Source organism: Vulpes vulpes, chromosome 6 (assembly GCF_048418805.1).
Source record: "Vulpes vulpes isolate BD-2025 chromosome 6, VulVul3, whole genome shotgun sequence".
In the NCBI taxonomy this organism is placed as follows: domain Eukaryota; kingdom Metazoa; phylum Chordata; class Mammalia; order Carnivora; family Canidae; genus Vulpes; species Vulpes vulpes.
In genome coordinates this window covers 127678920-127747121 of record NC_132785.1, presented here as the reverse complement: position 1 = coordinate 127747121, position 68202 = coordinate 127678920, and the positions used below count along the sequence as shown (strand labels likewise).

The 68202-nt window shown below is 61.7% G+C and overlaps 2 protein-coding genes and 2 long non-coding RNA genes across 4 annotated transcripts; 2 read left to right on the top strand and 2 right to left on the bottom strand.

Annotated features, from left to right (window-relative positions):
* Nucleotides 1-1015: 1015 nt before the first annotated feature.
* On the bottom strand, nucleotides 1016-3116 carry DIO3 (iodothyronine deiodinase 3). The gene has a single exon (XM_026012720.2). It carries the CDS (start codon nucleotides 2966-2968, stop codon nucleotides 2054-2056), a length of 915 nt encoding a protein of 304 aa, XP_025868505.1. The 5' UTR covers nucleotides 2969-3116; the 3' UTR covers nucleotides 1016-2053.
* LOC112930335 (uncharacterized) lies at nucleotides 3095-7004 on the top strand. Its single transcript, XM_072760486.1, has 5 exons — nucleotides 3095-3119; nucleotides 3285-4898; nucleotides 4985-5079; nucleotides 5489-5588; nucleotides 6887-7004. The coding sequence occupies exons 1-5, from the start codon at nucleotides 3095-3097 to the stop codon at nucleotides 6997-6999; spliced, it is 1947 nt and encodes a 648-aa protein (XP_072616587.1). The 3' UTR covers nucleotides 7000-7004.
* Nucleotides 7005-37928: 30924 nt separating this feature from the next.
* On the bottom strand, nucleotides 37929-43686 carry LOC140599422 (uncharacterized). The gene is made up of 3 exons (XR_012002314.1): nucleotides 43445-43686; nucleotides 40979-41078; nucleotides 37929-38783 (listed from the first exon to the last, which is right to left on the bottom strand). It is a non-coding gene; the product is annotated as an uncharacterized lncRNA (long non-coding RNA).
* A 5923-nt stretch (nucleotides 43687-49609) lies between these two features.
* On the top strand, nucleotides 49610-51131 carry LOC140599421 (uncharacterized). The gene is made up of 3 exons (XR_012002313.1): nucleotides 49610-49706; nucleotides 49808-49968; nucleotides 50727-51131. It is a non-coding gene; the product is annotated as an uncharacterized lncRNA (long non-coding RNA).
* The last annotated feature ends 17071 nt before the right edge of the window (nucleotides 51132-68202 follow it).

Below are 68202 nucleotides of genomic sequence, written 5' to 3'. Positions count from 1 at the left end.
CGCCGAGCGGTGCCAAACGCCGAGGCCCCCCTTGCCACCAGCCCCCGTCCCCGCAACAGCCATCCCCCCCCTTTCCGGTCTCTCTCCGCGACTCCATCTCGCTCCCCTTCTCCACTTCCCAAGCCCCGAGCGCGTCGCGGATGGTGGTGGCGAGGTCTGGCTCCAACTTGGGGAAGCGGAGGAGGGGCGCGCGGGGGGGGGGCGGTGTCCCGGGCAGGGGTCGCTCCGCACCCCACCCCCGCCCCGCAGTAGGTGTTTCTCCTGGAGCGGTGGCGCTGCAAGCCCGCCCTCCCCTCCCCGTGTCCCCTCCCTCCGCCTTCGTACGCTGTGCTAGTCGCACCTCCCGCGGACCCCGGCAGCCAGGCGGGGATTGGAGAGTAGGGGGAGACGACTCTGCAGGTGCGGGAAGGGGGGGTGGGGAGGAGCGGGCTGCGGGAGGAGGGCTGGGGAGGAGCCGGGTGCGGAAGGGGGCCAGGGAGGAGCCAGGTGCGGGAAGGGGGCCAGGGAGGAGCCAGGTGCGGGAAGGGGGCTAGGGAGGGGCCAGGTGCGCTGAGGCGCCCGCGGTGGTCGGGAGCGCAGTCCTACCTGGTCCACAGCCCCCCTTCACCTCCACCCCGCCCCCTCCCCCGCACCATCGGACGCTCGGGGAAGTTAGACGGGCGGCTGCAGGGGCAGCTGTAATTGTGCGTGAGCGCAAGCGCGCGCGGCGACTAGTAAGGACCCCCTTGCCTCTCCCGCCTCCTTCCAGGACCCCGCCCGGCTCCGCTTCTCGGTTTTTCCTCCCAATCCCACATTCCCCACCGTGGGTGTGTGCGTGCATGTGTACCCCCTTGGGCACCGTCACGCACCCCTTTACGTGTGCTTTGCCCTCCTGCGCCCCTGCCAGCGTCGGCTCCTCGCAGCCACCCTTCCCCCCAGGGTCACTATGGGGACGCGAGGCAGAGATTTGTGTTTAATTCCTGCCGCTATTCAGAGGAAAGAAAAAAAAATAAAGGGACCAAAGGCAACCCGAAAGCAGTTTACTTCAAGCTTTTATTATTGTAGCGTAGAAGAAGTTTATATACAGGGAGTATTTCCAGCAAAACGCTCAAAAATGGCCTTGGAATCAGGGGCCTCCCACCTCCTGGCCCCACAGTCGGCAGCTCGCTCGGGGTCTCCAGGCTCTCCCCTGATCTCTCCTTCTCCCGGACTCCTCCACCCACACCCCGTTTCCGTTTCCCAGGAGCCCCAGCCTCTTCCTTCTCCCTGGGGCGCTGCGAACCTCGCCAGCGCCTCTCAAGCCGGCTTCCTCTGGTCCCGAAACAGTACCCCAACCCCCCGCTTCCACCCCTTGATGGTGGTTTCCTCACGGAAACCCAGAGTACTTTCCCCCTCTCGTTTTAGGCGCTGCTGCAAGCCCCCCTGCAACTCAGAACCAGCTCGTGGTCAAGACCAGTTAGAGGCGGCTCGTCATCAGCAGTGGGGCTCGCCAGCACCCAAAATAAGGGGGGGGGGGAACAACCCTGCCCACCCTTCCCCATCCCAAGCCCCCACCCCCAACTCAGGGACAAGAAATAGACACAAAAGCAGCAGGGCATCCCCTCCCTGCAAACGACAGGTGTGGGTGCCAGGCAACTAGGGCCAGCCGCTGGCGCTGCTGGAACCCCGCTGCGCTCAGGGTGCGCATGGCCTGTCTCTAGGCGAGGGGCCCCTCTGCGCCCCGGCTGAAGGCACGCTGGCTCTTCTCTCTGGGTGGGGGGGGGGGTCGTGAGAGAGGCAAGGGGCCTCTGCGGGGACAAGTGTGGGGGCGGGGGAGGACCCAGGCGAGGGTGGCCTCGCGTTCAGAAGGGGATTTCCAGCCCGCCAGGCAGGTACAGGTGAGGGGCAGTCACAGCCACAGAGTCCGGGGAATTTTCAGGTAGCTTGGCTGGGGGCGCAGACCCAGCCATCCCTGGCTCAGCACAGCTGTGTCACGGGGCCCTCGGCAAATCTGACTCGTTTGGGGCATTTGCACGTGGGCTTCGAAGGCTCGAAGGCATCGCCCGCCAAGTTCGGTCAACTGTCCAATGATTGTTTACACCCGCCGCGGCTGCGCGCCGTGCAGCTGCTCCTCATAGCGCTCCAGCCAGGTGCGCAGCTCAGACACCTGGTAGCCGTCGGGGCCGCGGCCGCCCTGGTACATGACGGTGCCGTTCTGGATTACATAGAGGCGCTCGAAGTAGGCCCCGTAGGCCGAGCTGCTGGAGTTGGCCATGGTGTCGAGCACGAGAGAGCAGCTGGGCGCACCTTGCTGCAGTACCTGAGCCGCGCTGACCCGGTCCTCCAGGCTTCGGTGCTGCGGGATGCTGTAGGGGGAATCTGTGGTGACCCAGCCGTCCGAGGGGTGCGCCTCCTCGATGTAGATGATGAGGAAGTCGACGTCGCGCTGGTACTTGGTGACCAGGCGGTGGAAGGCGCTCATGCGCGCCATGAACGGTGGTCAGGTGCAGCTGCCGAAGTTGAGGACCAGCGGGCGGGTTCCTCTCGCGTAGTCAAGGATGTGCTGGTTCTGGAAGCCGTTGGGCAGGACCACCTCGGAGTTGGGTGCTGGCCCGCCCTCGTGCGCCTGCTTGAAGAAATCCAGCTTCTGGCCGTGCCACACGGCCTTCAGCGACGCCAGGGTGCACAGGCGGTTGTCGTCGGACACGCAGACGGGCGGGTCGTCGGGGGGCAGCTCCTCGCCGTCGCTGTCGAGCTCCACGGCCGGTTCGGGCTGGCGGCGGCGGCGGCGGCCCAGGAAATGCTTGCGGATGCACAGGAAGTCGAGAAGCCAGAGCATGAAGGCCGTGCCGAGGAAGCGCGGGAAGAGCACGAGGCACGAGGCCGTCTGGGCGCAGAGCCGCAGGGAGTGAAGCAGCAGGGAGCGGAGCATGGTGGCTGCAGCCCCCGGAGCCCCCGGGGGCCCGCGACCGTCCCCCACCGCCAGCCGCGGGGCGGCCTGGCGAGGCATCTGCGCTTCGGCCGTGCGGGGAGCTCGCTTTATACCCGAGGCCTCAATTGGCGGGAGACTCCACCTCCGGCCCGGGCCCGCCCCCTTGCAACTTGAGCCCGGAGGGATCGCCCGGCGGCGCGGCCAATGCCTCGGAAATCGGGGGCCGGGGGCGGGGCGGCCGGGCCGGGGGCGGGGCGGGGCGGGGCGGGGCGCGGCGGGGCCGGGCCGGGCCGCGGAGCCCGCGCTCGGGGGCCGGGGGCGCGGGGCGCGGGGCGCGGGGCGCGGGGCCGCCCAGGACGGCGAGCCGCACCGGGCACCGGCGTCCGCCCGGGAGATCCCGCGGCTCCCGCCCGCGCCAGCGCAGCGCGCGGCCTCGCTCCTGGCCGCCCGCCGCCGGGGAGATCCCGCGCCCCCCTCGCCGCGCACCTGAGCCGAGCTCCCCGGCGGCCGCCGCGCCGCGCCGGAGCTCCGGTTCGCTTCCCGCGCGCCGCCGCCAACGCCGCCCCCGCGCCGCTGCTCGTGCGGGGCCGCTGCCCAGGTGCCGCCGCGTCGCCGGCCCCGACCCCCGCCCCGCCGGGCCCGCCGGCCCGCCAGGAGGCAACTTTGGGCCCCCGCCGCCTCCCCGCTCGCCCGCGGGCGCCGCTCGCCTCCCGGAGCCCGCCCGCCTCCCGCGCGCGCTCACACTCGCGCCTCGCACACGGCCGCCCCCCGCAGCGCCCCGCCACGCGCACCGCGCCCCGCGCCCCCCGCCGCCGCCCGCGCCCGCCGCGCGCCGTCCCGGCCGCGCCCGCCCCGTCCCATCGCGTCCCGCTCGCGCGGCTGCCCGCGGGTCAGGGCCTCCGGGGCGCGCGGGCGGGGAGGCGGGGGGGCGCGGAGGGCAGGGCCCGCGGGCCGGGGAGCGCCGGGGCCGGGGCCGGAGCGCCGGGGCACGCCGCGCCCTGCCTGCGCCCCGGGCGGCCCGCGAGCGCGGCGGGCGCGGGGCGGCGGGCGCGGGGCGCGGGGCGGCGGGCGCGGGGCGCGGGGCGGCGGGCGCGGGGCGGCGGCGGCCCCGGCCCCGGCGGCTCTCCCACTAGGGGTAGCTGTTGCCTGAACGCCGAAGCGCTCCCCTCCCGCCGCTCGCCTCGCCCGGCGCAGCCCCGGCCGCCGGGCGCACCCGTCCCGAGCGTCCCCGGACGTTGCTCTCTGCCCCGGGAACGTCGAGACTGGAGCGCCCGAGCTGAGCCACCTTCGCCGACCCCGCGCGCGGCGGCGCGACTCACCGCGGAGGCGCCCGGACGCGTCAAGTGCGTACTTTCCCCCGGAGCGTGTGTGCAGGCTGTAGGGGTGCGGGGCGACTCCCCAACTCCGTGGGGCCCCGCTCGGCCCCGCCGCCGACGCAGGGACCCCCCGATGCCTCGCTGCGCCCGGGCGCGGGGCCGGAGACGCGGGGACGTGCCCTGCCCTGGGGTCCCCGGCGCCGGGCGCGGGCTCCGCTGCGCCTTGGCCCCGCTGGCGCGGCGGGGCGAGGCCTGGGCGCGGGGGCAGGCGAGGTGCGCACGGTCAGGGGCCTCGAGCCTCCCGACACGCCCTCGCAGTAACGGGGACCTCTCCCGGGCGCCGGCGGCGGGGTCCCGGGGCTGCCGCCGCCCGCGCCCCGTGCGCCCCGGGCCTCGGCCGCCGAACTTCTTCCCGGGACGGAGACCGCGCTCGCGCCCTGGGCCGAGGTGGGAGCCCGCGGGGCTGCGTAGGGCGAGGGCGAACCGCTCCCCCGGCGGCGGCGGCTTAGGGGAGGGAGGTCCCGAGAGGTCAGCTGCACGGCAGGCAGCGCCCGACCCCCAGGACCCAGCGGGACCCGGTGGGCGCGGGGGTGGGCGCCCCCTCCCGCCTTGGGCCGAGGTCCTCCGCTCCAGTTTTCAAGGCCCTGGCGGGACCCTGTGCCCCAGAAGCTGCCGCTGGACCTGTAGCTCGGGTAGGTCAAGACCCAGAGTGGAAGGGGGGGGCACTTGAATGCAGCCCCCCCCCTCAGCCTGGCGATGTCTCTGCTGTCTGGAGCAGGGATGTTGGGGCTGCGCAGCCCAGGAACCCCCCGTCTGGAGGAGAGCCAGCCTGGCCCCAGCTCCTTTCCCCCTGCCGGGGTAGGGGTCCTTCAGGTGGGTTAGAGAATTCCTGCCAAGCCAAACCTGGCTGGGTGTGTGTGTGTGGGGGGGGGTGTGGGGGGGCGAGTCCCATTTGCTGCCCCCTCTTCCCCAGGGCACCTCTGAGTTAGCACATTGTTTCTTTCCTTTGCCTACTCCACACTTTGGAGAGGGGTGGGGGTGTAGGAAGAGAAGCCTCCTGCTTGGCAAGTCTCTAAGAGGAGATTTGGGGTGTGGGTTGCCCCTCCAGGGCAGGGACAAGGGGAATGCCAACTTTTGTTGGAGAAACTTTCAAGCCTTGATTCCTTGGTTTCTGGGGGCTGCTGGCCTAGGCCCTGTGCCCTGCCCCCGTCTGCACAGAGGCTGGGATAGGGCCATCCTATCCATATTATGGGAAGGCAGCCCTCCCCCTTCCCATATTCAGTTTCAGAAAGTGAAAAAGCCACTTTGGGGCTGGGAGAGCCTTTTCTGCTGTTTGGGACCCGGTGGTGGTGCTGGTGGATGTGCGGAAGACGTGGTCGGGGGTATGTATAAGACTGGTCTTTCTGGCCGCCTCTGCCAGCTGGGGCTCCCAGCCCCCCGGACCCTGCACTCCCTCCAACCCCAGGGAGGCTCAGGAGAACGGGCACTTATTCCTAGGACTGTCACTGCTCTGGGGACTCTGCTTGATTCCTGGGCAGACGGGCTACACTCCATACCTGAGGGTTCCAGAACACTGGACAGGGTGCTCAGGCCCATCTGGCTCCCACAGCCCCCTGTGCAGGTGAGGACAGACCCAAGGTCCAGGGCTTTGGAAGCCAGGCCCAGGCTTGGCAACTTTTACTCCATCCCCCTCTTCTCCTTCTGCTGAATCCTCTTCGCCTCCCCAAGAGCTCCTGCTCCACCTTCCTTCCTTCTCCCCAGGGCACAGCATCAGCTCACCCTGGCCCTGGCCCTGCCTACCAGCTGCTCATCTTGTCCCGACCTGTCCCGGGGGTCAGCAGTGAGAGTCTCCCTCCAAGGCCCCGAGGTCTGGCCCCAGTGGGCCTGGCAGGCTGTGCGCTGGGGTCACCAGAGTTGGAACTGGGGCCGTTCCCCCAAGCCTCAGGGTCTGGCTCGGCCTGCCCCCCTTCCTGCCTGCCCTCTCAGGGCTCCAGCAGGGGGCGGGCGGGGGAAAGAAAAGGAAGGACAAGTTGAACTGGGTCCATCTGGTGTCCAGGAGCCACTTGAAAGGGGGTTGGGGGGAGGGGACAGGCGATGAGAGCTTGGCTCTGCCAAGGAGGGTTGGGTGGCTTTCTTGCTTCCCAGGCCATTCTCACGGGGTTGTCTCCCAGGGGGCAAGGGAGGGCTGGGGAGGGGGGTTGCCCAGGCTCTGACCACCCCCCATCCCAGTGCCTTGTGTGAGGCTCAGTGGGCGGGTGGGCACAGCCTCTGCTTTCCTCCTGGTGAGCAACTGCCAGTGACCAGGGAGATGGGTGCTGAGACTTCCACGGTGCAGGCTGGGCCACCTGCAGGAGCGCCTCCTGAGCCCCCGGAGGAGGTGGGCCAGCCTGCACACCTGGCCAGAGGTGTCGGAGAGCCAGGCCCGTGTTCTGACTGAGCAGGGTCTCAGCCTCCTTGGTCACTGACCCTCTGTTTCCCCTTCCACGGGCCTCCGGGCAAGCCCACGCGCTGCCAGCCCACGCGCTGCCAGCCTCTGAGCCTCCACTCACGCTCCCTTCCTCCTCCTTCTCCACCCCTTCACCTCTGCCGGGGCTCAGCCTGCCTCACCCCCGAGGGAGCTAGGACTTTCCCGTCCTCCCTGCCCCCTGTGTCCTCCACCCTGGGCCTTCCTCCCTTGCAGGGCTCAGGGGGGCTGTGCTTCACCCCCATCCTGCTGCCCCCACGTTGGCTCGGCTGGGATCCTTTGCAGCCACCTGTTCCCGGCACCCAGGAGAAGCCAATAAACCTTTGTGAAACGAGTGAGTGGTGTGGTGTGGACTTACTGGAAACTTGTTTCTGGAGAATTTCAAGGTATTTCGTTCTGCCCTTTTGCCTACTGGCAGCAGTGAGCAAGGTAGGGCATGTGGGCAGTCAGCGCCCAGTACGGCCTTACGGGACCTGCGGCAGAGAGCACGGTCCCTGGGAAGTCCCCGTGGGTGTGGGGTCTAAGGCGTCCTCCATCCCCCGGCCACTGGGCCAATCCGTTTCCCTTGCTGGGATGAGCAGGCCTCCCACGGGTACCTGGGCCTCCCATCACTGGGCTCACACATGTCATGTGCTTCAAGAATGACTTCTCAAACTTCTCCCACCCCTCCGGACTCCAGCGTGGCCGGGCCTGCCGGGTGGACTCCCTGCGGGGGAGAAGTGGCCGAGGAGGGCTCACTGGTCTGGTCTTGGGGGAGTCCTTACGACAGCAGGTCTCCGCGCCTCCTCACACGGCAGGCCCCGGCTGGCACCCTCCGGGGAGCTCGAGGTAGGAATGGGGAGTTGGTGGGCTTCCCCGGGGGGTGGGCAGGTTGGGAGCCAGGCCAGAAGAGCTTGTCAGAGCCCCAGGGCCTGGATGGAGCAGGGGTTCGGGTGGCATTCCAGGGCTAGAGGCCCGGAGCTCCCGGCCAAGGGGAAAGCCCAGGAGGTGATGGCCAGGCCACCTACGGTATGACGGGGGCATGTTCCGTCCCTCCCTCGGGCCTCATCGGCACCGCAAGGGGATTGGGTGGCTACTTTCCAATGCTTTCCCTGTGCTGTCCTTCCAGAAGGCCAGAAGGTTCTAGGAGGTTTTATAGGACCTGCCCTGCCCCTGCATGCTGCTTTAGGGCTGGTGAGACCCCCACTGGAGGATGGAAGGCATCTCTGGCCTTGTGGCCCTGTTACTTGGTCCTAGCTTTTCTTTCGTCCGCCCTGCTCCTGCCACGGCCCTGGGCCCTCACATTTTGGTGCTCCCGACCCTCAAATCCCGGGCACCAGTGTGCCCGCCACGAGCGCAGACGCAACCGAGCATCCACAGTGCTCCCTGGTGTGCGGCCAGGCCCCTCCAGAAGGGGAGCCGGCACCAGCCAGAGGTCCTGTATGGGTGCCTGGGGACCTCCTGGGGCCAGCGGGGTGCTGGACCAGTTGCGTGACGGGCCACCCCTCCTCTGAACCCTCACTGTACAGGGCCACCTTTGAGTCTGTCTGCTGGGTCCGTTTCTTACCCTCCCTGGAAACAGGTGGGGTACAACCAGCCAGCAGAGAGACACCCCAAGTCCCTTAGCTTCTCTGAGCCCCAGTTTTCTCAGCTGAGAGGTGAGCCTGATGTCATGAATGTGTCATGTGTGCAGGGCAATGCCAGGTGTGTGAGCACGCGTGAGTGTGTGTGTCCGCTTATTCTCAGCCTCGATCCACGGTGCATTTCAAGCCTCTTGTGGGAAGCCACGGAGTACCAGGTTCCCACCCGTGAGAGGAGAAGGTGAAAGTAAGAGGTGGGTTCTGCTTCCCGCCTCAACGTCCGCCACCCGGGCCTTGGACCTGTTGCAGATCTCACGCAGGCCTCGAACCTGAGTGGTTGTGATTCCTAATGTCCAGGGGTTAAAAATGGGCATCCGGCTGTGCCGGGCCCGAGGTGGGCTAGCCTTAGTCTCCGAGTCCTGGGGATCATCCCGGAGGACCCCCTCCCGCAGGGGTGTGTGTCAGTCACAGGGGAGGAGGCCGTGGCTCGAGAGCTGGAAGACGAAGGGGGCCCTGGGGGGCGTTGCCAGAGCTCCAGTGATGCCATGGACGGTGTGCCCGCCGGTGACGCCTCGCCGCAGCCCCGGGCTGTTTTAGGCTGAGAGCGGCCTCCTGAACCCTCTGTTCCTTTGGGACCCCCACCCTGAAGCCCTGGCCCGTGCCAGGCTCCCACGGTGGCCCTGGGCACACAGGGTGAGTCGTCCAGGAGCCCCCCAGCCTGGCCGAGGCCCTGGGAGGGGAGGGCTCGCTCAGAGAGGGGCGCTCTGGGCCTCCCTCCACACGCGGGCACCCACGGCTCCTCATCACCCATAGGACCTTCTGGAGCCGGTGAAGGACACACAAGGCAGGAAAGGCTATGTCCCCCCGCTCTGTGTGCACAGCCCCTCTGCCACAGCCGAGCTGTGCGATCTCGGGCAAGTCGCCCCAACTCTCTGCGCCTCCGTCTCGGTGATCTGTGACATGGGCAGACCTTTCAGCCCTGGCTCGCCGAGGAGTGATCATGAGAAAGGTTTGGGGGTGCGTACACAGCCCAGTGCATGGGGACGCTGTGCAGCCAGCCCCGAGCCGCACCACGTGCCAGGCCCTGGGCGCGGGTGTTACAGTCGCTCCCCGGGGCACTTCAGGAGCTTGTGTCGAGGTGCCCACCAGCTTGGTCTCCTCCTTCCACACGAAGGGTCCTGCTGGAACGAACGAGGCCTGGACACAGCCAGGTCATTAAGTTGGGGGTTTCCTCCTCACAGAAGCCCCTCTCTGTGAAGCCATTTGGGCCCGGGACACACCTCCCTGTCCCCAGTAATTGTGTTTCCATAGGGCCCTTTAGGTTTGCATGGGGCCGAATCAGTTCCTACTCACTTGAGCTAAGAAGGAATTCACTGGCTCTAGACACTGACAAGAGTCCAGGAGAAGCCACGCCTTCAGGCACAGCTGTGTCCAGGTGCTCAACAGCTGCTGCCAGGGCGCCGCTCCCCCACCCCGGCTGTCGGCTTCGGTCTCTGGTGCTTCTGGGTCAGGGGGGTTTTGCTGGCTCTCAGGCGGCCTGCAGGGCTCGAGAAGCAGCAGCCGTCTGTGCCCGCCTGCTTTTCCTTCGCTGCGTCTGGTAGATCTGGTGGTTGGTGGCAGCAGCAGTCTGGTTCTAGCAAGGGGGAAGCTCCCCAGCACTGCCGGGGTCAGGCTGCCACTGGGTGGGGGTGGGGGTGGTGACCCTGTGGCCACCTCCAGGAAGGCCCTCTTGTTTCCTCCTCCTCCAGCTGCAGAGACTGGCCTCATCTTGCAGGGCCTGCACGCCTGTCCCCTCCTCCTTACCTTCTAAAAGACCCGGATCGGAGTCCTCTGGTTACCTGTGTCTCCCTCACGGACCACGGGCCCCCTGAGGGAGAGCAGGCTGGGACCCACAGACTCGCCCGTGGGGGCGGGTCCCAGGAGAGCTTCTGGATCTGCACCCACTCCAGCGTGGCCTCTCTGAAGCTCGTTGCTCCAGGGGGCATAGCGATGTGTGTCAGAGCAGGTGGCCTCGCCTGGTGACGTAGGGCTCTGTCGGCCATCCGTTGCCAGAGTAACGCAGGGTAGCGGGTAGCCACGTGACAACGTGATGTGCTTGTTTCTCACCTGCCGTGGGACGTGGCGGACTGGGGTGGGCAGCCCACTGGCCTTGCCCGGCTCCCTGGCCACCCGGTTGTCGGCTGGTGTTGGCTGATCCAGGATGGCCCGGCTGGGCCGGCAGCGGCCCGGCTCCGCCCCGCGAGTTTCATCCTCGGGCAGGCTTGCCCAGGCCTGTGGGGGTGGCAGGGGCACAGAAGGGAAGCAGCGCCCTGCACACGAGCTTGTGTGCAGTCCCTGCTCACATCTCCTTGGCTCCGGGAAGTCCTGGGTGAGCGACTGCAAAGCCCGGGGATGGAGCAGGACTGGGACCTGGGGCTGCAGGCGGTTGCACCCCAGCCAACCCCTGGGGTCCACGGCCCCCCATGCAGGACCAGAGTCAGGCCCCTCTGACTCGGAAGCCCGGTCTTGAGGGACCACGTGTTCCTGGAGGGTCTCAGGTTCTCCTTTGTCCCTCCCTGCTCGCAGCCCAGAGCTAGAGGCCCGTGGGCTCCAGGGACAGGGAGGGGGGTACATCACCTGAGGTCCAAAAGTCACTGTGGGCTGACCGGTGCGGTGCGCTTGGCAAGTCCCTCGGGGAACACCCTGCCCTCCCGGGCTTCTGTCCTCACCTATGTGATTGATGGGGATGGGCTTGGTGAGTTGTGGAGGAACTTCCAGTCCAGGGCTTGGGGTCAGGGGGTCTTGGGGACAAAGAAAGAGAGACAGGAGAGTCGGGGAGACAGGCAAAGTCTCTGCTTCTAACATTTGCCTCTTTCCAGAAGCTTCTACAGGCTTCCTTTAGTGGGGGTGGTGGGTGTGTGATCTCCTTCTGTGACTCTGGTGACCTGACCATTCACCTGGCCTGCTGGGCGAGTCCTTGGGAAGAACTTGGCCAGGTAGGGATGGGAGTCCCTCTGAGCCAGGGCCCATCGCCTTGCCTCCCTTCCCTGCCGGGGGGCTGGGGGGGGCGTACTTCCTGGACAAGGTGCTTTTTCTGGAACAGGAGCCTGTTTCGGATCCTGGGGAACTGCTCCTGGGGTGCAGTGGGGGCCTGGGGGTGGGCCATGGGTAGTTTGGCCTTGCTGGGCCCTTCCAGGCTTCAGCCCAGGAGTCGACGAGTCCACGATTCTGGGGCATAGGCTCTAGGAACTCTAGGAACTGCTCCCCAGGACCCCAGGCCTGCCATGGGTCCCCACTGGGTGTGGGTGGTCAGCAGGCGGGCCTCTCTGCAGACCCCAGGGGAGGGACTGGAAGCCCGGGTGAGCCCCATCCCGCCAGAGGAAGCCATGGTCCATGACGCCCGTGGAGTGGGCAGTGCCAGGATGGAGCGGGAGATGCCAGACCCGGGACTAGGACAGGTTTTGAAAGGGGCGGGCTGGGCAGGGTTTGGGCAGGCGCAGCGGGACTGTGTCCGGCAAAGCATGTGCACCTGTGGGGAAGCCAAGTCTCCCCAGCTTCCTTCTTCCCTGCCCCCTCCTCCTCTCCCCTCCCCTCTGTCCTCCCTCTCCCTACCTCCTTCCCCCTCCTCCTCATCCCCTTCACACCTGTCCTGTCCCTCCTCCCTCTGTCCCCCTTCCTTCCCTCCTCCCTCCCTCCCTTCCTCCCCTCCTTCCTCCTCCTCTCTGCCTCCCCTCCGTAGCTCCTTCACACCCGCCCCCTCCCTCCCTCCCTCCACAAGTGACCCCCTGTGCCCTCATCCTTGCTCCCCCAGGGCTGGCTGTGTGGGTTAGCAGATGCTCCCAGCAATGCCTGTGCCCTTTACAGCATGAGAATTCTGTGACCGTGGTGGGTCCAGCTGTCACCGAGAGAAGGAGAGTCTGGTGGAGACAGCCTGGAATGGCCCCGGACACCTCCGCTGAGCAGGGGTCTCGGTACCCACCTTGCTCCGGGGACACAGGAGTGCCCCTGCCCAGCAGCCGGGCGGGAGGGCAGGTGGGGGTCTTCTGGGGTCGAGGGCTGGAGGTCACAGGCACGTCCCGAGCTCTTGGAGCGGCCCGGCCGCCTGTTGTGCCAGGATGGAGAGGGTCACCTCCTCGAGACCCTGTTGGGGACCCCGCCGCTGGGGCTTTGCCCTCCGGGATGGGCAGCCCCAGGCCCTAGCCTGGCTGGCGGTGGCCTCAGAGGGATTCTCGGGGCACCTCTGTCCTCACCAAGGGCTCTTTAGAGAGGAAAAAAGAACACATTTCAACACCTCCAGATTCTGAAAATGGATTTCTCCCAGGGAAACAGAGACTCAGAGCATGTTCTCTTCCCTGAGAGAGAGCCAGGAAAGCAGCGGGGGAGGGGGAGGGGGAGGGGAGAGAGGTCTCGGGAGGAGGAGGAGCGTGGGAGCGGGGGCGTCAGGGACCTGGGTGCAAATCCTGCTGGTCGCCCACTGGCTGCGTGACCCCGGCACAGGACTTCACCTCTCTGGCCTCAGTTTGTCTTTCTGTTCAATGGGGTGACTTGCTGCTCCGTAAGGGAGGTCTTGAGGACGTGATGTGGATAAAGCGATTCTCGGTCTTCATCCCTTTCTCGGGATGAGAGCCTCCCTGAGTCCGGGGTGATGATGGACTTCCGCAGGACGTCTCAGAGCCCCAGAAGGACCCATGGCGCTGGGTACTCTGTGTCTGACTCTGGGGCCTAAGTCCTGGCTGCGTGGAGCCTTCTCTGGGCTCCAGTTTCCTCTCTGTAACCCGGGAGCAAGGATCTGCACCTTGGAGGCTGCTGCGGGGCGGGGGGTCAGCAGGGATGTGGGTGGGGCGCCAGGCACAGTGCCCCTCCGGTTGGGGGGTGCTCTGAGGGGTGGGGGCATCTCCAGGTGGAGGCAGGGCCTGTCTGCCCCGTGCATCACCCCTCCTTCCCCTGCTGGTCCTCTGGGGGCAAGCCCTCCTTGCTGCCCCGTGCGGCGGGCTCGACTTCGGGGCTGCCTCCTCCGGGGGGCCTTCCCAGGTGCCCGGTCGGATCCCACGGCTTCCCGCTCTGCTGCTGCTCACCGTGTTGTCTCTCCGGGGACCCTGTAGCTCCCCCCCACCCCGGCCTCCGCGTCTCCGACCTCACCCCCTCCTCTCCATCTTCCAGGGTCACGTTGGCCAAGCCGCTCTCCGCTCAGCCTGCTGTCCGGCCGTGCAGCTGGCCTCTGGGCGGGCCCCCCACTTCCCTTCGCAGCTCGTCTCCCGCCCCTGCCCACTGGCGACCCCACGCCCCACCACGAGACATCACAGCAGTGACCCCCCAAGGCCCGGGCACGTCCCCGCACGTGCCTCCGCCTGGGCCCGTGAGGAGGTGTGATGGAGGCATCAGCCTTTCCATGCGGAGGCAGCCGAAGCTCAGGTAGCCCTGGCGCCTCGCTAGGCGGACTCAGTGTCTGAGCTTGAACCCAGGACTCCTGCCTCCAAGTGCACGCTTGTCACACCCAACCACAATTTCTCCGAACGTGCTCCATCCACTAGTTCCACCACCTTCTCCTTCTGGAACTCCCTTCCATCCCAACCCTTCCTTGTTTTTCAAGGCGTGGCCCAAATGTTGCCTCCCCCAGGCAGCCACCTCGGATTCCTCCTCAGATCTCCGGCCCCTCCCCCTGAAGCCTGCTGTTGCCTCTTACCCATGACCTTGCTTCACCATGGTCCTGGGAGGGAGGAGAGATAATGTTCCAGTGGCAGAGATCGCTAGTCCCCCCCCCCACACCCCATTATCCATTCTCCTCTTTTCCTAAAGTAAAAGCACTCTGAATTCCAGCGGGGCACACGGCCGCCCGTTCAAGTTCTCAGCCCCTTGCAGCTGCGTGTAACTATCCGGCCAGATCCTTGCCAGTGGCATGTAAGAAGTGACCCATGTAACTGCTGGGTCCTGTCCCCAGAGAAAAGAGCGGTGGCTTCCCTTTTTCCTTCTCCGTGTCCCTGCTGCTGGATGTCAGTGGTGATGGCAGGAGCTGGAGCAGCCACATTGACTATGGGGTGCAGGGTGGGTGTTGAGGATCACAGAGCAGCAAGGTGGAAAGAACCTGGGTCACCAGCACAGCAGCAAGACTGCCGACGCACAGACCACGTCCCAAAGCAGGGGGGAAACCCTGTTGTCTTGTGTTATCCAGTGTTTCGGGGGCATTTGTTAAAGCCTCCAAAATGTACCCTAATCAGCACAGATCCAGAGAGCGGAGTTGGCCAACTGTTTGCAGGACGACTGATGACTAGCCAGAGGTCAGTAGCCACAGCCGAGGGGGTGGGGACGGTGTGTCGGGGCCCGCGGGGCTCTGGGGTGATGAAAGGGCCATGTCCACGGATTTGAGCGCTGGCCCTGCCGCGTTGTAGTCGTGGCTCCCCAGGCAGGTGACCTAATGGGGTGGTGGCTCCGCTGTCTCTCCCAGGACATGTGGGTGACAGTCCACCTCCAGGAGGCTCAGGTGAGAGGACTCACTTAAAGGGCTTGGTTTTGAAAGTGCTCACGGGAGCTGGTTCCCTCTGGGGCTCAGTCGGCCTCAGTGAGGGCTGAAGGTCACCCCTCTTCCTGCCTGCCCCCCGCCCCACCCCTGCCCTCATGCCCCTCCGCCGCCCTGCCTTTCCCTGGGGCAGGGTGGCTGGTGGGTTCCATGAGCCCCCCTGCCCCCCACCGCCCCAACACTCAGCTTCTAGCAACGCCCGCTTTCCCCCTGGACTTTTCCAGCTCTTGAATTAATGGTCTGGGAACCTTTGGAAATACCTGCAGAGGAGGAAGGAGAATTTCCTTCCAGGAAGCTGTTCTTAATCTCGCACAACTGCAGGTGCCCAAAGGTTGCCCACGCGTCCTTCTAGCCCCCTGTGCTCCCCCGGGGGCGGTCCTGACTTGACCCTTTGCAGGAGGCCGGCCCCCCAAAGCCCTCTGCCCACCCGGCTGGGGCAGCCCAGTGCCCCCGCAGACCAGCCTTTGTCCCCCAGGAACCTCCAGGTGAGAATAAAGGGTCCCTGCAACTTGGCCCAGCCCGGTCCCCACCCTGGAGCCTGGGACTCCAGGCCCCACCAGCCTGGGGCAGGGGGCGGTGCTGAGCTGGGGCTTCAAGCTCTGGGGTCACCCCCAGGGTGGTACTGAGTGAGGGGGTGCTGACAAAGTGGCTCTGGGGGCCCCCTCCCCACCCCAAACTGGGCAGCACTGCTCTCCAAGCTTTAACCAGGTGTCCCTTCTGGCTTCAGCGTGATACAGTTTGGGAGCACATGGTGCCCTTCGCAGTCACCCCCTTTCCAGCGTTTTTAATTGTGGTGAGACACTTCCAAGAGTCCCCATCTTCGCCGTTTCTACGTGTGCGGTTCATTGGCGTGAGGCACCCTCAGTCATGCAGCCGCCGCCACCGTCCATCCTCAGGACTTTCGCATCTCCCCAGCCTGAAACCCTGTCCCCCTTAAACGCTGACCCCCAGCCCCCTCCCCAGGCCCTGGCGCCCCCTCACCCTTCCGCTTACTGTGCTCTTAAATTTGAAGACCCTGGGTACCTCAGGGAAGTGGACTCTACGGTATTTGTCCTTCTGTGGCTGGCGGAGGTCACTCAGCATAACGTCCCCGAGGTTCATGCGCGTTGCAGCAGGTGTCAGAGTCTCCTTCCCCTTATGGCTCAACGGTCCTCCGTTGCGTAGACGGACCTCGGTTTATCTACTACCCCGTCGGCGGGCACTTGGGGTGCTCCCACCTTTTGACTACCATGCATAGGGCTGCCATGAACACAAGTGTGCAAACGTCTCACCGAGTCCCTGCCTCCAGGGCTTCTAGGTGTCACACCCAGAAGTGGAAGAATCTCCACGCTGCTCTCTACCTCGGAGGTCACGCCAGCAGGGCCTGGGGGTTCCTCTTTCTCCACATCCTCACCAACACTTGCTTTTTTTTTTTTTTTTTTGTTTTTTGAATTTTATTTTATTTTACAATAGCCGTCTCAGTGGGTGTGAGGTGCTCCAAGCCACCCTTTTTAGAGGTGAACTGAGACCCGGGGAGGGGAGGGACTGCTCTGAAGGCTGCTTGCAGGTGTGGGGTGCAGACACTCAGGGAGCACAGGTCTCCAGGCTCCTCCGTCCTTCCTGCAGGGCTGTGTCCTCCCGTGGGGAGGCGGATGCCCTGCCCGAGAGCCCTCAGCCTCTGAGCTCCCCGTGTCCCCACGCGGTGAGTCCCGGTGTCCCTCCTTCTGTGCCCACATCTGGTTTCTTCCCCAGCGGGCCTGCTCGGGAAGGTGCAGGGCAACCGCCCAATACGGGGTCTGACTCAACCGCCTGTCCTTACAGGGCTCATGGTGGGGGACCATGGGGCTGCCAGGGTGAGATGTACCCAGATAGGGGTGACTCAGCCTTGGGGGGCGAGGGGCGGTGGACCAGAAGGGCAGGGGACATCTGTTAATTCTACATTTCTGAAATTCCAGCCTTTTCTGTGGGCCTCAGGTGGGGGGCAGGATCATCAGCTAAGGTGTCCCACCTCATTTTGACCCCGGGTGGGTATGTAGCCCACAATAAGCCAGAACCTGGATCTTGAGGGGTAGAACCCTAGGGCAGGGGAGAATCACTGCCAAGCCGCGGGTGGGCCCCTCCAGAACTGTCCTTTCATTCTTGAGGCTCGGGGCCCCTAGGAACCCGAGTCATGTCCCTTTCAAGGAGGCCACAGGTGACTCTACCTTCCCACCAATTCCTCATTTGTTTGAAGTAGAGAATCCCAAAGATCTAGAAGGCTCCATTGAGGAAGGGACACTGAGATGAGGTCAGGGTTGGGGAAGAGTCGCTGGCCAGGCTTACGTCAGGGAGAAGGGGTAGCATGAGCCAAGGCCAGGGGAGCGGGGGAGCTCAGGGCCGCGGGGGAGGGAGAGGCTCCTCCAAGGCTGGAGGGCAGGCAGGCCACAGGGGCCCAGGGAAGGGCTGGAACTGTGCTGGCTTCCTTGCATCTCTAACAGCAAATCGCCACCCGTGTAGTGGCTTAAAACAACACACATTTATTACCTGGCAGCTCTGGAGGTCAGAAGTCCAAATGGGTGGACGGGGCTGTGTTCCCTCTGGAAGCTTCAGGGGAGAATCTGCTTCTAGCTTTCAGAGGCCTCCTGCCTCCTTCTACATTTAAAGGCCCCTCCTGATGACACTGGGCCCACCCAGGTAGCCTAGGGTCCTCCCCTTCTGCTCCCTTGAGCACCTCTGCAAAATCCCTTCTGGGTCTTCAGGAAAGATGACACGTGCACAGGTCCCAGGGTGAGGACCGGGCCATCTTGGCGGGGTGGGGGTGGGGGGGCTTTATTCTCCCAACCACAGGCTGGGGCCTTTTCTGGAAGGTGATGGGGAGACTGACGGTGTTAAACAGAGGAAGGCCATGGTCACACGTGGGTTTGAGAAACATCCCTTGTGGGAGCCCATGGGGTCAGGTGGCTGTTACAGATGTCCGCCCGCGGAGTGTGGGGGTGCATCCCCTTCATGGCTGGAACCCCAGCCCCCTTCCAGCGCCTGGCATGCAACAGGGGCCTGGGTGAAGAAACAGAATGGAGTTGTGGGAGGGGAGTGAGGTGGCGAAGGGCAGGGGTCGGGGAGGGGGTGGTGGTGGTGGTGGATTAGGGCTGCCAGGGGAGGAGTCGGGCTGTGCTCCCCAGGAAGGCTCTGCAACAGCAGAGGAATAGAGAGGTGCCCCGCAGGCTTCCTTGAGCTTAAAACCCACAATTAGTGCAGGCCCAGCTGGCCACGCCCCCACACCCTCACCTGCCCAACCCCCCCCCCCCCCCAGCCCCTGCTTAGCCCTGGGGCTAAGCCACAAGCCAGGGAGCCCTCTGATTGGGTGAGGGTGGGCGCCTGCCCCGAGGGCCGGGGATCTGTGGCGGGGCTGGCCCCCCAGGCTCTGTCCGACAGGGCCTCAGACGTGAGGGGAGCAGGGACAGGTGTGTGTGCAGGTGGAAGGGACCATGCGGGGTGGAGGGGGGCCAAGTTCTGCTGGTGCTTACCCTCTGGCGCTGGGGGGGCCTCCACGAGCCAGGGGTTTCCCCCAACCCAGCGCATCTCCTGAGGTTCCTTCATCCCCTTCCCCATTTCCCCCGGGAAGCCCCTAGTGCCTGCACGGACTGCGGTCGAGGCTGTGGCCCCGGTGCTGGGAGCTCCCGGAACCCGGCCTGGCCTCATGCCGCCCCCAGCACCCGGCTGGGGACCCAGTCGGGCTGTCAGAGCGGAGACGGGGGCGGGACAGGGGTGGGTGCATCGTCCCCACAGCTAACCCCCCCCCCCAGTCCCCGTCAGGGGTCTGCTTGAATCCATTGGTGGGGGGAGGCCCAGGCGGCATCCCGAAGCCTGGGCGTGGTAATTTTCCTAGGGTCAACAGTAGGAAGTGTGGACAGGCCAGGCCTGGGCGGGGCAGTGGGGTTCCTGCGAGGGCTGGGGCCTGGGTGAGGGGCACAGTGGGGTCCCTGTGGAGAGCTGGGGCCTGGGTGGGGGGCAGTGGGGTCCCTGTGGAGAGCTGGGGCCTGGGTGGGGGGCAGTGGGGTCCCTGTGGAGAGCTGGGGCCTGGGTGGGGGGCAGTGGGGTCCCTGTGGAGAGCTGGGGCCTGGGTGGGGGGCAGTGGGGTCCCTGTGGAGAGCTGGGGCCTGGGTGGGGGGCAGTGGGGTCCCTGCGGAGAGCTGCGGCCCAGGCTTGCCGGCTGGCAGGACGTCTGTTCGGTTCATCCTGGCTCCCTCCTTCCTCTGCTCCCCTCACTGCCCTCAGGCTCCCAGTCCGGCCCCATGGCAGCCCCGGCTCTGCCCCCCACCAAGAGTGGGGAGCCCAGCACCACCCTGGCTTCCTACTCCCGGCCTGTCCCCTGGCGCCTCTGAACGAGGCTGCTCCTCTGCCCCCCGGGGGCCTGGATGCAGAGGTCACAGGTCACCAGAGCCCCTCCTTTATTTTATTCAGCGGCACCCATGAAGACCTCCTTTCTGCCAGGTGGGGGCTGGGCGCTGGGGCACACAGATAACACAGCCTCTGACCCGGGGACTCCTGCCTCTGCAGACACAGTTTTTCACAATAACTGGGTCAGTGGAGCACCAAAGGGAGGCGACGGGCCTGGCTGGCGGGCTCCAGACCTGCGCCCCAGTCTTGCTCAGCCGGACTGCTATGCTCGGAGGTGCTCCACTCACAGCACGTGGCAAGTGCAAAGCCCCTGAGGCCTTGAGGTAGGAACCGATTTTGTCTCTGCCCCAGGACCTTTGCACCTGCTCTTCTCTCTGCCTGGAACATCTTTCCTTGGCTGCACGGCTACTCCTACGGGGGGTAGGGGGTGGCTGCCATGGAAAGATACAAAATAGCAGTAGCTTCTTAGAGAAGTTTATTCCTTGGTCAGGAAACACCAGTCAGCAGGATCTCACGACATGATTTATGTCCTATCCCAGTACCATCAGTTTTATTATTTACTGAATGTTTTTATTTAAATCAACTTGCTTTTAAAGCTTTAAAGCTTATGACCGGGATCCCTGGGTGGCTCAGTGGTTTAGTTTAGGGCGCCTTCGGCCCAGGGTGTGATCCTGGGGTCCCGGGATCGAGTCCCGCGTCGGGCTCCCTGCGTGGAGCCTGCCTCCCCCTCTGCCTGTGTCTCTGCCTCTCTCTCTCTGTGTATCTCATGGATAAATGAATAAAATCTTAAAAAAAAAGGTTATGACCTAAACAATAAGAAATGAAACTCAGGGTTTGATCTACTAGTTGTTACACATATTTTTCTCGATACATATGGACATAGAAAAATAAAAGTTTTGGGTTTTATTCATTTATTTATTTATTGATTGATTGATTAATTACATTTTTTTAAATTGGAGTTCAATTTGCCAACATATAGCATAACACCCAGTGCTCATCTCATCAAGTGTCCCCCTCAGTGCCTGTCACCCAGTCACCCCCACCCCCCACCCACCCCCCTTTCCACCACCCCTTGTTTGTTTCCCAGAGTTAGGAGTCTCTCATGTCTGCCTTTGGGTACTCTTTAAAATCACTTGTTACCTCTCTTTGAGAAACTCTGAACTACCTATTTGGGGAAACTGAGGCTCTGGGAGGGGATGTGGTGTGTGTAAGCATCTGAGAGTCAGTGCTCCAGCTGGCCAGTGCCGGGCCATCTGCCCCCCTCCCCCCCCGGAGCTGCACCACTGCCTCCCGGGGGAGCACTTTAGGGGCAGAGTGAGTCACCAGGGAACACACCCTGCTCTCCTGCCCCCCGCCTGCCCTGGCCAGTTTGTCCTGCACCCTCAGGCTCCCTTGGGCCCTGCTGCGGCCACGCTGGCCTCGGCTGTGCTGCTGGGTCTGGTGTCTGCAGCCGGCCGGTCTGGGGCCCCGACCGCTCTGGCCTCACCTCCTTCCCCTTCATCCTCAGGGCTTTGGGGCCTACACCCCGGCAGCGTGGAGTCTGGAGGAGGGGCTCAGGGATGGAGGATTAGAAGCTCAGCAGAAGGAAAAGCACTAGGTATGGAGACGCAGGCCGCTTCCCGCCGGAGGGGGGTGGGTGAATTCCCACTGGGGGGCTGAGGGAGGCTTCCTGGAGGAGTAGGGGTGCAGCACGGTCTCTGACTTATTTGCTGCGCTGGCTGCTTGACAGTTTACAGGGGACGGCAGTAGCCGGTGACTCTGAGGTCATGGAACAGCATGAAGATCACGAAGCTCGCCTTTCGGACCCTACCTTGTCCCGCGCTATGTGTATCGGTTACTTAAGCTGCGTAACGTAGCGGCTTGAAACAGGCACATTCGTGATGTCACAGTGTTTGTGACGTCACCTCGCTGGGTGCCCTGCTCCGGGTCTGCCCGGCTACCATCGAGGTGCTGTCCAGGGTGGCGTCGGTCTACGGATCCGGCCGGGGAAGGACCCGCTTCCAAGCTGTCCTGGGTGGCCATTGGCAGGGTTCGTGGCAGGCAGATGGCGGAGGCCGCCCTGGGTTCCTGGGGCCTGGGTGCCACCTGGGCGCCTCCACGTGGCAGCTTACTTGGTCAAAGCGTGCCAGCCCGCAGGGGCCCTGCGCCTGGAGTCCCAGCCTTCCAGTCTCTTTGTGGGAATGCCATCATGTCACTTTTTAGAAGTGAGTCTCAGGGTCCAGCTACACGCAAGGGGAGGGGATTCCGCAGGCGGTGGACCCCGGGGTGGGGCCCCATCCTTGACGGCTGCCCCCACCCCATGGGGCAAACAGAAGTGATAGTTGTGGCTCCTGCCCTTTGAGGCTGCCCTGCGACTGCACCGTGACTTGGGGTGTGTGGGGGGCAGCGAGGGGGCGGTGGCAGGCAGAGAGCTGGAGAAGGCTCTGGGTATCGGCGGCTAAGGGGTTCTAGAACCTCAAAGCCCCCCCCCCCCCCGGAGGAGCCCCAGCTCCAGGGCCCCAGCCCACCCTGACTACTGTGGCCATTCTTGCCCTTCCAGGGCTGCCTGGGGATGGGCTTGGTTGAGGGGGGACCAGGAGGCCCCCCCCATCCCCAACCAAATGCCTCTTTTCAGGACAATGGGGAAGGATTATAAGGAATTGACCATTTGTTCTTCAAATGTTTTGCAATTTTCCTGGAAATGTGAGGGATTCCAGAGGGACCCAGGGCTGCTGGTCTGACCTCTGTCTGGTGTGCTCCTGCGGCCTTTCCAGGAACTGGCAGTCAGTGGCTGGCCGGGTCCCCAGAGTTGCAGGGCAGCCAAGGTTATGGAGTCGTTGGCAGCAGGGGAGGGAGCAGTGGGGCGGGAAGAAGGATGGGCAAGGTCCCACCTGCCCTGTTCTGGGGCTGAGTCCCCGCAGCAGCTGGGCCTCCCTGCGGCTCCTGCAGCCATGGGTCCCCCCTTTCCGTCCCGGCTGCTCTGTTCTCCTGGTCACTGAGTGGCAGCCACACAGCACAAGGACAGGGCCCTTCCGGGAGGAGGGCCCAACCCTGGCACAGAAGTGACCTGTTGCTGGGTGACCTCGGGAGAAGCTGGCCCCTCTGAGCCTCTGCTTTCTGGTCTTTAAAAGAGGAGCGGGAACGTTTGTCCTGCACCGGCCACCCGGCAGAGGCTCCCTCGCAGCCACCTCTCTGGGCCTGTTTCCCCTCCTGGAGGACGGATTGTTTCAGGGTTAAGGGAGATCACAGAGGTCGAACCTTCTGTACAGGATCCTGCTTGGAGCGCCTGCCCCCCCCCCCCTTCTCAGCAGGAACGAGGGGGCTGGAGAAAGAAAAGGCAGGTCTGGAGCTGGAGCGCCTGCCCTTGCTCAGTGGCCTGGGTCGGGGCTGGGGCTGGGAGGCACGGGGAGGGGCCCTGGTGTCCCCAGGCCACCTCCTGCCCCTCAGGCAGAGGGCTGGCTGTCCTCAGGGCTGGGTGGCTGGGTCTGCCCCCTCTGGCTGCCCCCTCGTCTGTCCTCTGGAGCATCACTATCTGCTCAGTCCTCAGACCCCTCCAATCTGGCTCCCACCCCGAACCCATCTTAGGGGAGACTGTCCCATCCCGGAATCTGTAGAGCTGCACGTTTGTCAGCGACCACTGCCTCCATAGGGTGCTGCCCTCGTCCCCACTGCGTGCTCCCCTTGTGCCCCAGGGTCCTGTCTGAGCCCCCGCCCACCTCGTGTCCCCTCCTGGCCCAGTCACCATGCAGCACTGCCCTCTCCTTGCAGCTGTGTCCAGCCTGCAGGGTCACCCCGACCTCCCCAGCCGGACACCCCCCAGGCGGGTCCCCCTCCTGCAGACCTTCTCTCCTGCTGCCACCTCGTCGGCCAGGAGGGAAGCACGAGCTGCAGAGCCTGCTGGCTGCCCTCAGACGGCCGGGGCTCCCCACACGTCTGCATGTCCCAGTTCCCCTCCCAGCTGGCTGTGGCCAGGAGACTGTCTATGCACAGTCACACCTTTGGGTTGTACCTGTCACGGGAGGGGCCACGCCCTGGGGAAGTCACAGCCCAGAGAGGAGGCCAGACCCCCAGGACCTTGCAGAGGGCGGACTCCTGTTTTAGCCCATGCTTCTTCTATTTCTTTTTTCTTTTACTTTTAATTTTTATGGAATGTAACTTCATTAACTAGGCGTGGCATTTTAGAATATTTAAAATGACCACATTCCTCGTAGAAATCCCTATTTGACCCAAATATTTCACTCTTTAAAATACCTGCTCCAGGAGCACCTGGCTGGCTCGGTGGGTAGAGCGCGTGACTCTCGATCTTGGGGTGGTGGGTTCGCGGCCACGTTGGGTGTGGGGCCTGCTCGACCTCTCTCCTCCCCGAGATCCTGTTCCCGGTCTGTCTCTGTCCTACATCTTTGCCACCAGGTTCTCGTTCTCTCTGGACGTGGAATCTGGGTCTCTGGTTCTGAAACCAAACCTTCGGGACAGTACTGCTGCCTTCCTCCAACCTCCTTCGGCTACTTCCTTGGCACTGGTTGCTTTTTGGGCTCTTGACCCTGCAATGCCAGCGGCTTTAGCAGGCTGCCCTCTGGTATCAATGCCCGGGTGAAGGGTGTTCGTAAATGCCTCGATGGGGGTGTGTAGTTGTGAGGAAGTGTAGCCGGCACAACACCGTCTGTCTTCTCCGCTTTGAGTCTCCTCTGCCGGATGATCTTGGTCTTGGCTTGGCTCTCAGTCCTCATCAGGTTCTGATTTTTTTTTTTTTTGCTCTTTGATTCTGAAACCAAGTCTGGGTTCTAGACTCTTCAGTGTTGGCTTCTAAAGCAAGTCTTTGTTTGGTAGCACAACCTGGGTAAGGGTTTCGGTCAAGGGCCTTAGTGGGGATTTTCAGTTGGTCTTCGGTGGATCAGGTGTGGCTGCGTCTATGATCCGTGGCTGTGAGAGTCGTCTTGGGCCCTGCTGGAAGTGGGTTCTGAAGTCTCTCTAGCCCACACTTCTAAGTGAGAGCTGAGCTTTTATTTGTTGAAGCCACGGTCATCTTGGCGACTATCACACACAGTCCCACCCACCATGTCCCCGTATGTAGTGTCCCCTGTCCCAGTCCTGGTACGTCTCCCATGTTGCTTGTCCATATTGCCAGGGTCTCGCTGCACCCTGCATGGGTTCCAGTCACCCCGCATAGCCTGCCTATGCCTTTAGGGTTGGGGCCTCCCCTTGCTTGCCCTGTGGGCTTCAACAAACCTTTGCCGAGCACCTTCTGCGTGCCAGGCCCTGTGCTGGGCATTCACAGGGGTGAACAAGATGGCTCTGGCACTCTGGAGAGAGGTCCTTTATGTCTGGATGTGTCTGCCCATGGGCTGGAGGACCCTGGAGGGTAGGGATGTCCTGAGGCCGCCTCTGCACCCCCTGCACACAAGAGTGGGTAGAGCCTCCTTGTTGAAGGAGTGAGACATGAGCACCGAGTTATTACGGGAGCCCAGGGGTGTCCAGATCCAGCTCCTAGGTAGGGTTTGAGCGGCCACCGTGTCCCTGATGCACGGGGTGGGTTGCACACCTCTTGAGACAGCACGGCCTTCCTGCTCTCTCTTGGGCTTCAGGGGACCCCAGCCCCTCTCCTTGCCAGCCCCGCTCACCTCCAGGCCCTAAGACCTGCACTCGGGGTCAGGGGTGAGTCCCCGCCGCCCCGGGGAGGAGGCTGGGCCAGAGCTGCTTCCTGATGGGTGCTGCCTCAGGCCAGCCGGACAAGGTGACCAGGAGCTCCTGGCCCCTGGCGGCAAGGGGTGGTGTGGGCCCAGGAGAGGAATTCTCCACTGAACTCGTTTCCTGCCAAATCTTTTTGGTGAAATTGTTTCTGCTAAGCTTTATGAATTGGGCCGGTTGCTCCAGCCCCCTGAGGGGGAGCAAAATCGGCCACCCCCAAACCTGCCACTTTGGCATATTGATGATTTTGAGTTAAAGTTACTTAAGAAACAGCTGGTACAGGAAGGACATTCTGACCTCCTTTGTTCCCCTGGAAGCAGGAAATCAGTCTCCCATGGGAAAGGTGCCCTCCCTGCACGAGGAGGAAGAGAGGCGTCCTGTAACCAGAGGCGGGGACTGGGGGGCCGAGGAGGCCATGCAGACAGTCCTTGTTGCTTCTTCACCATCTGGCCTGAGCCCAAACCCCTTTGTTTTGTCAATTCTTCACAAATGTAGTGCCTCTTTTCCTAAAAGGTATAAAAGCTCTTCCCTTTGCCTATTTCTTTGAGCATCACTTCTTTGAGGTTCCTATATATACGAAATTGAATTTGTTTTTTTCTCCTCTTTTTTAATGTGTCTTATGTCAATTCAATTATTAGACCAGCCAGAGAACCTAGAAGGGAGAGCTTTCCCTCCCTTTCACCCTATCGTGGAAGGGAAGAGGCCAGGGCTGGACCCTACCCACTGGCCTGGTGGGTACAGATCTGGTCCCTTCTCTAGGGAGGTCCAGGGCCGTGGCTGGAGTCAGAGCCTGAGTCCTGAGCCTGGGGACAGCCCTGCTGACGGATGGCCCGGTGACTCTGCTGGTTGAGGGGTTGCTATGGGCCAGGCTGGTGAGGGAGAGGTAACAAGACACAGTCCCACCTCTGGGAGGTTCTCTGTTTAGTGGGGTGACAAATACATCAATACTTCTGCAGTGCCTTTCAGGGTGTGTGGGGAGCATAACCTAAAGGAGGGCCTGGGATCCAAGGGGAAAGGTTGCACTGGGAGCCAGGAAAGACTTGAGAGAGGAGGGGCGTTGAGGGATGGGTAGGAGTTTGCTGTGTGGGAAAGTGGAAGGAAGGTTTTCCAGGCAGAGGGAAAAGTATGGAGAGTTAGGGAGTCGCCGTCTCTATGGTGGTGTTGGAGTGGAGAGCCTGGGGCATGAAGACGGGTTCCACGGGCTGGCCTCAGCCCGGTCCTGTGTGCCCAGCCCCCCTGGCCCTGCCCCCCTGAGGCAGGGGAAGACTCCAGAACACTGTTTCAGGACAGGGTCTCTGCAGGGGAGTGGTGAGCCCAGATACAGAGAGTAGGAAGTACACAGCAGGGGGACAGGGCTGAGGAAGAGAGGTCACTGAGGGTGACCCTGGGGTTCCTGGTGTGGGCAGCGGTGGGGCCGCTCTCAGAGGAGGAACTGGAGGAAGCATCCCGCGGGTCACAGGCATGCAGCATCCTTGCCTGGGGGGGTCACCTGTGCGGTGGCCTGTGGCCAAGCAGTGCCCACCAGGGCTCCGGGACCCCCACGGGGGCGCCTGGGCTGTCCAGCTGGAGAGCTCATGGGGTGCGGGGCCCTGGCCAAGCCTGGGTGGGTTTAGCAGCCATGGGGACTCTGTGGCTTCTGCATCGCCAACCAAACTCGGACCTTCTGGTGTTTACGGTTGGCAAAGTGTAACTTCCTGTTTTTAAGAGAAAAGGATTAGAAACGCTTATTAAAAAGCCCTTTGAAGGCATCAAAAGACTTCCTGAGCATCAAGTGACTCTTACAAAAGAGCCATTTAATGATTTAAGCAACGAGAATGGGAAACATACCGGCCCGACCTCCTTGGGGCCTCACCAATTCTCACCAGGCCCGGAGAGGCTCGGCGGCCACGTGCGGTGTGGGCCGAGGGACCCGGGCAGCGCAGGGGCTGTACGGGGTGCCCATGGCAGGTGCGTCTGACCACCCTCCGCTGGTTGTCTCTTGTCTCCAGCACCCCAAATCCCCTCAGGCCTCTTGGAGGCCCCAGGGTGCCCCCACACTGCCCCGGGGCTGACCTCCCATCCCTGCTCCAGTGGCTCACCGCCAGCCTCAAATCTGCCCATCACTGTGTTGACCGCCTGCCTCCAGGTGGCCCTCGGCCTGGCCTCCACCTGTGTGTCCGTTCTGTATGTTCCTTGTCCCCAGACGCCAGTCCTGATGTTGCTCGGCCGAGGCCTCCTCACTGACCTCTGGCTGTGCTCTCTGGTGTCCGTTCATTCCCTGCCCCCTCCTGCCTCCTTGGGGTCCCCGCGCTGGACACAGAGGAGATGCAGACCCTGCCCAACTCTCACTGCCCGTCCATGCAGGGAGACCTCGGGCTTGGCCCCGAGAAGGTACAGTAGGGGCCGGGTGCCCTTCATCCTTGCTGGGTCCCGGGGCCACCCTGGGAAGCCAGAGGACAATGAATTTCTTCCTTCCTTCCTTTCTCTCTTTTAAAGATTTTATTTATTCATGAGAGACACAGAGAGAGGCGGAGACACAGGCAGAGGGAGAAGGAGAAGCAGGGCTCCCTCCTGGGACTCGATCCAGGACCCCAGGATCACGACCTGAGCCAAAGACAGATGCTCAACCATCGAGCCACCCAGGTGCCCCCATGAATTTCTGTTTAGTTTTTTAAAGATTTTATTCATTTATTCATGATAGACACACACACACAGAGAGAGAGAGAGAGAGGCAGAGACACAGGCAGAGGGAGAAGCAGGCTCCATGCCGGGAGCCCGACGTGGGACTCTATCCCTGGACCCCAGGATCACGCCCTGGGCCGAAGGCAGGTGCTAAACCACTGAGCCAGCCGGGCTGCCCCTGAATTTCTGTTTAATATAGGAAGATAGAGCTGTGGCCACAGATCCCTCAAGAGCCCTGCGGTCAAGCCAAGCGCCCTGGTTTGAGGACCCCTCCCGCTCAGCGTCCCAGCGGTGATGCTGCCCCGTCCACCCGCAGGCCCCTGACCGCTTCCTCTGCCCGGGCTCCCCGGTGTTTTAGGAGTCCCCCTGCCCACGAGCTGGAGGCCCCCGACTCAGCCGTGTTCCTCCCCCTGAGCCGGCCAGGTGCCCCTCGCTTGGCGCCTGGGCCTGGTGACCTCACGTGCCCTCCCAGGATAACCCCCGGTGCCACTTCGCGCTCTCGGGTTCTGCTCCAAACAGGATACGTTGTTACTTAGGCAGCCATTAAACACTTCAGGGCTCCCAGAAAATGCCAAGGAATTCTTGGAATAAAAATGACAATGAATAAAGTTGCCTGGAAATGAGGCTACGGGGCTGGATTTGATTATGCCCCACTTAGCAGAGAAAGTTAGCTTAGTACAGCTGAGGCGAGGTGAGGCTTCCATTTGCTTCGGTAAAAAAGATGCTTTTCATCCCCCCCCCCCATGGGGCCTGTGATTGTGGGGGGGCACAGAGTCAGGAGTGTGGCTGAGCTGAGGTCATTTCTGCAGGGCTGCACCCCCGGTGTGGGCCGGGGGCCTCGTCTCCAGCACCGTGGCTGTGGGTGTCGGTGCAGACGAGGCACAGATAGCAAACACGGCGGCACCTCCGTCACCCCATGCTAAGTGGAGCCCCGGGTCCCCCCCACCCCCCGGCTCCCTGATGGTTGGCCTCCCTCCGTGTCCCCCCTCCTGCTGGACCATGCACACTTCCCTCTCTGCGCCCCCACAGCCCTGCCCGGGCCCCCCCGGGGCTCCCCTGCCATCAGGGCGCAGGGTCTTCAGCACAGGCAGTCGGACCCTGATGCTTCTGTGCTCAGTACTCTTCTGTAGCTCCCCGTGGCCGCAGACGAAGATGGGGCTCCGGCCCCTGGCCCGTGATGCTTCATTTTACCGCGTGGACTGGACTGAGCCTTGGGGGTGGGGGGCAGGGATTTGGTCAAACGTTGTTTTGGGTGTTTCTGAATGAGATTAACGCTTACAAGGTCAAGCGAGTACTGAGTACCGAGTACCGAGTACTGCAGACGGTCCTCCCGACTTCAGGTGGGGGGTGGGTGGCTCATGCAGCGGGTCACAGGCCTGAAGACGACAAAGGCTGACCTCCCCGGCCTGCCTGCCTTTGAACTGGGACCCCGCCTGGTTCCTGCCTTTGGACTCCCACTGACACATCAGTCTTCCCGGGGCCTTGAGCCTCCTGGTTTCCGGAAGGACACTACGCCGTTAGCTCGCCTGGGCCTCAGGCCTTTGGAGGACAGTGCTGTCCTCTGCACGTGTGTCCCCGAAATTCATATGGTAAAACCTAACCTCCAAGGTGACGCTGTGAGGAGGCCAGCCTCGCGGGGAGATGGCTTGGTGCCCTTGCGGAGACGCCGCAGGGAGCTCCTGGTCCCTTCCACCACGTGTGGATGCGGCCAGAAGCCCTCGCAGGCTGGCGCCGCGCTCTGACCTCAGACTTCCAGCCTCCGGAGCTGTGAGGAGTGGATTCCTGTGTTCACGAGCCCCGGTCCGTGGTCTCCTGTCGCAGTAGCCCCAGCAGATGGAGAGGGCGGGCACCGAGGCTGCGGGCCGCTCCCCTGCAGACCTGGGGCTGGCCTCCCTTGGCAGCGCCCGGGCCCATCTCGCTCCCTCTGTCCACTCCCCGCCGGGAGGCCTTGCAACACAGCTCCCGTCCCCAGGTACCAGGAACGCAGCTCCTTAGGACAACTGGATGTGCCCTCTTCCCCTGCTGGAGGCCAGAGGTCCGAAGTCGGTCGCCTGCGTGGGATCACCCTGTGGCCAGTACCGAGCTCCCTCTGGAGGCTCTAGGGGAGGATCTGCCCCCGCCTCTCGCAATTTCTGGTGGCCCCAGGGACCTGGGCTTGCGGCCACCTCTCTCCAGCATCTGCTTCTGCCTTCCCGTCTGTTTGTCCCTCTCGTGCCCCACGGAGAGGGACCCTTGGTGGCATGAGGTCCCACCTGACTGCTCCAGGGTCATCTCCTTATCTCAAGACCGTTGACTGAATTCCGTCTGCAAATGCCTGGCCTGAGAAGGGGGAGCACTCCCAGTTTCCAGGGGTCGGGGTCTAGCTTCTAGGGGGCCGAGGCTCACCCCCTGTCTTGGCCATAGTGGACTTCCCTGGTGTCCCCATGCCCTGGAGTTGCACGCAGAGTCATGCTTCATGAGCGTTCGCTAGGGAGCAGGTGAATGAGCGAGAACCAGAGGCGTCTCCCGTCTTCCAAGTGGCCTCCGCGCACCCCTCTGGAGTCTGTGCCAGGCGATAAGGCCCATGTGCCCGCTCACGCACACACCAACACCGACAGCAGTCTCCACAGCCTGCGGCTTTCCTGGAGCGATTCACCCAGGACTCGCGTGTCCTCTCCTTTCCTTCATTTCCCCCAACTCTGTGCCATGATACGATGCGCCTGGGATGTAGTGATGGGAGAAAGCGCCCCGTTCAAGCCTTCCGATGCCTGTGGCCCTGGGGGGCCAGGCCCTGGCTGTGACCAGCTTCCCCTGAGCACCTCCCGAATGCTCTCAGAAGCCTCCCGGCCGGTTTAGCTCCCAAGGTTGGTGTGTGCGACTTTGCACGTTGTGCTCAGGCTGGGAGCACGGTTCACAAATATCCATGCTCGTCCCTCTCCTCATCTCTGTTCAAACCCGTTACCAGAATCAGTTCTGAGACTCACCCTGCGGGGTGGGGGGGGGGGCTCCCCTCTCTTGGCCGGCCTGGGACTCTGACTCGGCCTGGGCTCGGTCCCTGGGCTCCCCCTGGCCCTCCTGCCCTGGATCCCGGGGCTTGCTCCTCTCCCCCGCTTCTCTGCCTCAACCCTGCTGAGTCCTCAGCCCTTCCTCCTCGCTCCCCAGTCCTGGGTCTGATGGACCCACTCTGTCCCCTGCAGGTCCAATGGACGGGGTGGTTGGAGCTCCTGTGTGGCCGGGCTCTCGGCCACCCCCTGCCCACGCCACTTCTAGGGCACAGCTCAGCCACAGCACCACCACCAGCAGGATCCTGGGGGGCCTACAGCATGGGCTCTAGAGTCAGAAAGCTGCGTTCACATCCCAGTGCTTCTACTTTCTAGCTCTGCGACCCTGGATGAATTATCGGGCCTCAGTTAGCCCAGCTGTTTAAGGGGGATGACGGCAGGGATTCCCACGGCGTGAGGCTTCAATGCACCACGCACGTAAAGCACACAGCACTGCGTAGACAGGACCGTCACTGTTGGCCTCCGAGGTTCTGAGGTTGGCAGCAAGTGAGAAGGCCTGGGGAAGGAGGCGGGGCTTGGCCTTCCTCAGACTTCGGAAGGGCCGAAGTACTTGATGTTAACAACGAACAAGTGGGTGGGCGGATGGGTAGTAGACAGGTGGACGGGGGCTGGACCCATCAGTCGTCGGGTGGGTGAATGCTCTGATGACGGCTGGCGGCTGGGTGAGCGAACCGCGTGTGAGTGGTGGATGGTTCATCAGTGGGAATCCATACACAAGTGGTTGCACTGTTGGGTGGCTGGATGGACCAATGGTTGGCTGGCCGGCTGGCTGGATCGATGAATGGACTGAATGATACCTGAACAGGTAGATGGGAGGACAGATGGGTGGACAGGTAGAGTCAGTTGGATACTTCCACGGACAGTTTTTGGCTGGCTTTCTTGTCAATGAACTGATGGGCTGACGCCAATGGGGATGGATGAATGGAGGGGGCGGCATCTTAGCTTCTTGCGTTGGCTGTGGAATTCCTCGTGGTCAGGTAGGATGGAGTGCAGGGCTAGAGGGGATGTAGGTTGCAGGTGGCCCTGCCCAGGGCCCCGTGAGGCCTCTGGGTCTATCTAGGCTGTGGAGCTTCCTCCAGGACAGCTGGCAGCCAGGGCCAGGGCCAGGGCCAGGACAAGCCCCGATCTCACTCCCGGTGGCCGGTAGAGCTGGGGCGCAGGAGGCACTCAGCCTGGCACCTAGTTCTCTGGATTAGTGCTTCCTGCCTTTCTTAAAACTCCTTGTTCGGCCTGTTCTGCAGGCCTGGTAGGCCTGGGGGTCTGGACGTGGGGCTGGCTTTGGGGGTTGACGGGAGGGGCTGCGGAGTGCAGATCACTGGGGGCAGAGGGCAGGACCACCGGGAGGCCGATAGCACAGCTGCTGCCCCGGGCTAGCCCAGGAGCTTGGAAACCCCAGGGGAGCCTGTGTCAGAGTCTGGGATGAGTTGGGATGGGGGGTGCGGGCTGGAGAACTGGCTCTGCTCCCCCTTGCTCCATGACTTGGGATATTGCTTCTCCACCCCTGGACCCGGGCTGCTTGCCCTGACCTTCACAGGCTGGGTTAGGAAGTCCTCCTGTACCCCAGAGGAGCCAGGGTGGGGTGGGGACCTCAGATGTAAGACAGAAGCTGCTCTTTCCCTCCCCGAGGGAGGGCCTTCGTGCTCACGCCCTGCCCTGACCTAGTTGACAGCGCTGGAGGACTCCGGGGGACACTGCCTGGCCGCGTCTGGTGGGCAACTGTGGGGTTCTGGGGCAGATGGGGAACCACAGTGAGCCCGAGGCGGGCCGGTGTGGGCTGAGATGAGGCTGCCAGACACGGGCTCACGTCCAGGCTCTGCATGGAGACCAGGCTCCAGCTAATTAGCTCCCACCCACCCACATCCTCCCCTCCTCCCACACCCAGGCTCACGTGCATGCTGCCGATGCACCCCCATACCCCCAGCACCCCCAGATCCGCCCTCTGCAGACAGCCCCCACAGCAGCCCACCCCACGCGCCCCCACAACTCCCACTGCGCATCCGCCCACACTGCCTGGAGACACAGTTGCATTGTCTCCTCCCCGTAGGCACCTGTCACCCCTGTGGTCATAATTACCCACATGGTGAGCACATCCACTCGCCTCCACACAAATGTGCCCCCACCCAGACACGCCCCCCATTTCCCAGCCCCCACGTGTGGTCTGGGTCCCTGTGGGCTGGGTGGACCCGGGGTGGGCTTTCCAGGGGCCTTGATGGACCACCTGCCCCTACACCCACCTCCACCACCTCCAAAATGAGCCCCACTGACCTGGATTGGGAGCCATGCAGTAGAGCTCAGGGAGGCCTTTCTGAGTCCTGCAGGTCCAGGCCTTGGGGTCAGGCACCCCATTTCTGCCCCTCTGGGTCTCAGTCTCCCCATTTACAATGGGCTGCTGATGCCCAAGGGGCCCGGATGTGCCCGCCACATAGCTCCACATCCTCCTCTGGCTGACGGTGACCTGCTTCTCCCTCACCCACCCCAGGAGACCTGCTTGTGTCTCCCCCACTCTTCACCCCTACTCCATTGCCACCCCCTACCTTCCTCTCCCGCTGGGTTCCATGACAAACCGCCCCCCTCCCCGGCGTCCCCCACCCCGCCCCAGTCTTCCTTCTCATCCCACATCAGTTTCCACATCCCTGGGGGGGCCCCAGTCACCACTGTGGTCTCTCATCCTTGTGCCCCATGGATCGAAAACCCTCCCTGCCGTCCCTCCCTACCCTGCCGCGGCGCACCCTGACTCCATCCACACCCAGCTGGCTCTGCCTCGAAAAGCTGGGTCCTGAGCAACTACTTCCCAGCCATATTCCCCCCCCACCGAGTCCTTAGCCTCCCCACTCGGCCCCTCTGGACGAACCCAAGCCTCGGGGCCCCAAGGGCCTCCGCACATGAGCAAGACGTGCTTCTGATACACAGACCGTGCCTGGGTCACCAGCCTCTGTGCAAGGGGTGGGAGGAAGCCGCCCCTCCTGCCACCCCCTTCCCACCCACCTCGGCTCTCCCAGCCCTGGGGTCAGACCCACCTGCTCTTGCCTGTGACTGCCACCCTGTCGGTTATGTCGCCTTCTGCATCCTCTCCCCCGCATCTCTTCTCCTCTGCATCCCTTCTCTCCTGCATCCCCCACCCCCTGCATCCTCTATCCTGCATCCCCTCTGTCCCCTGCATCCCCTCTCCCCTGCATCTCCTCTCCCCTGCATCTCCTCTCCCCTGCATCCTGTATCCTGCATCCCCCATCCCCTGCATCCTCTATCCTGCATCCCCTCTCCCCTGCATCTCCTCTCCCCTGCATCCTCTATTCTGCATCCCCTCTCCCCCCTACATCCCCTCTCCCCTGCATCCCCTCTCTCCTGCATCCACTTCCTGCATCCCCTCTGTCCTGCATCCGTACTCTCCTGCGTCCTTACTCTCTTGCGTCTTGTTACTTGTGCATCTTCCCCTTCCTGCAGCCTCACTCTGTCCTGCACTACTGGATCCAGGACTCAACTTGAGGCTCTTAATAAACAAAACCAAACCTGCCCTTAATGCTTAGCTTCCTCTAGCCTCCTTCCAGCCCCTCTCTGTAGAGCAATCTGTGGAAGTGTCCACACTGCCGTCGGACCCCCACTCAGGGCTCCTGGGCACAAGAGGCTTCAAACCCCTCTGCGGCTACCTCATTAGGTGCGGTGGGCGCTCGTGCACACTCTGCTTGCTATGTGTCTCAGGATGTGAGTCCGAATGGGCCACATGAGAGGGGGTGCTCTGTAGCCCACTGGCTTCCACCTGGGCTTGCCCATGGCATGTACCACCAGGCCGTGGAGTGTGGGAGGAGAGCAAGGTGGTGTGTTGGTTTTTTGGTTTTCTTCCTGCAAGATTGCTGTGGGCTGCCTGGACCCCTGAACAAAGGACCTTACTCCTCCCAGGGCCCTCTGCACCCAGCTCTACCCTCTGGCTCTGGGTTCTAGACACTGAGTCACTCCCCTCTTCTAGGGGCCACCCCTCGGCTTGCCTGGGCCATCTTACCCACAGCTAAATTCAACGGACGCTGACCACTGCTGAGCACCAGCACCTCTGTTCTGAGCCCTCTGTGCCCAAGCTCTCCAGACCCGGCTGCTGGGACACCTCGGGGAAACATGCCCCAAACACCTGCTGACATGCTTGTCCCCATCTCAGGACTGAAACTGTCAACTGCCTGCCAACCAGGTTTCTCTCCAGCCACAACCTCCTCTGCAGCCCAGTCCCTGGCCTGCACCCGCATCTCGGCTCCCACTGCCCCCGCACCCCCATCTGTGCTCCCACTGCCCCCGCACCCCCATCATCTCTGCTCCTGCTGCCCCTGCACCCCCATCATCTCTGCTCCCACTGCCCCTGCACCCCCATCATCTGTGCTCCCACTGCGCCCGCACCCCCATCATCTCTGCTCCCACTGCCCCGGCACCCCCATCATCTGCTCCCACTGCCCCTGCACCCCCATCATCTCTGCTCCCACTGCCCCTGCACCCCCATCATCTCTGCTCCCACTGCCCCTGCACCCCCATCATCTCTGCTCCCACTGCCCCTGCACCCCCAACATCTCTGCTCCCACTGCCCCTGCACCCCCATTCATCTCTGCTCCCACTGCCCCTGCACCCCCATCATCTCTGCTCCCACTGCCCCTGCACCCCCATCATCTCTGCTCCCACTGCCCCCATCCTTCCCTCACACGCAGGTGTTCCTCCCCCTTCGGCAGCGGCTCACTCCCCTCCCCGCCCCTGCAGCTCCAGGCTACAGCCACTCCCAGCTGCTTTCTCTTGTGTCCAAGTCCAGGGGAGTCTACGATCCTGAGATGAGACCTTCAACATGGAGTTCCCTCGGCCTGCGTCACCCTTCTTCTCCTGCTTTGCTGGTCTGCGGCCTAACACCCCCACATAGCTGACACGTCCACGGTGGGGATGTAGTGCTGTCACTCAGGCGGCTGTGGTTAGCCGTGCAGATGGAGGGGGGCACTCGGGGGACACAACCTGAACACAGCCCTTGCCCTATCGGTCATGTGAGGGCCACATGTTGGGACAGGGACTCTGGCACGCCGTCTCAAAGCCCTGCCCATGATAGAGACCTAGGAGAAGGTGAGGCCCCTTCCGGTCTCTGTCCTGTGATGCTGGAATTGGGATCAGGGCTCCTGTTGGGGGAGTGTGGGTGCCCTCCTCCCTCTGGGGCCCCGGCAAGGCCGCACCCCCATCCAGCAAGGAGATGCCCAGGCCTCCTACAGTCCAGCGTTGCTCACCCTGGGGGCTCTCGGCCTCACCCTGCCTGACCCCCGCCAGGCCCCGGGCTGTGGGGCCTCCTCTCCAGCTCTCGCAGACTCCCCCGGTGGCCGCTAGTGCTGGCAGGGCCGGCGTGACCGGAGTCTTGATTGTAGACGCGGCTCCAGGAATTAGGTGGCTGTGTCTGCAGCCCCTCCCCCAGGGTGGTGGGTTGTTGTTTTCATGCTTCGCTACAAGGAGCAGGTGACACACAGGGTCAGGGCTCGGGCTCGGGTCGGATCCCTGGTGACCATGGGGCCTGGGCCCTGCCCGGCAGTGCCCACCCCGCGGAGGCCCCGGGGTCCAGCAGGAGCCTGTCGTGGGGGCTGCCGGTGGCCCGAGATAACCCCCCTCAGCCTCCTGTTAGGAACGCGGCGGTGGGGGGAGCGGAGCTCGTTGGCTCGGCGACGTGGAGTGTTTGTCATGTTCTGCGATGTGGCTGTGGACGCCTGCCATCATTTATCATCATAATTAAGTGCAATTTGGCAGGGGGATGGGTGGGGGAGCTGACAGTCCCCTCACCGCGCCTGTCAGCGACGTGAGCGTGAGCCCCGGTGGCCCAGGTGGAAAGGGCGGGGGACGTCCCGCCTAGCCCCTGGGCTGGTGACGTGTGGCCCCGATGGACCCTGTATCCTGCCCCCTCTCCTGCCCCCCTCTTCCCGGCCCAGCCGAAGTCACCGGCTCACCAGGAGCCTGGTCCCGGGTCCAGGCTGCCCGGGGCCGGCTGCAGCCCCCGGGGTGGCCAGCTTCCCGCGGGTGGCCTCCGTGGGGCTGGCTTGAGGCCAGCTGCTCCCGTCCTTGGGGTACGTGGGAAGCATCCGTGAGAACAGCTGGGGGCAGGGCCTGGCCTCAGTGCCCCCGGGCCTCGAGCTGACCCCCGGAGAGGGAGGCTGGGCAGCGGGGCCCCACTGCCTTCGTGCCCACCCACCCTCTGCCCGCCTCTCGGGGCTCCCTTCGCTGTCGGGCCTTCAGGGAGACCCTCCTGAGCACAGCAAGGCCGTGTCCCTGAACGGTCCTCCGCTTGTTGCCGCTTAATTACACGCCTAACTCTTCTGTAAGTGTCCGTCTTTCTCACTAGACCGCGAGCCACGGAGGGCACGGACCGCGCCTGTGCTGCGCCCCGTGGGGGGTGCCCGATGCGCCTGCGAACGAATGAGCGCTGCGAGCTTGTCAGGCTCGCTCCGGGGCGCCGGGCCGGAGTCAGGGCTGCAGGCTTACACGCTCACGCAAGGGCGACACGAGCGCTTGCTGGGTGACTAAGGGAGAGTACGTAACCGGCAGGGGTGCCGCAGGGACGCTGGCCTGGAATGGGAGGAAGAGTTGGAAGGGGGACTTCTTGGAGGAGGTGAGCTCTGAGCTCTGGGATGTAAGGAGTCGGCATGAGATAAACCCAGAAATAGGGACCATTGAGGAGACCACCACTGGGCAAACACGCTTAGGGCCTGGCCTGGGTCAGGCTGGGTCAGGGGGCTGTTGGTCTGGACACAAGGCCTCCTGATGCTTCCCCACCAGTGGGTCAGAGGCCTCCATTCACGTGGCTTCCTCTGGGAAGGCAGGAGCCAGTAGCCAGTAGCGTGAGGCTTGCTCCGCAGGGCCTGCTCCCAGCCCAGCTTCTCCTTAGACCAGGGAGAGTAAAGAGGTTCGATCTCGCTTGTCAGCTTTGATCCAGATGGCTGCCTTGCGTCCTGTGTTGAGAAGGTTTCTGATGTTCAGGATGAGCTCCGTGGGAAAGCCTGATCGGTAATGGATTAGTGATGTCTGCCACGGGCACCAGACTCACAGGCCGGGGCTCGGGTGCAGCAGATTCCTGGCCTAGACTGCAGATCACAGACTTATCAGGCTGGACAGGGTCTTGGGCATCACGGAAACGGGGACTCAGGGAACAGCAGGGATTTGCGAGCCGACGGCAGAATGAGGCTTGAGCCCCGGCCCGTCAGGCTCTTTCCCGGCCTGTGCCGCTTGCCTTTCCTACTGGCGGGGAGGCTGCCCCAGTCAGGGGAGGGATCTCCGGCTGGGTCACTGCACGTGGCGTGTGGGGAATGGGCCACGTGGCCTGGAGCAGGTGGGGCCGTGGGAGGAGGGAGGAGTGAAAGCTCTGGGGAGCCCCATACCCACCCACCAGGCCCACTTCTGACCCTGTGACCCTACGCAGGCCACATCACCTCGCCAACCTCATCCGTACAATGCACTCAATCAGGTTGTTTTAGGGTTGAAAGAGAACATTCTATGAATACTTGCTAAAGCATTTATTAAAGAAGCAGGTGTGGTGCTGGTGGCTGAAACAGACACAGCCCTGCCCCCACGTTGCTTACTGTTCTGCTGGGGAGACCAGCTTTGCTCAAATAGTCACCCCTGGAAAAGTGCGATCAGACCCATAGGTAGGTTCTGTAGGGACGATGTCGGGGTCTTGGCCCACAGCGAGCACTAAGACGGCAGCCACAGTGACTGGCATCTTTCCTGGGGGTTGTGCCAAGGGGAAGTCTGGGGTGAGGACAAGGGTGCTGGGATATGCAGCCTGCACCCCCCCCCCCCCGCGAGGGGCACCTTTATGGCCCACCGAGGCACCGACTGGGCACACCGGCCCACCACTGGTCTGGCTCACCATGCCGGGCCTTCCACCTGAAAGGGAAGCCTGGCCCCTTGGCCTTGCTGTCCTTGCGGCCCTGCACAAATGCATGAGCCTCAGGAAGCCGGGCTTCCCCTCCCGAGGCGGTGGTGGCGGGGGGCCACGGTGGGGAACTTGCGGTCTGGAGGCCCTGCCGCTGTGGCTGCTGCCCACTCGTGGACGGTTCTTGAGGCCTCACTGGGGCGTCAGGCTGAATCCAGGACACAGGCTCCCCTCCCGGAGGCTCAGAGTGGAGCTCCGATGTCCAGGCCAGGTCGCAGGGGCCGTGGATGGCAGGGCGTTGGCGTGGTGGGCGCTTGAGGCTGCATTCTTGGTCCCCAACCCCCAATCGTGAGGTCACCTGCTCCCGACTTGGGCCACGCCGCACCCACTGGTGCGTCCTGTTGGGGCTGGTGGAGACTCCCAAACCAGCACCCAGCCTCTTCCTTCGCCTCCTCTCCCGAATCTTCTCCGTGGAGGGCTGTGGGCACCCGACATGACACACAGGGTTGGGGAGGGAGCCCTGGGTCCTCTCTGGGCCCTTGCCTTGTTCCCTCCAAGTACCCCCAGCCCAGCACACACACTAGGTGGGCAGCAAGCAGCTGTGGGGGCCACTCTAAATCCCACAACCACTATTGAGACCCCGGGTAGCTGGTGGGGCAGCAGGGTGGGAACTGCTAGGGCTCCTGGGCCCGGATCGCCTGGGGATGAGCTGTAGTTGGGGAAATGGAACATGATCCCCCGGATTAGTGGATCCAGGAAGCGAGGCTGGCCTGGCAGCGTGGCTTGCACGGTCCGGGGGATGGCAGGGATGTCCTGTGGCGGGTGGGCTGCTGGAGCGGGGCAGGATGCAGGGGTGTAGGGGGCAGGGAGCCGTGGGCCCCGTTCTCAGGCACGCAGTGACCCGCTCCCCCCCTTCTCCTTGTGGCTGTGAACCGGACTCTACAGTTTTCTCACGCACAGCCCCGGACCCTGGGACCTAGTGCTGAGGCGAGAGCTGCCCCCAAACTATCCCCACAACGCGTCCCACCCCCTCCCCACCTCCTGATTCTGGGACCCTCCCTGCAAAGGCCCATTTTGCAAACTGTGAAGCCCTGTGACCGCTCGGGTTGTGTGTCTTCCCGGCCGGGAGCAGGGCACGGACGGCCAGGGTGAGGGGTCCGGGTTCCCGGCCGCCAGGCCAGGCGGGCACCCGGGAAGGTGCCCCGAGCCGCGGCCCTGCAGGGCTTGGCACAAGCACACGGTTCCCTGGGGCCGCTGTTTTGCAATCCTTCTTGGCCACCGACCCCCGTTTCTCTGGCAATTGCAGGTTTTCTCGGCTGTGATTTGGATGATGTTTTTTTCCTTCTAAACAACCACTCTGGAAAAAGGGACTCTAACTTTGAACGAGCTGGCTTCAATTGTTCTGCTCCTTTCCACAAACAGCACCCTCTCCCCACTGCGCCCCCCCGACCCCCGCTGCCCCAGCCAAATTCTCCCCCACATGGCAGCGGCGGGGGGTCACCGTGAAGCGGGGTTGTTGGCAGGGGCGGGGGCGCTCACCCTTGGGGTGGGGTCTCCGCCTTTGGGGCCACATTGTCCAGTCCGTTCAGACTCATCCCTGCTCGCATTCAGGCCCACGAGGGATGTTTCCTGAGCACCTACTATGTGCCGGGCACCCCTCTGTCTCTTCCTCTCCTGTCATCAGCCCCACCCGGGGGGGTCTTCAAGGAGGAGACAGTTGGCAAATGGCAGGACTGGCTTCGAAGCGAAGTCTGTGCGTCCCCTGCCCTGCCCTCCTGTCGCTGAGCACTTGAACGGGAGCCCTGCTGCTGTCATGGTGCCTCCCAAGGGCACAGTTCCTCACGGTTTCGGTGTCACCTGGATGCCGCCTCGGACTTCTCAAGTCCATCAGGACTGACGCTCAGGGACTCAGGCTCAGAGAGGCCGGGAAGCTTGCCTGAAGCCACACAGCTGTTAGCGGTGGGGCAGGGACCTGACCCCAGGGCCGCGTGAACAAAAGGGCCTCAGTTTTCGTGCATGCCTGTGGACTGGCGTTCAGGAGTGGCCTTTCTGGACGTGAAGGGCCCGGTTCCAGAGACGAGCTCCTCCATCACCTGCCTGCACCGTGGCGGGGGACGGAGCCCTCGCGGGGTCCTTGGGGTCAGCTCTGGTTTCAGTGGAGGAGCAACTGAGCCCCGGTTGAACGGGACCTCAGGGGCAGGGCCGGGGCCGGAGCTGTGATCTCTTGGGCCTGCCTGGCTCTGCACCCCAGGATCTTACTGCTACACCTGGCAACGGGGAGACCTTAAGCTTGGCATCTTGGTCTCTGCTCCAGGCCAACTGAAGACTCCACATGGCATAGGGAAGTTGGTCCCTGTTAGCCCGCGGGGACCCTGAACTCCTAGGAGCCACGAGTCCCATGTCTACCTTCCCTGATTCTGCTGTCCCCTTGGTAGCTCATGGGGGAAAAGGGGGTGCAGTGACCCTGGGTGTACACGGGTCCTCCAGGTAGCACGCCTGGGCTCTGCGCCCCTGGGACCTCAAGGCCTCCCAGGCTGTGTCTGGGGAGCCTCTCGTGCTGAGCCCTCATTTGTCTCTATGGGACTCGGCCCGTTGCCTCTGCAGCCCCCTCCCTCCGTGGTCCTCCCTCCAGGGGCTCTCCCCAGCCCGCCCCCGCTGCTGCCCCTCCCTCACCTGCACCTTTCCTCCGACACTTGTCTGTGGTCCCAGCGCCCGCCTGGTGCTGGTGGATGCTTCTTGAAGAAAGGAACAGACCCTCTAGGATAGGACGTCCCTGCACAGAAAATATAGCAGCATTTTAACTTTTGGCCAGCAATGACGTGGACGGGTGTCAATTTAAACAAAGGCGTGGGATTACACGTAGCTGTGAAAAGCAGCCCCCTTCCCTCTGCCGTGCGCAGCCGCGACCTCAGAGGATGCTATGGGAGGCCACATTTGGAGTGCTTTTACAAGCCGGCTCCTCTGTGCCAAGATTTCCGGAACGAGGAGCTGGGCTTATGACCTCTTGGAGCCCCTCCCAGCCAGCCACAGGCTCCTGGCTCTGCCTACCAGGCAGTCCCTGAAGTGTACTCAGACTCTGAGTGGGGACAGGGGCCCAGCCAAAGTCCAAGCCCTGGATCGTGTCAGGGAGGCCCCGGGATGTGGACGCATCGGTGTTGAGCTGGGAAGGTGAGCCCTGGCCCCTGGGCCCCACAGCCAGGCAGCCTCTCGGGCCAGCTCCGGGGGTCACCCAGCCGCGCTTCCTATGGACAGGTCCCACCCTACAACCCCCGGCAGGACCTGCGCTGTGCAGGGCCCAGCCCTGAGCCCATCCGAGGTCCCCGACGCACCCAGAGGCCTTGCACTGTCCCCCCAGATCCTTTGCTCCCTCCGACTGCTTCTTTGTTGGGAGTTTAGGGGTGACGCCAGGGGAGGCCAAGGAGGCCAGCTTAGCCGTCCCGCCTTCTGTTCTAACCCTTGGAGTAAACAGGAACATTAAATCACTACTTGGGGGTCAGGAAACTGGAAATAATCAAAACACAGTGTCCTGTCCTCGGCCTGGGCGCTGGGCCGCCTGTCACCGACCCAGCCCTGCCGCCTGGGGCTTTCCCGGCCTCGCCTCCACCCAAGTCACTGCCCCCACCATCTGCTTCGTGGGCTCCGGTGCCCACAGTGGACCACACCCCAGGGTACAATTAGTGAGACACCCGGAGGGCTGGCAGCCGCCCCACACCCACACACGGGCTCCACCCGGCAGGGGACGTCGCCATAGGACTGGACCCCCATCGGCCCTTGGACCCCAGGGAACGGGGGTGGGCACGGGGGGAGGGCCTCAGGGGGTGGTGAGGGGCCTGACAGCTCATGCCTGCCTCCCCTTCTCTGCCCCACCTGCCCGCCCATCACCTGGAGTTCAGAGGCTGCTTAGCCGGCCTGGAGGCGGGGTGGGGGCAGCGGGGGTCTTCTCTGCCATCATGGGGCACTCAGGCCACAAATGCCCTTTCCCACTGACCCTCCTCCCCCATGTGCACTGCAGGAGCTTCTAGGTCTCCCAGGAGCCCCCAGTGGCCACTTTCTGAAGGAAAAACTGAGTCTTGGTGAAGGGAAGTGGCTTCGAGGCTCAGCCCCCAGGTCCGGCCCCTTCCCACAGCCCCGGTTCTGCTCCCCAAGGCCCCCAGCTGAAGTGGGGGTGAGGAGGCCTCCTGATCCGCGAGGCGCAAGGCCCGGGCTCCCTGCTTGGCCCCGGCATGAGCTTGCTGTGCCGCCTCAGACACATCTGCGCCTTCTCTGGGCCTCACCTTCCCGCCTCCAGATGGCCCCTAAGGGACATCCCATCTTGGATTCCACTCTGCGGCGAGATGAGAGGGAGTCTGAGGGACGCCCCCAAAGGACGTTTGCAACGCTCCAGCCTGCATGACCCCCCACCACACCCCCGGGCCCTGTCCTGTGCCCTGTGAGCTGGGGCTGCCTGCAGAGTGGGGCCCGAGGGAGGAGCCCCCAGGGCCTGGAGGGAGGGCAGGGGCAGCCCGAGAGATGCCGGGAGGAGGGAGCCCCCGTAGGTGTGGGGGAGGCCCGGGCCTGCCAGGTGGAGCTGCGGGTCTGGCGGGGTGACTGGCGAGCACCCGGGCCTTCGCAGCGCTGAGCCTCGGCTGCACACAGGAGAGGGGCCTGGGCAGAAAGCGGCCCGCCCTGCCTGGCGCCTGGTGAGATGGCCTTCGGGCTGGGCCTCCCAGGCTGAGAAGGGAGGAGAGCTGCCAGGGGCGGCCCCGGGGGGGGGGGACCCGAGGGGGACACCGGGTGGCCCGTCCCCTGTGAACCCACCCCAAGCCGCGCTCTGCCTCCTGAGTGTGCGCACCCCATGCCCCCTCCTCGGAGCCAGGCCGTGACGTAGGGGTGGTGGTGCCCATTCTCCTGCTGGGGAGACCGAGGCCCCAGAGGTGACGTGGCTCGTCCAGACGGGGCGGTGTTCTATGGCCGATGGCAGATCGGGCCTCAGCCCCGGTGGCTCTGGAGACCTGGCTCCCTCTTGCCTGGGCTAGCAGCTCCATCCCGGGCTGTGGGCGTGTGCCCCCCGCTCTCTGCCCAGCCGCGGGCTCGCCCCCAGCCCGTCCCCCCCAGCCCCAGCAGCAGCGGGAGGGCCACCCTGGGGTCCCCCTCTGCTACCTGCTGGAGCCGCACGCGGGGAGGGGCCGTGTTTTCTCGCTTTGTTCTCCGACTCCTGCCTCCCTGGGTGCCACAGGCCCGGCCTCGGCTCCCAGGGCCTGAATCACTTTGCCCGAGGGGGCGGCTCGGCCCAGAAGTTCTGGAGACTTGAGGCCCACCCTGTCCACCCCAGAAGCAGACCTGAGCATTGGCTCCTGGCCCTTGGGACGGGACACCAGCGTTCCGGTGTATTCCCCGGCGGCGGCCAGGCCACCCTCCAAGGGCTCCTTCCCGCCCTGCTGACCTCCCCACCCCTCCTGGTGTCCCGGGATCCCCGCCCACCCGAACCACGTGCGCTCCTTCCCCGGCCAGGGTCCATCTGGGGATTCCTCAGTAAGCAGAGGGTGGGGGGTAAATTTAGAAAGGTAGCCAGGGCCGGGTCAGGAGGCCTTGGGGGACACATGAAGCAGCTCGAGCGTTTCCTAGAGAAGTCAGGAGTCATGGAAAGGTTTGGATTTTAAAAGACCCCTCTGCCTGTCTAGGGGGGCCGGGGCAGGGGGTCGAGGGAGCCCAGTGCTGAGCCGGGAGGGATGGGCGGGAGGAGGGCGGAGAGGCCGGGTGCAGGGCTGGCGGGAGGCGGGGGCGGCGGAGACAGGAGTCCAGGTTCCTGCCCGGTGCTTGGGTGCTTGGTGGGGGGAGCCAGCAGGGGCGGGCACTGCGAGGAGCCGCGTCCGGCCAGTGAGATGAGAGGGGGACGTTTACTGGAAGCTTCTGGGAAAGGGTTTGTCCTCCCTGGTAAGAGAAGGTGAGTGAAGAGGACCGCCCTCCCTGGGCCTTCTCTTGCTTCTTGCCTTTGAACACTGTTCGAGGGGTTGGAGCTGGGGCAGTCATTTTCCAACAGTGGGGTCAGGGTGACATGAGATCATCAGGGGCTGGCCTGGGGCCTGCAGACCCCTCGCTGTGCCAGAACAACGAACCCCTCTGTGGTTAAGTCACCGTTCACTGCGTCTTCTGTTATTTGCAGCCAAAGGCATTCCTAAGTCGTAGAGGATCTCATGCCAAGACTGGGGCTGGTTTGATTTTCCAGCACCTAACCAGCACCTAACCAGCAGAGCCCGCTGGGACAGGAGGAGGCAGGGGGTGTGGCGGTGTTGGAAATGCTGGCTCCGAGGCCCTGAGGGTCCTCCGGGTGGATGTGGCAGCTGGACACGTGAGCGCAGAGCCCGGGAGAGCGGCCCCTGGGGCCAGCTGCGGGTGGTGGCTCAGGCCGTGGGGCTGGGTGGCATTGCTCAAGGGGGGGGAGGGGGGCCGGCAGGTGCAGATGGAGCCCTCGTGGGGCAGGTGGAAAAGGAAGAGGGTGGCCCACAGTGATGGGGAAGCACAGTGACAATGACAGTAACAAATCCACCGTTTATTGAGCAGCTACTGAGCATGATGGGCCAGGATTTCCGGGGTCTCGTTTACTCAGGCCTCACCACCACCTGCCGAGCTAGGTACTATTACTGTGCCTGTTTACAGGTGAAAGCACCGGGGCTCTGAGAAAGGGCCACAGGGACTCAGAACATGAAGAGAAACCCCAGGGGGCACCAGGAGGGCATCAGGGAGGAGGTGGTGCCGCTGCCGTGGGCACCCGGACCCGGCCGGAGTTCGCAGATCTACGGGCTGGGTGGGAAGCGAGGCACGCGGGCTCCAAGAACAGCGTGAACAAGGGGAAGGGTGGGATCCGACCGACTTCAGGACGCACGGCATCAGGGGGAGCGTGGGAAATCAGGTGAAGGGACGTGCCAGGGCCTCGGATGCCAACCTGCGGAGTTTGGTGTTAATTGAAAGAGCCTGGAGGGAGGGCAGCGTGACCCGGGCCAGCTCGTCCTGGGGACAGTGAGCACTGAGGACGCGGCTGCCCAGGAGGGGCTGGTGCAGCCACACCCCCTTCCCAGATGTCTCTCCAGGCAGGCGAGGCAAGACCACAGTCAGAGCCTTTGGCCTGTGGCCACTGAAAACAACGTGTCCTCATTGTCATTGAGAAACTGCAGTTGGGTCTTTGGTCTGAGCCATTTCAGGACAGCGGGCTGCCGGCGGCCCCGGGTGGGGTGGCCAGGGACCCCCCGCCGCACCGGCCCAGGCCAAGCCCCCATGGCCGGGGGAGGGGGGGGAGGCTCACGGGCCGGCTGGGCGGGGGTGGGGGAGTCTGGACAGTGGGCCTGTTCCAGGGAGCCCTGGTTGTTTAGTTGGCTGGGAGAGGGTGGGAGTGGGGCTTCCGGGGGTGGCCTCAGGCTAAGGGGGGCTGGGGGGGAGGAGCCCTGGGTAGGGACGGGCCAATGCCAGGACTGGAGAAGGACCCCTTGTTCCACTGCCGGTGGAGCAGAGAGGCCTCCATCCAGGGAGGAGGAGGGCCTGGGTCAGGAAGTGAGGGGCGGGCGGTCAGCAGGTTCACGCCCCCCCCCCCCCCCAGCCTACAGGCTGAGATCTCGGGCAAGTCCTCTCCCAGCCATGCTTCATCTGTAAAATGGGCGCGATGAACCCCGTCCCGTGGGCATGTTGTAAGAATTAGACCAGAGATTCCTACAAAGTCCTAGGCCTGTGGATTTCGCAAACAATTAAAATTTCAAAAATCAACTTTAGTTCCTGTCATAGGGTGCCAACTTTAGATCTGCCAAGTACGAACATTGAAAACAAAAACAAAACACCAGCTACTGTCTACTGTTACCATCACTCCACAAAAGGAGCGATATTTGGATACAGAAAGGGTTGGAGGCGAAGGGAGGGTGGCCCCGTCAGTAAAAGGGGGCGGCTGAGTCCAAAGCCTCCTCCGTGCTTTGTCCCTTCACCTCTCGGACGGGGTGTGCACAGCCCCAGCGTGGGCCCGGGGCTCCGTGGGTGCTCTCCCAGGGGGCCTGGTGCCCGTCCCCATCTCCTCGCTGGGTGCTTCCGGCTCAGAGCTGGAGAACTTACCCCCTTTAGAGGGTGAGCTCTGATCGAAAGGGCTCCTCCCCCCGTGTGGTGAGTCCCAGCTGCCGTCCCAGACTTGCCCCAACCAATCCACTCAGCAAACCGGGTGCTGCTTGGAGGAAGATTTGGTCCACACAGATTTGATGCCTATTGATGCTTTCGTGCGCTGGGGCCATGGTGAGCCTCCATGGGTGGGGGGCTGAGGCTCAGAGAGGCACAGGCCCTTGCTCGGGACCACTGAAGCTGTGTGAGGCATAGCCGGGGTCCCCACATATCTGCCAGGCGGGGGTCCCAAGCAGATGATGGAAACTCAAGGCTTAGAGGTTTTGTTTTTTTTTTTTTTTTTCCCAGCAGAATCAAAGCTGCAGATGGAGATGGGACATTGATCCTCTGCTTCATTCCAAGGTCGTGGGCTCCAGGGTGTCCTGGTGGAAGGGACTCCAATATCCCGGCGTGGAGCTGCAGGGAGGGAGGGGGACACCAGCCAGGCCGAGTCCGAGCCCCGCTGCCTCCGTCCCCCAGCTCTGTGACTGCCTGCCCCACCTGCACCCACCCGGGGCTTGGCAGACAGCAGGCGCTCGGTGTGGGCCCGCTTTGGGAGGGGTGGGTAGCAGCCCTCCGCCTTGCCTGACGCACCACCCGGCCTGCCCACCACGACTCCGACCTCTCCCCGACAAGAAGGTCTCTGGGGCGCCCCTGTTCCCACACCAGAGCAGTGGGAGCAGGAGGCCAGGGGCCCCTGGGAGCAGCGTCGCTGGAAGGCCTCATTAGTGGCGGGAATGTTTATGCAGCACGCTCCTCCGAAAGTGGCCAGGAGCTGCCCAATTCACCCCCGGCCCCTGGGCAGTGACTTTACACCTCAATGACTCAGGGAGGGGCGGAGATCCAGCTACTGGGGACACTGGGGCTGGACCAGGGCCCGGGGGTACCAGGAGACCCACCTTGGGGGCTGGTGCCGCCTTGTACAATAGGCTAGGGTGCCGTTTCTGGGTCAGGGGAATGACCAGGCTTCAGGCTGGAGGGTGGGCAGGGGGCCTGGGGCCTTGTTCCCAGGGGGCCTGGCTGGGGACCCCCCAACCATTCATCTGCACGCCTGCCCCAAATCTGCAGGCATTTCTCCGGGCCCTAGAGGACACCCTGGCCCTGACCAGACCCTGGGTGTGTTTGCTGAGAGGTCTGCTGCTTGAGGGCATTGGGCACAGATGTGGAAACTGAGGCTTTCTGGATTCCTCCACAGGTATTCGAGTGCCTCACCCCGTCCTGGGTGCTGAGGTCCCACAGGTGCATCTGCCACAGCCCCTGCCCTCAGGGCTCCTGCTCTCAGTGGGAGAGACAGACCCAGACACATAGCACCCCTGAACTGTTGTCGGGTGGATGGGCGGCCTGCTCCTTGCAGGGGTGGGGGGGCTGGGGTGCTGGATGCCCAGGGGAGAGGCTCCTACACAGCACCGTGGGGAAGGAAGGGGGGGCAGCTCAGGGAAAGGCATAGACGGGGGGTCCACTCAGGCCTCCCTCCCCGCGAGGGCTCTGGGGGTCCAGTCACATGGCTGGGATGGGGAGTGCCAGCCCTGAGCGCTCCCAGGCATCCCTTCCCTTGCTTGCGGGGTGAGTCCCACATTCCCCCAGAAAGGAGTCAGGGCAGGCTCGCTGCTTACCAACCTCCTGGCTCAGCCTCTCAGCGCGACACGGGTCTCTCCTTGCTTGTGTCAGCGGCCACGCGCGGTGCTGTGCTCCATGGGGTCACTGGGACACTGGGACAGGAGGGGAGCAGGGTCACCTGTGGAAGGGGAGAGAGGACGCTGAACTGTGATCGAGGCCCACGGGGCGCTGAGGAGCTGGCCCTGAGTCTGCAGGGCGGCTTCCTCCTCTGACACCAGGACCAGTCGTGGGGTGCGGGCGGGCTGCCCCTCCCAAAGGGGGTGTGACCCGGGCAGGCTCTCTCAGGGCCCATGTTCCCTCGGCTAAGGGCTGAAGGCGTCCACGGGAGACATCCTGTCCCGCAGGGGCACCCGGGCAGTGCGTGGCGGCCTTGCCCGCAGGCGGCTCCTGTGCTGCTCAAATCTGCCTCTTTGCAGGGACGCCTGGGCCGCCTAGCGGCCGAGCATCTGCCTTCAGCTCAGGTCATGGTCCCGGGGTCCCGGGATCGAGTCCCGCATCGGGCTCCGCATGGGCAGCCTGCCTCTCCCTCTGGCCGTGTTCTGCCTCTCTCTCTGTGTCTCTCATGAATAATAATAATAAAAAAATCTGCCTCTTCACAGAAGTCCTGGGAGCCACTTGTTCAGGATCCAGGAGCCTGTGTCCCTAACAGAGACTCGGAAGAGGCAGGCCAGCGGGGAGACTGCAGCCCCGGCGCCGACGCTGGTCTTCAGGCTGCACCGCGCGTGCATCCTCGCCCTCCCTGCTCTGTTCTAGATCCCCTGAGCCCGGGCTGGCGTCCTGCCCTATTGGGGGCTCCCCCGACTGTCAGCCCTGGAGCTTCTGGCCCAGGTCGTCGCGTCCCTTCCAGGCTGCCCTTGCCATGCCGCCGTCCAAACCGGGCAAAGGTGCTCCAAGAGGCGCCGGCTCATCTTCCCGGCTGGTCCCTTGGCGCAAGAAGCCCAAGTGTGGCATCGGCGTGGCTTAGAGTTCAGTGGAGCTCGTACCGTGTCCCCGGGGGCAGCTCTAACAGAGCCCTGAGCCGCACGGACAGGAAACACAGATGCCCCAAATGTGTCCGGGGCGTGACAGTCAACGTGGCCGCTCCTGCTCCCTCCTCTTCGTTCTCGGACCCACATGTTCTATCCAGTGGGGACACAGAATGATGCAAAGGTGGCTGAGTGAGAGCGTGTGCTGCGTCCCGGGAGGCTCTGCGGCGGCCGGGCCATGCCATCCCTCTAGCAGGTGGCAGCCTCCGAGTGCCCTCATCTGCAGCATGAGCACATGCCACCGTCCTCGCCCCCCTCCAGCTCCGCCTTTCCCGTCACGCAGGTCCTTGGTCTGACGTGACGTTACACGGGGTCCCATGTCAGCGGACTGAGTCCTGTGAGCTCTCCGATGCTCACAGAGGCCCTGTGGCAAGAAAAGGCAACCCCCACCCATAATATTTCTCAGTTCCTGTCAAAATTCATCATCGCCTCCTCCGGGAGGGAAGAGGTCCAGGGTAGTTGGCTTGCTTCTCGGGGACTGATGGGTTTCTCCTAGGGAAGCCTCCGTCCCAGGGACGCACCATTGATCCTTCCTGCTGGCAGGTTGGACATCCAGCGATGGCGTCGGCTGGGCCAGAGGTGGAAGTGGACCGACGTCATCTTCTAGGGCATGTGCAGCCAGTAATATGACGGAGACTTGTGGCCAGAAGGTGACAGAGAAGAGAGAAGGGATGGAGCCCTGGTGCAGGACCAGCTGTATGTTTCTCACTGCAAGTCACTATGAACTATTTGGGATCGTCTTTTCTTACAGGGGTGAGAAGAGGGACGGGTCTCTACCAAGTACCCGAGGCCGCGTTCATCTAGCAAGGACCATATTGGGCGCGGGGCCCGCAGCTGGGCCAACGACTTTGCTGAGCTGGTACCCATCCATGCCACCGTCCGAGACCCATCACCAGACAGTCCTGGGGTCAGGTGGGCAAACTGGTTGGAGATACATCGGGGACCACCACTCCCACATCCTTTTGGCCCTTCATGGTATATCTGTGCCATCGCCTCGTGTGCGATATTGTTTTTGGTTTATTTTTTTGGCCCAGTGGGGGTTGTACCAACTACCAAATAGGTCTATTTGAGTTCTTCATTGAAGAACCCGGGAAATAGCCACTGGGGAGGCTGGAGAGGCCCACAGACCCAGGGAGCCACACTTAGGTCGGGACCCCAATTACTACCTGCCCCCCACCAGCCACATTCCCCCACTGGAGTCATCCAGTCTTCAGAGCGTCAACTCACATCCAGTGTCCAGCAGCCTTCCACGTGACTGGGTGTTCTTTCCCCGTGTAAGGATACTCTGTTGTTGCCCTTTCACTCCTCTGGGGAAGGACGGGTGTCATGACGTGTACAGTCACGGTGGCCCAAGGTCCTTCTTCCTGGAGACTGGCTCACCTTCTGTCGATGGATTCCGGCCTGGAAACTGGCTTCAGAATGGCAACTGAGCAAGGAATCATGGCTTTTTGTTGGGGCTCTGCCTTCAGCATCCTGATCACTCATTCTTGATTTAATTGTACAGATTGAACTGTACCCTGACAGGCTGCCCAGCTGGGACCCCGTGATCCATTAGCCAGACTGACCATTTCCAGAGCCCACCGGCTGCCCCTCAGACTCCAGTGCTCATTACAGTAATTGTCTCCAGCTTCCGCTGGTTGCCCCCTGCCACCTCATCTCTGTTGTTCTAGGGCCCTAAGACCCTCATTGCCATCAGTGGGCCTGCTTCTGAAGCATCACCTCCCACCATCAGCCCTGGCTTGTGGAGGACAGGCACCACCACGGAGCTTCTCAACTATGCTTCCATGGAACACAGTCATCTGGTGGATGCTCTAGCCTTCCCTGTTCTATCCATCGTAGCACGCCTACCCCTCTGAACCTTTACTCAGTCCTTCCGCCATCCACCACAGCAGCTCCACCTCCCTTCGCAGAGGCCAGCCCTCCCCCATGCTGCTGGGTGCCATTGGTTCCATGTGTTGGCACCATCCCCCACGCTCCTTGCCAGGATGTGACATGCTGCATCCTGCAAACATGCTCCCAAAGAGATAAGTTCTCCCTTATCCAACTTGGCATTTCCCCCGTTGGTCTAGCACCTTCAGACCGTCCCGTTCTCTTTCTCTCATGACCCTGGATGAGTTATGTTGTGACATAGCCTGAGTCATTAGCCTGGTGGCCAGAAGGGGAGGTGGGGTGAATTTTGGGGGAGTGCCAGCTGTCCTGTAATGACATATTTAAGGAAGTGGGAGCATTTGTCCTTTGTAGGAACAAACAGACCACTTTTGCCAGCTTGGAGAGCTTAGGGGACTCTTGAGCTAGGGGCTCAAGGCTTCGGGTGCATCAACTCAGAAGCAATTACACCATTTGTCGAGATCTTAGTATTTTCCAATCACAGCCTTGAGTTTGTCAGAGCAGACCCGCCTGTGTTGGGAGCTTAACCTTTGGAGCCTGACTGCTCATATCACTAAGTCTTGGGAGTTACAGCCTGCCAGGGGCGGGGGTGGGGGCAGGGGGGGCTTGTGGTTTCCCCATATATGATGTCAGGTTTCCCCAAAGCATCAGCTGAACTTTGCAAACAGCCACCTGCTTCCACTCCCCCTGCAGCAGCTCCCCATTCCCCTCCAGAGCCTGAGAACCACCCCCAACTCCCCCACCCCCACACATGTCTGCTCACTGGCAGACCAGCCCAGTCCACCTGGTGATCGTCTGGACAATTGCAGTTCTCCGGCCTTTACCTCCTGGCACCAGTTCCTGGCAGCAGTGGCTCCTCAAAGACAGCCAGCCAGTGGGTGAGCCCTCTCCCAGCTCCCATTTTCTTGTGAGAACTGAGCTTGTTCCCCAGGACCCAGACTTCAAAGAGGAGGAAGGTGTGTGGGGTGCTCTGGGTCAGTCACAGGGGACGGGCAGAGAGAGCTGCTGTCCCAGGGCGACCCTTGGAGGAGACCCGAGGAGGTAGGTCTAAGGCCGGGATGGCCGTGCAGAGTTGTCTCGTGTTGGGGTGAATGGCTTGGTCCTGTATAGCCGCATGGTGACCACTTGCTGAATATGGGCCGCCCTGGGGTGAGGGAGCCCTATTTGACTGGCAACAGCTGGCACTTGGGGCACGTCCAGAGGCTGGAGAGGATGTTTTTTGTCCCTCAGGGAAGCTGGGGGGCACCTGATGGTATCTTCTCTTATTCTTCCCAGGGCCTGGGGCCTCCCACTGGACTGTCTCCATCCAGCCAGCTGGCGAGGGACAGGAAGAGGAGACAGATCGGGTGAGCGCTGGGGGCCAGGCTAGAAGGGGTGGGTTCTCACATTGTGTTGGGCACCACTCGGCACAGTGCTGAGATCTGGCTTGCCGAAGGGGAAGGGAGATGGTTTGACAAGCACCCAGCTGGCCCCTGCCACCCCGCTCCGAGAAATGCAGGGCATACCAACTGGGCTTGCCCGCATGAGGCTGAACTGCTCCGGGGTGAGCTAGAGCTGAGCTTAGGGGACTCAGGTCTCCCAGGATGCCCTGCCAGCCTTCCAGGTGCTTCCCAAGAGTCCACCCCATGTGTGCCTGCCCTGCTTGAGGACTTAGGATCCAAAGGGACACGAGGCACATCCCTAGTCTAGTCTGGTGGGAGGTCGCCTCCTGACCAGAGGATTATCACAGCCGGGGCCCTGCCAGGCCTCCGCTGGAACCGTCTAAAGGAGCAACAGACTTCCCAGAAGAGGGGTGGGCAGGGAGGCACACCGGGATGGACATTCTCGCTGCTCCTGAGCACATGTTCTGCGGGTAGAAGGCAAGGAAGGGCGCTCCAGGCAGAGGGAACAGCGTATGCAAAGGCTCAGAGGTGGGGAAACAATGGCAAGTTTGGAGGACTGTGAGGCTGGAGAAGGGGCTTGGGGGAAGGGCTGGGAACATACTGCTGTGGCAGAAGGGACAGTCCGGGTCCTCCACCGCCCACCCATCCCCATCGCTTGCCTCCCTTCATGTTGCCCGACGCCTGGCAGCCTTAAGAGCGGACTTTCCAAGACATAAACCCAGGCTGGGTCAACGCTGGCTGAAAGCCCTCCATGGCTCGCCGCTGCTCTCCAAATACAGCCCATACTCCTTCCTGTGACACAGAGGCACCCTCTGGACTGGCCCCTGAGTCCACCCAACGTACCTCTCCGCCGGGCGCCCACCTGCCTTTGTCCTCACCATTGCACAGGCTGTGTCCTAGCTTTGCTCACAGGCTGCTTCTGCTTCCAGCTGGGATCTTTGCGCCTCTGCTCCCACCCCCTGGGATGTCCCTCCCGAGTTGTTTTCTAGTTAACTCCCACTTGATCCTCGGAAGCTGCCTCCTCCAGGAAGCCTTCCCTGACCCCTTCCCTCCTTCAAGGCTGCACCCTGTGCACAGCCCCGAGTTATCCTGCGTGACCGCTGCTGTCTCCCGTCAGGACTGTCTCCTGTTCTGGGTGGAGGCTCCTCCAGCAGGACGAGGGGCTGGGCTGATTCCTCGCCTGGGCCCCAGCCTCCGGCCTGCAGCACAGGGCTATGCAGTCTGCAGCCTGAATGAGAGGGAAGCAAGGAGATGACGCCCTGAAGCTCTGAAAAGACATTTTCCCAAGCAGCTGGTAAGGCCCCACCCGCTCCGGGGGATTTTCCAATCTGCTCCTGAAAGGCCCAGCTCCGAGCGTATTGGGATCATTCCGGGACACGGCGAGGCCCACTTCCCCGGCCCTGGCCGTGAGAGAGCACATCTGAAGGGCCTTCCTCCCACTTTTCCCTTTAGTGATCCGCAACAGGGTGGAGGGAGATGAGGAGAGACGGCCTCCCGGAGCCCTCCCCGCCTTGGCAGCCTCAGGGCACCAGGGTACAAGGCCTCGCCCCAGAATGCTCAGCACCCTCGTGTGGTGTAGAAATGAGTCCTGGCTTGTGTTGCTCAGAACCCAAGGAGCCACAGTGTTGGTGATGGGAGGGGGGGCGATTGCACCTTAGAGGGTGGGCCTTGGGGGAGCCCGAGCTGGCTACAGCATCCTTGTCTATGTGGAACTTCTGGACTCATGTGTCGGGGGTCCCGGGTACTCAGGCTTGGCTGCTGGCAGCTCAGGGCCTCCTTCTGGTCCAGGAGCCGAGGGGAAGGCAAGAGACGGCTGGGGCAGGGAGCGGGCGGGGGCACGGGGTAGAGGGGACTGGGTCAGCTCTGGACGTGGCCAGGGCCAACCCGATGTGCATCTCCGGGGATTTCTAGAGGCCGAGCGGAAACTCTCTGCAAAAGGGGCTTGTTCCTTGCTCTGCTTGGCACCAGCTGAGATCTTCTGGGAGTTGTTTTGCTCTTGGTAATTGGTGAGAGGTTTGCTTCTAAAAGTCTGCCCAGAACCCCAAAGTGGAAGCAGGCAGAGGGCCAGCGTGAGTAGAGAATGTTCTTTTCAAACACATTTTTATAGAAGTATGTTTGGGTCTGCTCTTTGGACCCTGTGAATTTAGAATCTGAAGGAATGGAAACAGGGCTGGGCGGAGGCTCACCTTTGCCCCAGAGGCCTCGAGAGGCCCTAGAGGGCAGGGGGTGTCCCCGGCGCCCAAGAGCCAGGCGTCCTGGGGCAAATGACCACATGCTAATCGCAGACACTCCTTATCTGCGTGGAGGGCCGGCCCGGCCCCTCGGGAGCCCTTGGCCTGGGGCGCCGGTGCCACAGGTACCAGAGGTGGACGGGACAGGGCTCCCTGTGCCAAGGGCTCGGCTGGGGCAGGAAGGTCCCTGTTAGACCAGCTCAGCCCCGGCGCCTCCCGTGGGTGCCCGGCTTCCCTGGAACCAGTTGTCAACTTGGCAGAGAAGAGAGAGAGGCGAGGCCGACAGGATCCCCTTTTACGTGGTGCTGGGGTACTCCCTGGGGAGAAAAGACCCCAGGATGATGGTTCCCTGAGACCCGGTCCACCGACGTCGTCACTGCTGGGGGATGGCCCGGAGGCCCTGGCTCTCGGGGCTTCGTTTTCCACGGGCAGGGGCAGGGCAGGCTGGTTGTTCTGTAGAGTCCTGCTCTGAAATTTGGTCGTGCTCTCTGCCTCGGTTGCCCGTCCCCGCCCCTTATAAGTCGAGAATTTAGGAGGCAGCTCCAGAAAGGAAGACTGAGGTTTTATTTGCAGCTCCTGGTAGCTCAGAGACAACCAAACTGAGACACGGTGAAAAATGGGCGGGATGGGGTCTCCGGCCTGCGTGCCCAGCCGTCTACCCACTGGCCCGCCTGGCAGGCCGGTCCGCGGGGCGAGCATCCTGCCCTGTAGGGTCTCCGAGAGGCCGATGGCAACGGGCGTGGGGGTGGCAGAGACTGGCACACCAGGTCTTCCTCTGCTCGTGGTTGGCTCCTGGGGGTGATTGTGCTCAGAGCCTGGCTCGAACCTAGTACGGCCCTTGCAGGCCCGGGCGGAGCGAGGCGGGCTGGGCGCCGGGAGGGCGCAGGGGATCCTGGCTCAGCGGCATCTTCCTAAAGCCTCCCGGGGACCATCCTGCCGAGCCTGGGCCTGGCCTGAGTGCCCACTCTGCTGAGGGCTCTGGGTGGATTATTTCTCTCCCTCATCACGCCCACTCTTGAGATAGCCGAGTGTTGTCTCTGGTGTATGGAGGTGGAGCCTGGAGGGCTTACATAACTTGCCTGAGGTCACCCTGCTGGGGAGAGGTGAGGCGGGTTCGCCCTGGGTCACCTGACACCGGGGACGGCCCGTGGTCCTCCTCCCATCTCCGACCCCGGTGGGTCCCCAGACCATCCCTGAGATGCGCCGAGGGACCTTTCACGTAGCCGTGGATTTGGTGTCATGCGAATGACACCAAAAAAGTTAACCCATCAAACCTGCGATTTCACTGAGAATATTGCCTAGGAAAAAAAAAAAAAGCGAGTTTTAAAAAGCGAGACTATGAAAGATTGCATTTAAGAAAAACGTCTGGTAAAAATCAGTCTGGATCGGAGGATGGCAGGAAAACCAGGGACTTGGAATAACACCGAGCGCCGTAGCAGCCTTCTCGTCCTGCACCCCAGGCTCTGCAGGGCTCCCCAGGACCTTCCCCCCCGGGGACCTGCTCCCGCCAGCTGTCCACACCCGCTCTGCAGGGCACGACCCCGCTGCAGCCCCGCTGCCCAGTCTCTGCAGCCTGACTGCTGCTCCCTCCTTCCCCAGTGGCCCCTGTCTCAAGGGGTCCGGTGGCCGCTCTGTAAGGAGGTGCCCGGCAGGCCTCCTCCGGCATGGCCCGCGCTGGCTGTCCTGACACAGGGGGCCGCTCCCTCTCGACTTCTGGAGCCCACCCTCGGGTGGCTTCCCCTGCCCTGCTGGCGGCTTTCCCCCAGACTCCTCCGAGGACCCCTCTGCCACCCCCAATCCTGGCGCTCCTCAGACCCTCCTGTTGGGATCTTCTGACCCCATTCCTTCCTGGCATTCACTACTAACCAACCTCAAGCTGCTAAGTCCCCCGCTTATGCCTCCACCCTACCTTCTGGAATCCTGACCTGCCTGCTGGACGCCTCCCCTTGGACACCTCACAGGCGCCCCAGACTTCGCCCCCTGAGCCGAGACCTGGAGCAGCCCTGCTGAGCTGGTGTCTGTCGCCCCAGCTGCTCGGGGCAAGTGTGGGCCCCCCTGTCTCCTCTCCATGTGTGCCCTCCCTCCTCTGGGATGTGTCCTGGATCTATCTCCCTCCGCCTCTGCCACCATACTGGTCTAAGCACTGTCACCGCCCCGACTTCAGAGGCCAAACAGCCTGCTGCAATCTGCGTGGATACAACAGCCAGCAGGACGTTTGAAAGACACCAGTGGGATCAAATCAGTGCCCTGCTTAGAACCCTCCTCTCTGCTGGCCCCCCACGCCCGGGATAAGATCCAGGCTCCTCAGCATCTGTAAGACTCCCCCTGGTTGGCCTCCTGATAGAGAACCACAGGACTAGCTGGCCCAACGGACCTGCTGCCAGGTGCCTAGCTTAGGTGGGTTTCCTCCTCTTTTGCCCGAGGAGCCAGCGGACGTGGTCCAGGCTCCCCCGGCGGCTCCACGGGGTTGGCAGCCCAGGCTCCTTCTGCCTCGTGGCTCTGCTGTCCTCACGGGTCTAAGGTGGCTGCCTGAGTTCCTGCCATCCCAGACGGGGTGGGGGGGGGAGCACAACCAGGAAGTTGGCTACAGTCCCCCTGCTCGTGCCCATGGACCAGGCTTCCTTATGTGGCCACACCTGGCTGCCAAGGACTGGAAACAGAGTTTTGGTCTGGGCCGTGCGTGCCTGGCTCCCTCTTTCCTTACTATGGACGAGGAGGAGAGAAGGCTGGGAGGACGGCAGGAGCTCCTTCCCAGGAGGGGCTGGCGGCCCCTGGCCTGAGTGACGTCTCTGTGCGTCACTTGCCCGTGTCTGAAACGGGGAGACCTTTCTGCAAGGTGGCCGAGAGGAGCCAGGGAGATAGTCAACGGTGCGTGCGCCGCGCATCATCAGGTCCTTTCCCCGTGTGGCCTCTCTCCTCCCTGCCCCGCCTCTGTCACCTCGGATTCGGCCTCCGAGGCTTGTGAATTCTGGGGACGGTGTTTGAACGGGCACCAGACAAAGGTGGCTCTGCGCGTCTCCCCCGCTGCGTCTTCTGTGCCGAGGTTTTGGCACACGGGGGCCTCGGGGGCTTCGGGGGGCCTCGGGAGATGAGGCTGGCAGGGTAGGCACAGTTGGTGCGTGGCAAACCGAACCTGTCAATTCCAGAAGCTTTTGGCACATTGTTGAAGCGACTAGATGACTTTGAGAAGTGTCTGCATGTTTTTTCCCCAAGTGCAGTTATTTTTGCCGCTGTGAAATGTTCTGAAATCTGACAGTTTTGTTTTGAGTCTTAGCCCGATGTGAAGACAGAAAGGAACACTGCCTCCCAGTTCTGTGGCACCCGCTTCCCGGGGTCCCCTGAGGACACCCCGATCCCGGCAGAGGTGGGCAAGGAGAAGCCAGGTGACCAAGGTTTCCCAGGGGGGAGTGCACAGTGGGTCAGGCCTGGGAGCCCCCAGACCCTCTCCGGGCAGGAGACCAAGGGCCGATTTGGCCAAAGTGAAAGCGCCTACTGTGTGCCAGGCCCTCCCAGCAAGCATATGCTGAGCGCCCACTGTGTTCGTCCCTCGCACGCAGACTGTGCACCTACTGTGTGCCAGGCCCTCACCCACCAAATGTTCACGAGGCACCTACCACGTGGTGCAGAGACATCGGGGGACTCTTGGCACAGGCCAGACAAGGTCCTCTTGCCGTGTGTGGTGGCAGGGACATAGGTCAGGAGGCCGCCAAAGGGACAAAGACCTCAGAGAAGGGACAGATGCCTCCGATGTGTCCCTGCTCCCCCAAAGCTTGTGGCCCTGCCAGGACCCCGCTGAGGCACAGCCAGACTTGGGGGGGGGGAAGGTCTGGTTGCATCAGGAGGGGGACCGGATGTCAACCAGCCTCCTGCCGCCCCCATCCCCCGTGTGGATCGTCCTCCCCTTCCCAAGGTCACAGCTCTCCAGGGCTGCACCAGAGGCCTCGCCTCCTGCCAGCCAAGTAAGTGGGGCCCCTCTAGCTGACCTCAGGCCACCTGTGTTGTCCCTGCCACGGGCGCCACGTGCTCCAGCCCCTCTCCTGTGCCCCCCGCGGGACCCCTCCAGGCACCCTACGTTGTGTCTCTCCCTCGTGCGCCTCCTGAGCTCCGTGGGCTGCACCCCGTCTCCTGGCTGGGCCACGTCACGCCTGCCTTCTGCTCGGGGTCCCGGGACTCTGAGCGTGGGGGCGGGGAGGCCGTCGGCGACATCACTGCCACCTGCGTCACTCTGCCAAACCCCAACACCCAAGCGGGGAAGCACGGATTGCCACGTCCACGTTTACGGACGACAGCACGGAGCCACAGATGACTAGTTCCCCACACAGCGAGCCCGGGGTCTGGGGGGCCAGGCCTTCACCCCGCCGACGGCCAGGGCCGGGCTGCAGCGGCAGCAGCCTCGCGCTGTGACCGTGACGGCTCAGCTCAGCACCGTGTGCCCAGTGGAGACCCACGGGGCGGCCCCTCCCCGAGGGGCACCGAGAACCCCAGGGCTGGGCTCCTGGGTAGGAAGACGAAACCGAACACCGGGCAAGGCACCCCCGCGGCCTGCGCTCTGGGCCCCCCGCCCCCCGCAGACCCTGCTGCCAGAGATGCCAGCCTCCCGTGAGCAGAACCTGGGAGTTCCGAGCCCCGCGGGGCGCAGATGGCCGCTGCCGGCGTCGGGGTGCAGGCTGCCTCCACGGCTGCTCTGCGGCCTTCCTGTCCCTTCTCCCGGGGAGCTCAGGAAGCTCGGGCCTGCCGCCGCCGACCGCAGTGCCGCCAGGGAGACGTGAGAAAAGAGAGCAGGGCGCACAGCCCGTTCCCCAGGAAGCCACGCGTGTGACTTTTGCTCACTCCCTGTTAGCGGAAAGTTGGTCACATGTCACGGTTGTCGTGAGGGAGGCCAAGAGTGTCATCGTAGGTGGCGGCTCCGTGCCGAGCTCAAGGGACTCTGCTCTAAGCAAGAGAAAGGGCCGGTGGCCTGAGGGACCCCTGACTGTCTAGGCCACGGTCCAGCCCCCTGGGCCACATGATTCCCGTGCCACTGAGCACACTCGGCCCCTTTGCGTGGCCACAGCCCCGAAGTCCCTCCCAGGATCCGTGGGTGATGCACGCCGAGGCCCACGTGACCCCTCCCGAGCAGGGAGCTCTCAGCTACAGATGGGAAGTACCAGCATGGCCACAGCCCTTTGGGCACCCCTGCGTCTGCTCGCTGGGAACACCTTGTCTGCTGTCCCCCACCGTCCCGGCTCCATCCCCGGGAGCGCGTACCTGCCCCGCTGTCCTCCCTCAGCCCACACCTGAAGCGGGCATGCACTCAACTTCCATGTCCACATTCCTGGGGTGCCCAGGGGGTAGCCTTGGAGGGGGTAGTTTTCAAACGACAGCATGCTTTTGAAAGCCAGGGAATTTGGGGACACAGTTCCTTCGAAAACTAGTAAATCTCTGGTGTAGTTACAGCTGGTTAGTCATGTTGCCTGTAACCCCCACTTAAAGATCTTGTCCAGACCTGGCTTTTTTTTTCTAAAAAGTCGGCCCCTTTTATTTCCAGGCCTCTGTTCTCAGCCCATCTTGCTCATTCAGGAGCAACTGCCTTGCTGTCTGTTGCCTGAACCAACAGCTTGGGCAGGGAGACAGCATCTCATTCAGATCACGGCCCCGGGGCTGGGCCTCCCGTCCTGCTGAGAACTCCTGGGACCAGCCTCTTCTCTTCCACCAAGACTGTGTCTTCAAAGCCGTCTGGGTGACTTTCCCACATCATTTCCCAAAGGCAGGGAACAGCAGCGCCCCCACACCTACATTCTGAGTTTTTTAAACCAGTCCTAAAGTTCCAGGGGCCATCAGGATGTGGGCTGCCTTCTAAGCATCAGTGGGAGCACTTTTATGGAAGATTTTATGAAGATTTCTACAGCTTTCGAGTGCACACAATCCGTGTCCTGGATCATGGAGGCCAGCCTGTGGGGCTCCAGCCACGGGGGCAGCACCTGTCCCTCCTGTGCACCCGAATCAGTCCTAGTCAGGGTGCTGTCAGGGCTTGCTGCGACAACAAAGATCCCCCCCACCGCCACCCCCCAAGAATGGCTTAAACACGATGCAAGTTTATTTCTTTCTCACAGTACAGTCCAAACACAAGTGGTTCAGGATCCTATGGAGACAACTGAGTGTCAGAAGCCCGGATGCTGGGGCACCTGTTGCCCTGCTGTCCTCAATGAGAAACTCTGAGCTCAGGGTCTCAGCTGCTGCAGCTCCCTCCATCCCATCTGCATTCCAGCCAGGGCTGAGCAGAGAAGAGGGAGCAGAGGACATGCTCTGCCCCTTCCTCTGAGGCCCAGGGCTTGGAACATGCACGTATGGATCTGTGCATAGCCCACGGTGAGGCGGGATCGGAGGCTCAGGATGCCCAGTTGCTCACATGTGTGTGTTTGCGTGTGTGCATGTGTGCATGAGAGCTGCTATCTTGCTGGGGTCTGTCTGCCCCTGCGTCCGGTGCTCTTCCCTCAGGCAGCTCCGTGGGAAAGAGGTGGGTCCGGGGGGAGAAGAGAGGTCCTCCCTTCCACCCATGAGCTGTCTGCACTCTGAACTGCTGAACTGCTTGAATGTACTAGTTTTAGAAGGAATTGCTGGCCCGCCCTTGCACACCTGTGGCCGTCTGCCTCGAGGCTGGAGGCCTGCCGTCCGAGCAGCTCTGGGCCGACGGCTCACTGCCACCGACCACAGTCCTGGCAGGTCCCTGAGCACCCCCTTCCTGCCTGGCTGGCTCCCATGCGTCCTGCTTGCACCGTGCTTCAGCCTGCCCCTGTGCGACAGGGGGTTGATGCTTTTGCCAGTCACTTCACGCGTTGCTTTGGGAAATCGAGCAAGTTCTGGAAGGGAGTCGGCTGTGAGCTGGAATGGGGCAGGTGCTGTGCATCACGCTCGGCTGAGTAAAGGCCTGAGGAACTTTGCTCATGTGATTGGGCTAAGAATGGTGACATGGGGAGGCGGATTATCCTGGCGGACCCAGTGTGATCTCGAGGGTCCTATAAGGGGGGTCAGAGTCAGAGAAGCGGGGATGTGATGAGGAAACAGGGGTCGTAATGATGCACTTTGCAGATGCAGAAGGGCTCCATGAGCGTGGAAATGCGGGCACCTCTGGAAGCTGGACATGGCTGGGGGGTGGCTGCTCCCCAGAGCCTCCAGAAGGACCGGCCCTGCTGACGCTGTGATTTTAGCCCAGTGAGGCCCCTTAGGAGGCCTGACATCCAGCACCCTATGGTCATGAATGTGCGTTATTTTGAGCCACGAAGTTTGTGGTGCTGTGGGAGCACGGTGCCAGGAGACTCCCGCCCGAGGGCTGAGATGGGGCTGGAGCCACAGCCGGCTGGCTGGAAGGAAACTCGAGTGGAAAAGGCCGAGAATCAGGGTGTGGGCAGTTTGCGGGATGGGAAGGAGCCTCTGAGAGCAGCCTGCGGGGCCAGGGAGGGGCCGTGTAGGGCGAGGCTGACCGGGAAGGCTGGGGTCCTGAGCACCCCGTCCTGGGGTCTGCCCTTGGTTTGGAGGAAGAGCCACCCAACGGGGACAGTGTGCAGGACACGACCGGGAGCCGGAAGACAACGGGGAGACGTGGCCTCACATATCCCGAGTGCTTGTGGTCACAGTGTTGTGCAAAGTTCTGGAAGCTGGTGCTTGTCAAGATGTACCGTGGGTGCAAGTCCGCGGAACAAATCTTGGGTCTGCGAGCCTAGGGCTCCAGGCAGCAAAGAGAAACCAGAGGCAAAACCATGAAACTTACTGAAAAATGCTTTCGGAGGCGTGCTCCAAGTCCCTGGCCAGTGTCCTCTGGTTTTCTTCTTTTTTGGGGGGTGTGGGGTGGGGTGGGGTGGGGTGGGTGGGGGTCCAAGGTGCAAAACACTTTGAAAACCGACCTGGGAGCAGTTGCTGGGAATTTTAAATCCTGCATCAGCCAAGATGCACAAGGAAAAAAAAATGTGTGACCATGAAAGAGACACATTCAAAAATCGCGTGTTTTCCGTCTTCAGCGTTCACAGAAACATGCCCATTAGCGGGGGTGGGAGGCGGCGGGAGTGGGGGGGGCCCGGAGGAACACAGCAAAGGGCTCTTGGAAGAGGATTTATGTGCTCTTCAAAGACACCACTCTGAAAAGCCATGTGTAGACACGTGCATCCAACTGCCCCATGGATAGTTTCAGAGCCTGCAGGGAAGAGAAAAAACAACCTTCTGAATATTGCCAGAATGGTATCTGAATAAACAGTGTGGACAGCTGCTCCTCCCTGCCGGAGCCAAAGAAATTCTGCTGTTGTCCAGAAAGAAAATGCATTTGACGAGGGACCGCTTTAGCAGGAGCTGAGAAGCCCCGAAGGACAGGCTCCCCTGCCGGGGGCCCCCGGGGGCCTCTGAGCCCCACCTTGAGGACCTCCTTTCAGCTGGCCGTGCTCTTTCTGAATTTGGGGTTCTTTATTCCCCCTTCTAAGAGAAAGTGCTAATTGTACATGGAAGTGGGAAGCGGTCCCCCTCGGAGCTGCAGTCTGGCTTGTGTCCGAGGTGAGGATGTGAGAGCCCGGAGGGCCTGAGGTCCCCTGTGTGGCAGGTGGGGGGTGGCGGGGGGGCCTGAAACATGACCCCCCCACCCCCGCCGGAGGCCCGCTGAGGGCTGTGCCAAAGCCCCGGGGTCTCGGGCTTGCTGACCAGCCCAGGAGTCAGAGCCCCACGAAGGATGCAGAGTCCGCTTGCTCCCTCTGGAGCGACTGCGAGTGTAAGAGCCTGCTCTCTCCATCGGCAAAATGCCTGGGGATTAATTAATTTAATTGGTTCCTGCTTTGGGCCAAATAGTCAGTGTCAAAAGAGAAAAGTAAAAGATACTTTCCCATTTGGGAAGACAAAAACTGCCCTGGCTAATGCGGAGGGTGGTAATAACAACAAAAAGCCTTTGCTGGAGTTGACTTGAATGGCCTGGGAAGGCAGCTGGACCCTGGCGGGGACCCCCGTCGCATACCAAGCAGAGATGTGGGGCCTTGTGGGAACGGCCCGCTGACCACGCAGAGGACGGGAGCCTGGGGGCCCATCAAGCCTCGTTATCGGGGGTTCTGGCCCTGCCCTGAAGGCCCCAACCTCATTTACAGGAAGAAATGCCCCTAGATGAGCGCTGGCCCTGGTGGCACCAGGCGGAGGCCCTGGCCTCCTGTTTGGGGGCATTGATTGTCGTAGGGCTGGGGAGGCTTGCAGGGAGGTGGGCTTACTGGGCACCCAAGGCTGTTGTTAAAATGCATGAGCTGCACTAGGACAAGGAGGGTGGAAGGTCTGGGGGGTGGGGAGCGGCAGTAGGGGAGGCAGGAAGGGCCAGAGCCCAAAGCCAGAGCTTTGGCCAGCTGTGTGACCTTGGGCACGTCACTTGGACACTTAGGGCTCAGCTGGGTAAATCGGGCACATTCGCTGCACCCTCAGGACGATGGGCATGAAGCTCCCTGTCGGGGCAGCTGGGGGCCTGAGTGTGAGGACAGCTCGCAGGCCCCCAGGAGCCGTGACTGGTGCGTGAGTCCCGGCGGATGCTTGAGGGGTGTCCTCCGCCTGCTTTCTGAATGAAGGAGGATTGACAACACAAAGGTCAGAAACAGTGTTGGGAGGAAGAAAACATAGTTACTCTAGAAATCAAACTGGATCTTTTCTGTTTATATTTTACCAAGTCAAGGTAGAAAATATTTGCCTTTGTTGTTTTACAAGCAGTGGCCTGTGGCCTGTGGCCAGGTGAGACGGGGATGTTGGTCCAGGTTGCTCAGAGGGCAAAGGGTGGAGGAAGCCCCGCCTGGATGCTCGTCGGGCACAACCTCCGTGGAGAGCCAGGAGCCCACGGGGGAGGCTGTTTGTGTGTTTGCTTGTTACTTTTTTTTTTTTTTTTATTGTGGTAGAACATATTAGTATTTACTTTTTAAATAATTTTTAAGTAGGAGCACTGGGGTGGCCCAGCAGTTGAGTGTCTGCCTTTGGCTCAGGGCGTGATCCCGGAGTCCCAGGATCAAGTCCCACATTGGGCTCCCCCGGGGAGCCTGCTTCTCCCTCTGCCCGTGTCTCTGCCTCTCTCTTTGCCTCTTATGAATAAATAAATAAAATCTTAAAAAAATAATTTTTAAGTGTACAGCTCTAAGGCACTAAGCACATTGACATTACTATGTGAGCCCTCACCCACCATCCGTCTCCAGGACATTTTCATCTCCTCAAACTGAAACTGGGCTCCTATTAAACGCAGACCCACCTCCCCAGATCACCCCCACCCCCCACCGCCCAGCCCCTGGAGCCCGCCTTCTACTCTGTATGAATTCGACTCCTCGAGCTATCTTGTGCAGGTGCAACCATACAGTGCCTGTGTTTTTATGACCGACTTACCTAACTTAGCGAACCTTGTCCTCAAGGTTCATCCACTGGTAGAAGGTGTCAGAATTTCCTTCCTTTTTTAAGACTAAAGAATAGTCCGAGAGGGCTTTGGTTGTATTCCGAGGCCTAATGGCAGTGGGGAATCCAAAAAGACAAAAAAGGATGGGTCCCGACCCGGCTGCCAAGAAGGGAGTGGCCCATGCCCTCTGCTTGGGGCAAGACGGGGTTCCTGGGGTCAGCCCCGAGGGAGGACCAGGGAGGGAGGTACAGTTTCAGGGGCTGAGGTGGGATTCCTCAGGCTAGAACTGGGTGGGGTGGGGGGAGTGGGGCACTCACACTGGAAGGAGAATGTAAGGTGCATCCTTGATCTCAGTGCCCCAAAGGAATCACGTTTGACTACGGTAATAAAGCTCAAAGGAATGCAAAAAAACTTATGATGAGCAAAATGCCAAAGTTTTAAATAAAGACAGGCTCCGTCTTGAGTGGTTTTTGTCTTGGGCTCTAATGTGGCTTGTCGTAGCATGGGTCTTGTATTTATTGAAAATTTTATTTTATTTTATATTTTTAAGATTTTATTTATTCATGAGAGACACAGAGAGAGGCAGAAACATAGGCAGAGGGAGAAGCAGGCTCCATGCAGGGAGCCCAGTGTGGGACTCGATCCCAGGACCCCGGGATCACGCCCTGAGCCAAAAGCCGATGCTCAACCACTGAGACACCCAGGAGTCCCTAAAATTTTATTATTTTTTTAACCATGGAGTTTTTGCATTACTGTTGTCTTAAGTCATGGGAAAATATACATAACACAAACTTTACCATTTTAACCACTCTTAGGTGTATAATTCAATGGCATTAAGTCCATTTGCGTTGCTGTACAACCACCACCCCCATCCATCCCCAGAAATTTTACATTTTGCCGAACAGAAACTCTGTCCCAATTAAACATGAGCTTCCTCATTACCCCCTCCCCAGCCCCTGTTCTACTTTCTGCCTCCATGAATTTGTGTACTCTGGGGACCTCAGACAGGTGGAATCATACAATCTCTGTTCTTTTGGGACTGCCTATTTCACTTAGCACAGTGTTGTCCAGGTTCATCCATGTCATAGCAGGTGTCAGGATGTCCTTCCTTTCTATGAATGGATAATACTCCATACAATGGAGGTACCTCATCTCGTTTATCCATTCATCTGTTGATTGAAGTTTGGATTTATTTCCACTTTTGGCTACTGTGAATAGTGCTGCTGTGAGGTTGGTTTCCTCCCCCACCCCCCGCAATTATTTTGGGTGTCTACATAGAAGTGGAACTCCTGGATGATATGGTAGTTCTATGTTTAGCATTTTGAGGAACCACCAGACTGTTTTCCACAGCGGCTGCACCATTTTGCATTTCCACCAGCAGTGCACGAGGGTTCCAGTTCCTCTATATCTTTGCCAACATTTGCTATTTTCCATTTTTAAGTGTTTTTTTTTAAATTCTCCCAATCCCAGTGGGTGTGGAGTTGGTATTTTACTGTGATTTTGCTTTGCCCATCTCTCTGCGAACTAATGATGCTGAGCATCTTTTCACACGATGGTTGGCCATTTCTGTAACTTCTTTGGAGCACTGTCTATTCAAGTCCTTTGCCCGTTCTTGAATTGGGCTGCTCATTGTTCTGCATTACTTTTGACTTTAAAAATATCACACTAGATGTGGCTTGTCTTTATCACAGAGTTTTCGAGCCCTACTTCAATTTTGCACCTGAGCTGAGTACCTCTGTTGCTCACTCTGGTTCCAGCCCTGTGTCTTCTGGGGAAGAAAGTCCTCGGATAGGCCCCTTGGAAGAGAGGGGAACAGCAGGCAAGGAAGAGGGTCTGGGGGGCTGGCAGGAAAGGGTGGAGAGGGCTGAGGAAGGTCTGACCCCTGGTGTCCTCATAGCTGTGATGTAGCAGCTCCTCTCCTCTAATCTTTAGTAGAGCCTATACTCAGACATGGGCCTTCCACATGTGGTTTCTTATGGAAAAGAAAGACAAAGGGCTGAGTTCTACATTTGGGCCAATGCCTAGGAGAGGTAAAATAACAGCTGCAAATGTGATACACAGAAGAGTGGGGACACAGAAGTGACCAGCAGAAGTCAAGTGCTCAGCAATGCTAGCTTCTCAGGAAGGTACTTGGGTGTGTGCCAATAGATCTAGATCTTATAGGGAGGGAAACCCCAGAGGCAATGCAGTCTTATCCTCCTACTTGCTTGGGCTTTTCCATGCCTGTGTGGCCATGGTGTGTCCACAGCATCCAGGGAAGATGGGTCTGCTTGAGACATCTGTCCCCCAAGCTCAAACTGTGCCTCTTTTCCAAAGAACTCAAGTTTCTTCCTGCATCCAGGGGAGTATATGGTGTTTCCATCACCAGAGCTGTACCCAGAGGCAGTGGCAATGCTGTTCTAACTCTCCAAGTAACTGAGAGAACCTCAGAGATTCTCACCAGGCTCCACCCCATACCGCAGCACCATTAACACTGGGCTTTAATCATCTGTTCAGGCTCCTGGACAGCATTCTAAGAAGTGTGGTCACGAATAATGCATTGATTGGCCCATATACTCAAAGATGGAAGAGCTCTTCCTGGGAAGCCCAGCTGAAACATCACATCCAAATTTGATAATCGTAATTCTACAAATGCAACAAGTGTAACAAGTCCCAACTAGGATAAATACAAAGGAAACCACACCAAGACACATGACAGTGAATTTTCTGAAACTAGAATTAGAGAGAAAATCCCAAAAGCAGTCCGAGAAGAATGAGACATATAGAGAGAATGATAGAAAAATGATAGCAGTATTCTTTGTGGAAACAATTTAAGCCAGTAGTCACTATTTAAAATAGTGAAAGAAACTGTTAATCTAGAATTCTATACTCTGCAAAAATATCTTTCAAAAATGAAGGCAAAATAAAGAATTTTTAAGACACCAGCATACTGTACTACAAGAAATGTTAAAGAAAGTTCTTTAAAAAAAAAAGATTTTATTTATTTATGTGTGAGAGAGAGAGTAAGCGACAAGATGTGCATGAGTGGGGAGAGGGGCAGAGAGAGATGGAAAAGCAGACTCCCTGCTGAGCAGGGAGCCTGCCATGGGGCCCCATTCCAGGATCTTGAGATCATGACCTGAGCCTAAAGCAGGTGTTTGACCTACTGAGCCACCCAGGTGCCCCAGAAAGTTCTTCAAGTAGAAAGAAAATGATACTGGATTAAAAATTGGATTTACAAAAAGTAGTGAAGAATATTGGAACTGGTGAATATGTAAAAAAAAAAGTAAATGTAAAAATGTTCTTT

Bases quoted from the DNA above. Each gene is read 5' to 3' on its own strand.
- LOC112930335 (XM_072760486.1), top strand. From the start codon at position 3,095: ATGCCTCGGAAATCGGGGGCCGGGG. The intron at 3,120-3,284 runs GCGGGGCGGCCG...TCCGCCCGGGAG, and splicing joins TCGGAAATCGGGGGCCGGGG to ATCCCGCGGCTCCCGCCCGC. The intron at 5,080-5,488 runs GTGGGTTAGAGA...TCCCATATTCAG, and splicing joins CCGGGGTAGGGGTCCTTCAG to TTTCAGAAAGTGAAAAAGCC.